This window comes from Vipera berus (assembly GCF_964194415.1).
Source record: "Vipera berus genome assembly, chromosome: 2".
In the NCBI taxonomy this organism is placed as follows: Eukaryota; Metazoa; Chordata; class Lepidosauria; order Squamata; family Viperidae; genus Vipera; species Vipera berus.
In genome coordinates this window covers 51,243,541-51,315,629 of record NC_138203.1, presented here as the reverse complement: position 1 = coordinate 51,315,629, position 72,089 = coordinate 51,243,541, and the positions used below count along the sequence as shown (strand labels likewise).

Below are 72,089 nucleotides of genomic sequence, written 5' to 3'. Positions count from 1 at the left end.
CCGAGGCGGCGGAAGCAGGCGGGCTGCGCCAGGGGAGCGGCGTGGGGATTTGCTTAACCAGAGCGACGGGACGGGCGGCTTGTTTCCCCCCTCTGGGATAAAGTGTGAGTTGAGTGCGAGTCATAAGCCGCTACTCCGAGGGTCTAGGGTAGAGCACGCCGGGCTCTTGTTTATTTAACAGACACGACGGCCGAGCTAAATTTCAAATCCTCCAGCGATTCTCCCTCCCCAGCCTACATTTAGGACTACCTCCCTGGCTATCTTCGCACGACATAGTTAGTAAGACACGAAGTAGCCAGTCAAGCCTTGGCGTAAGGTGTTAGGAGAACTCAGCCGTGTAGGTCACGGTTCAGCGAGTGTAGCATATAAAGCCTGACATCTGGGTTAAACCATGGTTCAGATAACTGGTAAGCAGGACGTGCGAAAACGGCTACTAGGCATTTGAAATAAGTGTCTCTTTCCTTCCTGTTATCTTCCGTCGTATTAACAATTACGCAAGTTGTTAAGCCAAGGTTAAATGAATAAGGTACACTAAACCATGATGGAAAAACCAAGCAAGATAATTTTATGCAGTGCAGAGTTTGGTTAAGCACGTGGTGAACGCAGTATGAAGATGGTAGAGGACGGGAAGGCCTGGAGGAAAGTTGTCCATAGGGTCGCGATGAGTCGGACACGACTTTCGCCTCTAACAACAACGAACTCAGTATGGTTAGCAATTCCTGCCAGAACTCAACAAGTACTAGAGACAAAAGATTTTGAGATTGTATGATTAATGAATGGTGTCATTAATTTGTTCTGAATTAGTTTGCCATTACTAGAATTTCATGATCTGGGAATTAACATAATAAAAATTAGAATGAAAATCAATATAAAGCTTGTACTCCATGGTGATGTTTTGATTTACAGCATTTCCACAGGATAGCCCTTGAAACCTACAGTTTAAAGTGTAATATGGATAATTAGCTGCAACATCCCCATCCCAAGCTTTTACAGCTGAGCTATCACTACAGCTGAAGCATCTCTTATCGATTGCAACCATGTTGTTTTAATCTTTTTTAATCTTTAGTTTTTTCTATGTCACCTGGGGATATCATGGAAAGCAAAGGTTTTTAAAATTGTGTAAATTAGATTTAGGAGTTCAACACATTGCACACAGAATTATTTCTGATCATGAGTCTTACACTGTCTGATTTTGGAAGTAGAAGTTCTTTGGGATAAATGTATCTTGCACAGGAAGGCAAGATCTTATACAGTGGAGCTGTCTTCCAAATGTGCAGTAACTCACATTCTACCTGTTTCAGCGTAAACTATCATTGTAATGCAACACTCATGAAGGGTATACATTTGAAGAAAGAAGCGATAGATCCCTTGGACTGAATCTTGCCTGCATAACTTATCTTAAGAACACCTGGTATTTCTCATGGAAACTATGATAGGATCCCATTAGTGATAAGTATCACTTGTTGCAATTGCCTCTAAAATGGCTAAGGGTATGATAAAACATATAAATCACTAATAGGGATCTTGAATGTGGGTATTTTAACAGCCATGTTAAAATGTTTTCTATCCCTGTGAGTAGTAGGAAAGTACAAATTGTGCTGTTATCATTGCTGATCCTATTGTGCCTCAGTGATGAGGCCAGTGAGTAGTGTTGCCCTTACTGTTTTAAAATGGGATAAGGAAAATAGTAGATATCCCCTGGCTTTGTTCCTTCTTATCATTACCTGTGAGTAGGAAGATTACTCTCCTTAATGTCAGGTGGAATGGTTGAATGATGCATCTGCCAGGTTGCTCAAATTATAACTCATAAGCGTCACATGCCAAACGTAATATCAATCTGAATATACCGTATTTTCCGGCGTATAAGACGACTTTTTAACCCATGAAAATCTTCTCAAAAGTTGGGGGGTTGTCTTATACGCCAGGTCGTCTTATACGCCGGAAAAAAAACATAAATCAGTCGAGCGTCCCCGTTCTTGCAAAGCAACTTCAAGCCTCCTTAGTCCAGTCCCCCCTCCATCGTGACTCTCCCTTCCCACCCCCAAGAGCCTCTAAGCCCCTTCCCCTCCCCCTTGCAAACGCCAGACCCCGGGAGCGGCAGGAAGCCCCTCCTCCTCACCCAAGCGGCATCTGAGCATAAGCAGAGCACGCCCTGCTACCCGCTATCTCTCCCGGCAGACGCCCGCATCCGGCCTCGCAACCAGCCGCAGAAGCCCGCGCCCGGCTTTCCTTCCCCACACCCGGCTACCGGTTCCTGGGCCCCGGCCCTAGCCGCGGGCCAGCTCGCCAGCGACCAGGCCAACGGACTCCCGGCCGCCAGAAGCTGCGCTTTGGGAGACGCTCTCCGGCGGATCGGGGAGGGAGCGCCCGCCCGCCGCCAGCATCCTCCTCTTGGTTCCGGCGAGCGCGGAGACCAGGCTCGGTCCTGACGCAGGGAGGATGGAGCAGGCCTCGGGCCCTTGGCTCTCCAGGACCCCGCCCGGGCTGGGCCGCCCCACGCAACCGAGCTATCTCCGGCGCGGCTCTGGGACACGGCTGGGTGGGAGCGTCGGGCGGCTCTCCCCACGTGAAGGCGGCGCTGCCCGTCGGCTCTTGGCCCGAGGGGAGGGCCTTGCACCCACCGGACTCACCTGTCACCAGCACCGCTCTCCCCCCCGCGGGGATGCGCTTCCGCCGGGTGGTGCTGGCCGAGACGAGCCAGCAGGCAGCCGCCGTGAGCACGGCGCTGAGGGGCAGTGGCAGGACGGCCTGGCCCAGCGCCTGCAGGACGGCCAGCAGCCCCACGCACAGTAGCAGCCGCCGGCTCAACAACAGGTCCGAACGCAGGAGCCGCACCGCCAGGCTGCCCAGGAAAAGCAGCCACACCGAGAGGCTGCACACCCAGTCCAGCTCCATGAGGGGCAGGGCGGGAAGCCGGCCGGGAAGAGGGACCGGGAGCCTGGTCCGAGCACGCCTTGGCCGACGGTGAGAGGGAAGCGGCACGAGTTCTAAAAAAGAAGCTGCGGGCGGAGCTGCCCCGCCCTGCGCCCAATGGGAGAAGTTTAACTTCAAGGCCTGGGGGGGAAGCAGGAGGGGCGCCGGCCATGGCAGGGTGGCGGCTGCCCTCCGGCGCTGCCTGCCGCCCAGGAAACGCTGCGCCTCGGGGGCCGGCAGAAGCGCGGGAGCAGCGGGAGAGCTGGCGGGGCCAGTCGGGCCTTTGCCTCCTCTGCGACGGACAGGGAGGGCAGGGCATGTAAGTATTTTCCGGTGTATAAGATGAAAAACCTTGAAAATCTTCTTAAAAGTCGGGGGTCGTCTTATACGCCGGGTCGTCTTATACGCTGGAAAATACGGTAGGTCTAGTGTTCTCAAAGAGTGCTAAACTCATGTCCAAAGATAGAATTTTAAGTCACAGACAAAGAGTGAAAGGTGAAGAAATAAGCCCATCTTCAGTGCTTCAAATAAATCATTTTACAAAATCTGGATAATCTCCCTACCTTTAGAAAGATCTTGAAAACTGACCAGTTTAGAAAAGACTTTCAATTAAGATTTGCCACTGCATCTTCATTATAATTTAACTTGATTATAGTAATGTTTAAAGGACTTGACAGTTTTAAGAATTATTTTTTAACTATGAGTTGGACATAATTAGTTTGATTATAATTTTTTTTATTAAGTTTTACAGATACATTATAAACATAAGACCCACCCCTCCCCCACCCCCGCCCAATTTCCCTTCCTCCCCCTCCCCCCCAACTTCCCAGAGTGTAATACAGGGTATTAACCCTAACAATCTTAAACTATAATATGCTAACTAACTATAATAACACTTTAAATCCTATTGAACTTTAACTCTCCTTAAAAATAACTAAATAATAATAAATCTTATAAATCTAATACTTATTCAAATGCTAAATGAAACTTTTGGTCCCATATTTATTCTGAATATAATCAATCCATCTTCTCCATTCCAAGATATATCTTTGTTGCGAATGGTCTTTCAAATATGCTGAAATTTTTGCCATTTCTGCCAGATTCGAAACTTTTAAAGTCCATTCTTCTATAGTAGGCAAATCCTCCTTCTTCCAATATTGTGCTACCAAAAGTCTTGCTGCCATTATTAAATACAACATCAATTTAGTTTCTATAGCAGTAGAGTCTATAGTAATACCCAGCAAAAATAATTGTGGAGAAAACTTTATCTTTTTCTTAAATATCTTCTGCATATTCCACCAAATTTTAATCCAAAAAGCTTTAACTTTTTTACAAGTCCACCATATATGATAATACGTTGCATCATCACAACCACACCTCCAGCATTTAGGCTGATAATTTGGATACATAGATGCCAATTTCTTAGGATCTAAATGCCATCTATAAAACATCTTATAAAAATTCTCTCTTAAATTTTGTACCTGTGTAAATTTTATATTTCTGACCCAGATTGTTTCCCAAGTATCCATCGTTATTGGTTCTTGAATATTCTGGGCCCATTTTATCATACAATCTTTAACAAGTTCCATTTCTGAATCTATCAATGCATTATATATCCTTATATGTGCAGGACTTTGATCTCTAATTTGTTTAACCAAATTTTCATCTACTATGGAAATACCAATTTTCTGATCCTGTTTCCATGTAGCTTGTAACTGCCCATACTGAAACCAAGTTTGTACTATCTTTTCTTCTTTTAAAATATTAAATGGCTTTAATTGCCATACATTTCTTTCCAATCTAAGAATTTCTTTATATGTGATCACATCATGCTTAAATCCCACATTTATATTTTCTATCGCATGTTTAGGTATTGCCCAAATTGGAATTTTAAAATTCAACTTATAACGATATTTTTTCCAAACTCGCAACAGGGCATATCTTAATATATGTGTCTTAAAAACATTATCCACTTTTTTGTCATACAATAAATAAGCATGCCAACCATATAACAAATCATATCCTTCAATATTCAGTAATCTCCCTTGTGTTAAATTAAACCAATTACTAATTGATGATAATGCCGCAGCCTCATAGTATAATTTAAAATTGTGCATTTTAAGACCACCTCTTTCACGTACATCTTGCATTATCTTAAGTTTAACTCTCGGTCTCTTCCCTGCCCAAATAAATTTATTAATACCTCTCTGCCATTCCTCCTATCAGATGGGTTCAGAATAAGAGCTTTCTCTTTCAACTTTATTTCCTCCTCTATTTCTTTACGCTTGTATTCCAATCTATATCTATGTTTATTATTCAAATATATTAGCACTCTTCTCATATAAGCTTTACTTGCATCCCAAACCATTTCAATGGGAGTACCCTTATGCATATTCATAATAAAAAATTCTCGCATACGCTTTTTACATTCTACCTCATTTTCTTCATATCTAAACAAATTTCCATTTAATCTCCATGATCTTCTTTCCCCCATGCCCTTATCCAATTCCATCCAAACTGGACTATGGTCTGATAGAGTTCTTGGGCATATCTTAATCTTCTTAATCCTAGAAAAAATGATTAGTAGTTAATATAAAATCAATCCTAGAAAAAGATTGATGTCTATCAGAAAAAAAAGTAAAATCCTTTTCTTCCAAATTTCGTTCTCTCCAGACATCTCGCAATTCCAAGTCATCTTTCAAATCAAAAAAAGATTTTGGCAATCTAACATGGCTTGGAGTATTTTTAAAAGATCCTTTTTTATCTTTCTGAGTATCCAACACTCTATTCCAATCTCCCATTAAAATACTCAATTTATAATCCCATTGTTTTATTATTTTATTATGTAACAATCTATAAAATTCTCCTTGCTGTTGATTAGGTGCATATACTCCAGTTAAAAGTATTTCCTTCCCTTCTATTAATAGTTCAATTATAATATATCTTCCTTGTTTATCTGCTTCAATTAAATTAGCTGTTAAGTCTTTCTTTACATAGAGAACTACTCCATTTTTCTTCTCTGGAGCAGATGCAATAAATTGTATACCCAGTCTAGAATTTATCAAATATTTTTGATCAGATGCGCGAATATGCGTTTCTTGCAAACATATAACATCATTTTTAAATTGTTTCAAATACTGAAATACTTTTTCTCTTTTGTGGTGAATTTAATCCATTAACATTCAGGTTAGAAACTTTGTCGCCATCTTTTGCGACTTGAAGCTTTTCGGAGCGTTTCTTGCAGATCCATAAGCATCTGCCTCTTTGGCCTAGCTCCGATTCCTGACTTGTAGTTATAGAACACTGTTTCTGTTGTTGTTGTTCCTTACGTCTAGATGCAGCCCGTGTCACTCTTTGAGTCTTAGATTCTTCTAATAAAACCAGGGGTTGCACAATTTCCAAAATTTGCTGTACTTCTTGTACCTGTCGCTCTCTTTCTTTTCCTCCTTTAACTTCTTCTTTTCCTCCTTTAACTTCTGAAGATGGCGGTGAACCTGCTTTCAATACATTAGAATAAAAATCACGTGCCTTCAGGACTGTATTAAGACGATATCTTACTCCAGCATAATTCACCACAATCCCCATTGGTATCTCCCATCTGAACTGAAGCTGTTGTTTTTTTAATTCATCTGCCAGAAAAATAAAATCTTTCCTTTTTCTCAAAATTCTTGGGGGAATCTCTTTCAGAATCAAAACCTCTTTATTAGCGACTTTAAATCTATTATTGTAAAAAGCTTGAATGATCTCATTTCTGATCTTTCTCTTTGTAAAATACACAACCACATCTCTTGACAGTTTCCTTTGCCTAGCAATCCAAGAATTAACACGGAATACTTTATCTATCTCCACAAAAAAAAATCTTCCGGTTGAATTCCCAAAATAGGCGCCAGAGCATCCACCAACATCTCCAGATTTTCCTGTGTATTCTCTTTTAAACCTCTTATCCTCAGGGCAAACTCCATGTCTCTATATTGTGTCATCACCACTTCATCATCAATTTTATCCATTTTATTCTCAACTTCACACATTTTAGCCTCCAACATCAGATTATTTTGTTTCACTTCTTCCACACGTTCATCCAGACTCTCAATACAACCTGAGAGCCCCTGAAATGCCATCAAAATATTCTCCCGTATTTCCTTATTTTTTTCTTCAATAAGTTCTGCCACCTGCTCAGATATTTTTTCAGACTGAAGTTTTAAAGCATCTTTTAAAGAATCTTGTAAGTCTTTTAAAGTCAATATAGGTGTAGCAGCTGCAGAAGGTAACATCAAAGATTGAATTCCAGATTGCTGAACAGGCGATGCCCCCGGACTTTTAGGAACGGGGATTCTAGGCGGTTTGGAAGCCATTTTAACACCTAATTAACTTTACGCACTTTCACTTTTCTGCCCCACTTGCTATTGTAATTTAACTGTTAAACATCCAAGTCTTATAATCACTTTTAAACAGCTCCAAAGTTTAACAAAATCTTTTAAAGTTTTGAGAATCCACTTTGCATATTCCTCCTCAATATCCAAACAATCACTTTCACTTTGAGAGAAGAAAAAAAACACCAGCCAGACGCTTTCAATTCTTGTTACAAAGAATCACTAAGGTGCCATCTTCCCCTTCTTTTTAAAAACGATCGTTGAAACAGGAAAAAAGTTGAGGTTCCAGAGTTAAAGTCTTATACTTGCTGTTTATATTGCTCCCGCATCCGCTCTGCCTGCATCAGTTACTCAAGATAACAATCAAATCCAGCAGGAGTGGATTCAGCGTCTTGTTCTGCTTAAAAGCAGAAAAGTCCTCCGATCCAGAGTATTTTCGGGCTTCGGGGGAGCTCTCACCCTTCAAGCCCCAGAATAAACATTCTCGGGCTCTAGGGGAGCTCTACCCCTACCCAGAGTCTCCCCTTCCCCTCTTCACCCGAGAAGGGTTTTCGAGCCGCAGAACAGCTGATTGTTGGCTGCTCTGCGGCTTTAACAAAATCGGAAGGCTGGCGGTCGATCCCGACTGTCCACGCTGCTGAAGCACCACCCGGAAGTCATTAGTTTGATTATAATTATAACTGTTATGAATGTGGCAATAAAGTCAATCAATACATTTGTTATTCCCTGGAGCACCAGTCATTGGAAGGAAAGAGGAATATAAGTTCCAAAAAATAATAAATGTGGAGGATTCAGCACCTTTGCTTAAGATTGAGCGGAAGTAAGAGTTCAGTAGAACACTCAAGTGATATGAAATTAATACAACTTGGGAACTGAAACAACTTTTTCTAGTTAGTTAACATTCTGTCCTGTTTACATGCTGGTCTCTGCCAACAAAGAGTCTGGTACTTAGCATTCCAACTAGACAAGTGTTTTTCCAACTTGGCAACTTTAAGATGTGTGGACTTCAGCTCTCAGAATCCTCCAACTATCATGGGAAATGAAAAATAATGAACTAGAGGTTAATTATGACCATTTGGAGGAATAAGCAGTAGTGCTAAAAATGCTTTTAGCTTACTAAGTGCTAAAAATGCTTTCTTTTGCATTGATAACAATAAGGGCTATAATAGGAAAAACTGTCTTTCAGGAAATGATTCAGGACTTATTGTTTCTGTTTAATTATATTTTTCTTGAAAGTCTGAAAACTTGCATTCCTTTTAGTATAACTTTATTTATTGTGGCAATAAACTTTATTTCTCATTGTGGTGCCAATGTTTTGCAATCTCCAAACAGCATATTATTGGGGGTGAGGTGGGGTAGTAGACAGACTGTTGAAGTACCTAATAAGTTAGAGATGGCTTTATTAGCATTTCCGCTGGGGCTTCCTATTGTTCCCAAGCACCTTCTTTGTAAATATTGCTATGCCCTTCTTCTTACTGATTGAGTCTACTTTTGAACAACTCAATAACAGACTTTATCAAGGTAATGCACAATTGGACTGTTTAAAATAATATTTTCAAACTTGGCAACTTTTAAGATGTTGGCAACTTTAAGAATTCTTGGAGTTGAAGTCCACACATCTTAAAAGTTTGAAATCATCTTCGAAAGAAAGCCTTAGTTAGGCAAATCTTTAATCAAATCAGTATCTGAAATCTTTGAAGTAAGTAGTTGATGCTTGTTAAAGGTAAAGATTTACCCCAGAGGTCCCCAACCTTTTGAACACCAGGGACCGATTAGATGGAGAGAGGTTTTTCCATGGACTGGAGGGGGTCTGGTTTTGTGTGCTGCCTGCATCCTGCAAATGGGGCTTTGCTTGTTTGTGTGGACCGGTTGCTGGCATGCTGCAGCCCAGTACTGGTCCACGGTCCAGGGGTTGGGGACCCCTGGTTTACCCTGTCTAGTTGTGTCTGACTAGGGAGCAGAGCTCATCTCAGTTTTTTAGCTGAGGCAGCCAGCATTGTCTGAAGACACTTCTGTGGTCATGTGGCTAGCATGACTGTATGCTGAGGCACTTGGAATGCTGTTATCTTCCCACCAAAGTGGTACCTATTTATCTACTTGTATTGGCATGCTTTTGAATTGCTAGATTTGCAGCTCACCACATCACGTGGCACTTGGGTCTTGAACTGGGCTCTCAGCTTTGCAACTGACCAGCTCAGCATCTTGAACCCCAAAGCTATCATGCCCCCTTGACACTTGTTTGGATTAATTTTTTCAGTAGTCTACCTATCATTCCTGCTATTTTCATGTCATTCTGCAACAAAATAAAACAGGTTTTTTTATAGCCCAGAACATTTTTAAAAATCTAATCTTGAAGGAGCTTGATGTTAATCAGTTTGTCCTCATATCTCAAACTGAACTTCTCCATTTAAGACTCATAAACTACCTGGGGTCTTTCTGTAGTCATAGCTACTGCTTGAAGACCAGATAGCTCTTATGACCCAGAGGGCCTTTCCATAGGTTTACCTTGTGCACAGGGTGTGCCCTTTCCTCAATCAGAAAAACTTTCAGACAATTATTATTCGTAGTCGTCTGTTGACTAGATTATTGCAGTGTTCCTACCTGGAGCTGCCCTTGAAAACCACCCAGAAACTAAACTTATTTCAAAATACAGTGGTGTGAGCAGTAAAGTGCACCTGTTGGCATGCCAATGCATCATTACTGCCACACAAGCTATACTGGTTATTAGTTGGCTTCTGGGTGCAATTCCCTATCATATTGGCTGGAGAATTCTTGGGAGTTGAAATTCACACATCTTAAAATGATCAAGATTGAGAAACACTGATCCAGAACATATAGTAAATGTGTGTGTGTGTGTGTGTTGGGGGGGGGCAGGGAGACATAGAAGATTATAAGTAGAAGGGAATGTACCATTGTACAAGATGTTGTCAATCAGTTTCACGTGTTATCAAAAAGTTTTTTTAAAAAAATGTTAAACATTTCCCTTAATAGCCATTTCTGTTGACTCACTAAGGGAAACCTACTTACATCTTTCATTGTTTGCTTGTATACTGCTTTTCTATAGTAAAAAATGTTCAAGATGGCCCACGATTATCATAGAGAGCCATTGTCATTGGTTCCAAATAAGGGTGCATTCTGATAACTTGCACAGCTGAATAATAATGGATTGGTAAAGTATCTAGTTCAGTCTTTTCGTGAAAAGGCTAGTTTCTGTGCAAAAGAATAATTTTGCTCTCCTGAGGCCTATTGATTTTTGTAGCAGAAGCATGTTCTGCTAAAAGATATTGAATAGGACTGAATCTTTGACATATGTTAATTCAATTCTTGGGGAATGAGCCCCATTCAATACAATGTATCTTAATTTTTGAATAAAAATAGAGAGACTGTGTAGTCACATATCTGCCCTGAAAGTGGTTACAGTCTGTGGTTTCCTGTATTTGGTAGGCCAGAAGAGCACTTAGTCTCTTTTCTTTGCTGACAGAAATACTCTTACTGTAATGCATTCATTTCAACAAAGTCAATTAGTGTACATCTTCAAGAGCTCTGCTGAGTCAGAGCCACTTTGTTCCAATATAGATTACATGAAGAAATGAATAAAGTGCTGCTTTTACAGTTAGATGTATAGTGTTAATATCCTTGCTGTATTTTCCTGGCCAATATGTGGCTGCTTATTAAAGATACTGCACTAATTGTATACTTTTGGTATATTTGTTCTAAAGAATGGTGTATATCTATTTCCTAATAAATATGATGCATTTTGATATTCTATACAGTGCTAGAGCTTCTGTCTAATTCCATTCAGTTTGGATCTCTAGCCAAAATGATCTCTCCTTTTCTGGCAGCCTGCTGTGTAATTTGGATGGGAAATGGGGAAGGCGAGAAAGAAAGTAGGGAATATCAGAAAAAAAAGGAGGGGTAGTGGCAGAAAGAGATTGATTATTCGTACATCAAGCTGTGGTCCCACTCGGGCAATGCATCCCCCAAAACAAGATTCCAGGAGAACATAGGCATGGGATTGAAACCAATTATGGTTTCAGAAGATTACTGTAATGTGTTGATTAAAATGATTTCAAATAGCAGCAGTGTGTACTGCACTGTCATAATGCCCTTCCAGCTTTGAGCTAAAGTGTGTGAAGAATGGCACCTGGTCTAAGGTGCAGATCTGGGTTCCAATGTCACCCAGCAGCTCCATTTTACCAGTGTTCCTGTATACAATGCCAGCTGCTTGGTTGTGCCATTCAGTGTATGCTGGTCCTGTCTGCAACTTACACCGTGCCTCTGTGTGTTCGATTGTCTCTGATGCTTCTCTGCATAGCCAGCACCTTGGGTTGTCCTGGCCTGTCTAGTGTGGTAGATCTCTATTTCTATAAATGTGGTGCTTAGTGCCTGTTCTTGTGTTGCTATGATCAGTGCTGTCTTTTAATCCACCCCTTTCCGACCACTGGTAGGATTTCCCAATGTCTGCCTCAGGTATCTTGTCAATTGCACATCCCTTGCAGGGTCATCTTGCCAAGGCACTACTTCTGCTTGATCTTCCACATGTACTGCTGCCTCAGGGATTCTCTCAGCAGCTCATTATTGGTGTGTGTGTGTGTGTGTGTGTATTTGGAAGGAATGTTGAAGTTTTATGATCTCATTTTATTGCAAAGAATGTTGAAGTTTTATGATGAGCTCCAAAGGTGCTTTTCCCAAAGGCAAGTAGACTTTGTTTTGTCTTTGAAAATGTTTCAATTTTCATTCAAAAAGAGTCTTCAGTTCAAAAGTGAAGAAGCTTCTTGGATGAGAAGCAAAATATTTTCAAAGAAAAAAACCAAAAAAGTCCAGTTGCCTGTGGGAAAAGCACCTTCGGGACAACTATAACCTGGATGATTGAGAATCTCCATAGACTTTTATGATGAGCCCATTTTATATTTATGTGTGGATCCATATATTCTTCCTAGTGTTTTCCTGCAAATATAGGAGTCTGCTTTTTTTGTGTTGTTTAACTGAGTATTGTTCTATTGGTTGTGTGAGGAATTGACCATCTGGCTTGTTACATGAGCTGGCATTGTGGCCCAAAATCATCCAGTTGGCATTTCTAGTCTTGTATTAAAAATAAAAATGTTATCACCTATGTGAGATGCTAAATTATTTTTAATTCACTATTCTTTTTTTCTTATTAACAATGGTAAAATCACTTTTGGTTATGCTTGTGATGAAAGGTTTTCCCTTAAAGATATCTGAATGCAACATAAATGTAGCCAAACATCATTTTGCTTTTGTTTGTAGTATACACATTATTCATCATGATTTTGTCTCTAGTTCAAGGTCAGATAGCTTTCCTTTGATGTATATGATGGATATTTTTCCTCTTTTCAGAAGCATTGGAAGGCAATCTCAAATTATAACCGATTTTAAATATTGTCATCTTGGAAGGAAGTCAGGATTGCATGACTTGAAGCAGGGTAGGGATTAGCAATGGACAGAATATCTTTTACATTGGCATAGTTTCTGCTGATTCAGGGGTGGAAATCAGCCTGCTAGTGATGAATGGCCCTAAGGTGTGTGTGGAGGGTGGGGGAGAAGCTGAATACAAGAAAAGAAAAATGGTTTTAAACAAAGCTTTAGGTCAGATTCTTTGTTTTAATCAAATTTTTCTTTTTTTAAAAAATGAATTGAAGACATTTGATGTAAAGGGAATTAATTTGAAGATATTTACTTTCCCAAAGTATTTATCTAGTCAGATGGAAAACTGGTGTCTACCTACAACTTCCCTCTACATCAGTTCCTAGCATCACAAACCAATGTGTATACCAGTGTTTTTCCAATTCCCAAAATTCAGCTCCCAAAATTCACTAATCAGTTATAATAGTGGGGGAATTGAAGTTTACTTTTTAGGGTTGCCAAGGTTGAGAAACACCAGTATATGTGGCATGCACCATTGCCTTCAGGTTGTGAAGATATCTTTGTCTCAACTTAAAGTGTGGGAAGTCATAATAATAAACCTCTCCAATAAGTGATATTTCAGGAGGGAAGTATATTTTGTTTCTTAGTGCTCTTTCACTAAGTTCACACTTTGCACCAAGCATGTGGTTTGGCTTAGGTATAATGTATTTGTAAATCATACCTTATAGCCAGCGTAAACCCCCAGCCACTGGGTGACTTTGGCACAGTCATTCTCAGCCCAACCTTCCTTATAAATCGTTTTTATGGAGAAAAAATAGATTCTGGACTGTGTTTAAATATATTTAAATGTCAAATGTACACTGCACAAGCTTGTGCAACTATTAAGAGTTAACACTGCGTGCAGTGAACGTGCTCCAGTTAGTTATCAAATCATAAGTAAAGCAGATATTTTCAGAGTTAATTTCCCTAGTTTAGTGTAATTCTTAAATGCTTATATTAGGTTAGGGAAACTGTTTTGATACTCCTCATGAAGGAGTGGAACCAAGACTAAGAAAAGAGTGGCTTGCGAAATCCTAGGCGTGCAAAGGGTAGCCAATCTGCGCTAATTCTCATAATTTGTTTTAGAAAAGCGTCATCGAGTTAAGATTAGGGCTTTTTCCGATTCTGCCAAAAGAAAAAATTATACCGGTGTTCGGAAAATGGTAAAACGCGTCAATTCTTTCTGCAATTGTCGTTTCTAAAGCAAAACTCCTATTTGCCTTGAAAAGAATGTAAAAACCACGTCCTTTTCCTCCTTTCTTCCCCTCTCTCGTCTTTTTGACCGTCGAGACCGAAATCCAGTTACGTGCAGTCCTTTTGGTAACTGGCATTGCGGACTTCCTTTGGAGCAGGGGTCTTCAAACTTGGCCCTTTTATGACTTGTGGACTTCAACTCCCAGAATTCCTCAGCCAGCAAAGCTGGCTGAGGAATTCTGGGAGTTGAAGTCCACAAGTCATAAAAGGGCCAAGTTTGAAAACCCCTGCGTTTGGAGACTCCGTTAGGCTGGCAGCGCTTTTAATTCGAGCCATCCCGACGCTCTTCCCGAGAGGAGCTATAAACTCCTCCTCCTCCTCCGGGTTCCCACACTGGGATGTGCCAGGGAGGGAACTCATTGTCTAGGTTCCGCCCTGCCCCGCTCCCTTCCTTGAAAGACAAAGGTGGAGAAAACATCCTCACCGCGGCTCAACAAAGGTGCCAGGTGGCGCTGACGCTCCGCCCCCATTGTGGCGTTGGGAGGCTGTTGCCAGGCAGGCCCCGCCCCTCTTCCCTTGCCCCGCCTCCTTTCCCCCCCACCCGCCCGGTCTCGGGAGTTTTCCTAGGGGCAGCAGTGGCAGCTGCTGGGCGCCTCGTCGCCGCTTCGCGCGTGCTCTCTTGCTCCCTTCCCTCGCGCCGAGCTCTCGGGGGGGAGGGAAGGGCGGACTCGACCGGTTCCGAGAGTCTGCGAAAGAGGGCGGGAGAACCAGACATCGCGCGCCCCGGGCACCCTCGGCTCAACCGTCCGGGACCACGAGCGGCGTCAGTGGTTAGCGACGATTCCAGGATGGAAGGGGACCGGCTGGAACCCGTCGTGAGTGTTCCCGAGAGGGAAATTTCAAGCTGAGGAGACGGGAGGGTCCCCCCCCCCCGAGGTGGGGCTTTGACGCGGGGGTCGTCCTTTGGGAAGGGGGAACTGAGGTTTTCTCCCGACCTGCGAGGTTGGCCGTGGCTTCCTCCCGACCGGTGAGGAGGAACGGAGCCCTGCCTCAGCAGGGCTCCCCCTTCTTTCTCGCCCTGGCTCGGCTGCAAAAGCAGAACTCCGTGGCAGCCTTTTCCGCTCGCTTGCTCTGAAGCGACTGTGGGTTGCCTTTTCAGCAGCTGGCTGGCCAAATAGCCTCACCCGTCCTTCACTCGAAGGCTGACTCTTCTCCCACCCCCTTGTTTGCTTTGAAGACATAAGCTTGGAGCCTGGGGTGTGCTCTCACCAAAGCGCTTTTGTGCAAACTCATAGTGTGTCATTGAGCGTTTGATGGACTCTCTCCCAAGGAGGTAGCTGTCAGCTATTTCAGTCTTTGACCAGGACTTGTTTCAGATCTTTCAGGAATGTATGTATGCATTGTTGCAGATGTGGTAGGAACACTTTATTGGAGCTTGTGTAAAGAGATCAAGTGAGTATGTCAATCCTTCGTATTCTCTTGATCTAGGCTGGGTTAGGTGCAGTCCATCTTCCAGCTTTACACTGTGTGTCTGAAAGTATTGATTAGAGGGAGTTAGTCATTCACTCATGAATTGCTTTGCGCAAGCAAACGAGATGATTTCAGCCTTGCTTTCTAAAGCATATATGCAGCAAAGTAAATGAATGTATGCAAATGAACTTGGAAAAATGAGAGGCAAAAGAAGACAAGGTTCCACATTGTTACTCACATTTGCATTTCTGCAGCTGTATCCAGGTTTCTCAAACAAAGATCACCAATACAAATCAGAATATTGGACTACACTCTAATTTGCATGAAAACAGGATGTAGGAAACTGAAGGGAAAGGTGTTGGTAAACAAATGAAGTTGGGAAAAAAAGTCACCTGGATTTGTGAACCCAAAGATAATACCTAGTTATTCACTGCAACTCCTTCAGGATTTATTTTCCAAATTCCTTTTGTATAAATAGTTTTTTCAGTATGTAATGATTATTTAGTCTATGTTCACCCTATGTAGAGAGCTTCCTTGAAACCCTTAACTAATAATTTTCCAGAGATTAGTAGATGCAAAAGAGGTTGGATTGTTGATGGTTTCTTAGATCAAGCCTTCCAGTAATTTCTCAGACCAGGTTTACATAAATTTTGAAAAGCATAAATAAGAGAAACTTGAGGGTACAGTAAAGGCCATAACAAAAGCCTAGATATCAAAAGTCAGTGTAATGCATTCCAATACAATTTCCTGAGAACAGTTTTCTGCTGTAATATCATATCTCCCAAATAGTATTCTGGAGAAGTGATCCAGGTGACAAAACAATACTTTCCCTGTTAGCTTGCAATATCCTTTCTCACTCTGAGTCATGGTTTCAAAAATTCAGTTGAAAGAAGGATGAAATAGATTCATATTCAAATCCAAAACCGAAGATGGAAGATCACCACTTGGTGATTTATCTTTACATAAAATGCTACATTTGATGTGGAATGTCAGATGTTCAGCTCTAGAGCATACAAGGTAGATTTTAAAAAGGTAGTTTACTGTATCTTCCAAAGTGGCAGGTAACTTATTGTTCAAGAAAAACTTTATAAAAGTCCAACATTTAATTCATTTTGTTTGCTTTCAGAAGAATAAGATTATCATTTAGGACAGCGGTTCCCAACCTTTTTCTATACCCAGCACCCCTACAACGCTTCTGATATATTCTCGCACCCCTTAGAAATGTTTGAAATAATGGCAATGAATTATGCATATACACTATAATTTTGAAACTTCTAATCTTGATCCCCTTGGAATATTGTCTCGCACCCCTGGTTGGGAGCCCCTGATTTAGGATATAAGCGTTAAATCTTAATTTGCAAGCATATTGTCATTGTTCATATTGCCAAGCTATAGAAAGTAAATGGGAGAGTCAGTATCATAGGTCTTTTAAGAAATTTCAATTTAAATTATCAGTGGAAATTGATGTTTAAACAGTGGAAAATAACTTATAAATTTTTATTGAGTGAATTTGAGTAAATATATGAAGAAGTGGTAGTTTGTTTCTATATTTTGCTTATGTCAGAGCAAATATGTTTTGATTGTGGTACTTCCAAATTCCTTTGACAAAAAATCAGTGTGACAAAAATGCATCTATTTCTATTTTTTCAGTTTACCTGAAAAAAAAATACTGTGACACTAGTCAACATATCACAGACTAACTCGGAAAACTATTTCATTTCCCTGTTTTCTTTGGATAAGTAGAAAGTGATTTTTGTTTTGTTTTATTTTTATTTTTTTTCTGGAGAATGAACAATGATTATCCCACACTAAATCTTTGGTGGCTGAGTTTGCAAATTGCCATTCCCAAAAGGCGAAGTACTGAATGTTGCAGAATTCATCTCTTGATTTATTCAACCAACTTATAACTTATTCTGACTGAACTGTAACTGGGACAAGCATCTTTTCTATCCATGTGCTTTTCTTTTGGAAAGGAGGCAAAGAAAATTGCCATATGCTTACTAAATGTCTATTTAAAGCACAGGCCCTTCAATCTATGTAGTACTATTTTTAGAACTAGAAAATACAATAATAAATTGGATAGGATTTTCATTCTTTTGTTAAATATTTAGGCTAAAATAGATTTCTAACAAATTACATTAATTCTCATGTCTAAAGTGGTTTGATAAACTCTTAAGGATTTTACTGCCATACCATGGTATCAGTGTGAAAGTGCAACCCTCAAAATCAAACATTTTAATACTGTTTTTGATATTTGTTCTCTAGTGTTTTATTTGTTTGTTTTTTTCTACAAGAGGTAAGAAACGTATAATATAGTCAAAATAATTTTATCATTTTTTAGATTTTCTTTATCCCTTGTTTGTTTTCAACTCATTTATTTATTAAACCTTTATGCCGCCCATCTTGCCTAGAGGCTGACTTGGTGACTTACCTTCAATAAATACAAGATTAAACATTAAAACAATAAATATAATACTAAAATCAATTTCAAATTGACAAAGATTTCAAAATGATTTGATTGATTTCAAATTGACAAGGAAGGGAGCAAGCTGCACATGGAAAGGAGGTGGGGTCTTTTCTTAATCTATTAACCACCTCCACAATTACAAGGTCTCACTGGGGCTCCAGGCCAATTGGCAGAGCCTATTTGGGTGGGTGCAGATATCACCTTGCGGGGGGCACAATGTTACAGAAGACAGGAGCCAGGTCTGCATGCCCCTTCTGCCAGTGTGGGTGGGGAAGGCCAATCCCATTGGGGTGAGATGGTTTCTGAGATAACCTGGACCCATGCCATGAAGGACTGTAAAGATGAGAACACCTTGAATTGGATCCAGAAGCAAACTGGTAACCAATGCAATTCATGGAACAGTGGTATAACAGGCCATCCTAAGGGCCCCAAGGACTATCTGCATGGCTGCCTTCTGCTCCAACTTGAGTTCCGAATACTCCTCAAGGGTAGTCCCATATAGAGTGGTTTGCAGTAGTGCAAGCATGAGATGACCAGGGCCTGAGTGGCTGAGTGCAGGGGCTCCTGATCCAGGAAGGAACACATATGACGCATAACATGAAGTCCAAAGGCTCATTTAGCCATGACTGATACTGGTTCTTTAAGCAGGAGTTACGAGTCCAGGAGAATCCCCAAGTTGCACATCAGGGCACTGTACCCCACCCCCATCCAGAACTAAAGATGTCAAAGTCCTGGATCTTGAAGCTCCAGATACCCAAAGCCATTCGGTCTTACAAGGGTTCATCCAAATCCCCACAGCCTCCAGGCACTGTGAGAGGGCAGCAACAACTTCATTTGAATCACCAAGGATGGAGATGTAAAGTTGAATATCATCAACATACCGATGGTACATCATCCCATTTGGATAGACGATATCACCCAGTGGCTTCATTTATATGTTAAAAAAGAATGGAAAGAATACTGAGCCATGTAGCACGCTACAAAGGAGAAGCTGTGAACTGGACCTCTCACTCCCTATCAACACCAATGACAAAGCAGCAACAATTGTGCATTGGAAGATCTGAAAGAAGTATCATTTGCCTGCAAGCAACAACTGGTGGGATAGTAAAATAAAGTCATAGGAAATATAAAGAAGCTAAATTGCTTTGGGACTTTAGAATTAAAGCAGACAGACAATTGCTACATAACACCCCAGACGTAACAGTTGTCAATAAGAAAGACAAAAAAGTCTGGATGTGGACATGGCAGTACCTAGAGAAAGCAGAATAGAAGAGAAAGAACTGGAGAAGATAATAAAATGCAAATACCTGCAAATAGAAATAGAATGACTGTGGCAAACAGTCTTTCTTAGGGATCGGTTACAAACAGTGAGGGTCGGCTCTGCTTTGTCCACCCCCCTGAAGCTTTGCACCGGCACGCCACAGGGCTGTGTGCTTAGCCCCTACCTGTACTCTTTATACACTTATGATTGTGTATCATCTGACCCATCCACTGCGATAATCAAGTTCGCGGATGATACAACTGTGGTGGGTCTTATTACAGGTGGGGATGAGACAGCATATAGGGCAGAGGTACAAAAACTATCCATATGGTGTAGTAACAACAACTTGCACCTAAACATCAGCAAGACGAAAGAGATGGTGTTAGACTTCTGGAGAAAAAAGGAGGAACCTGCCCCACTTTACATCTGAGAGAACTGTGTAGAGAGAGTTTCCTCCTTTAAATTTCTGGGAGTCTACCTCTGTGAAGATCTGACCTGGAAAGTTAACACAACTCAGGTGGCTAGAAAGGCCCAACAGAGGCTTCACTTTCTTAGGGTCTTGCGGAAGAACAGGGTAGAACAACAGCTAATGACCCTCTTTTACCAGTCTACTATAGAAAGCGTCCTCTCGTATGGTATTGTGGTTTGGTATGCTGGTCTGACAGCCGCGGATAGGAAAGTATTACAGAGGGTAGTGAGCACAGCACAAAACATTGTGGGCTGTTCCCTGACACCACTGGATGACATCGCCAGGGCTCGTTGCCTTGGAAGAGTGAGGAAGATTCTCAGGGATGACTCACACCCTGGACGGTATCTCTTTACTCTCCTACCATCCGGTAGGAGATATAGGAATATAGCCAGCCGTACCAACAGGCTGAAAAATAGCTTTTATCCGTGGGCTGTTAGGCTTTTAAATAGGACATAATCTTATGCAGAATTGGCTTGGGAGGCCAGTGTGTGGTGTAGTTGGTTCACATAGTGTGGTGGGATGGAGGGTTTGTTGTCACTGTGTGTTGGGGGGAGAGAGCATGGGGGGAGGCTCAGCTAATCTCAATGTACACATGTTGTACTTTGACAATAAAGGTTTATTATTATTATTAAACACAAGCAAAGCTAATACCAATAGTAATAGGAGCTTTGGGTGCAATCCCAAAACAACTGAAGCACCACTTGAACTATCTGCATTGACAAATTCACCATCAGTCAGTTGCAAAAGGTGGCTTTACTTGGAACAGCTTATATCCTGCGACAATATCTGTAATGCCATCTAATATCATATCTATTGAGTCCTTGGAAGGATCAGTAGGTAGGCAAAAATGCCAAATCCAGTCTGAACATATAGCTGATTGTACAATGAACCATAATTATATACTAGCTTGGATCATAAGATTAAAGTAGTCAACATATATAGTACATTAAATCTAGAAAAAATAGTACAGACATATATGTTTAGTTAGTATAACTCAGGTAAGTAAGTAATATTAACAGTACAAATGAATTACAAAATAGCCTTTTGCCATATAATTCAATTACTTTTCCTTTTTTCCTTTCAGTTTAGCTGTAGGTATACATCTACTTTAAATAAACATAATACATCATGGTTTCTGCAGAGCATTTCCCTTGCTCAAAGTAATTTTTCACTAAGCTCAAGAAATCACCCTTCCTTCCAAGGCAATTAATAAACTTCCATATCCTCTACCTTATTTGGTCATATTTTATATATTCTTTCCCATTTCATTTTTATGTTCTTGCTCTTATTAAATGTATTAAGTTAGTATTTCATTTTTGACTGCTCTTAATCTCTCACTCAAAACAGTAATCTTTAGTTATTAATCTTGCTGTCTTCTGATTGTATGAACAACTGTTTGTAATGGAAATTATAGGTTATTTGGATGGCTGAATGTCAAAATAGCAAAGTGCACCATATTGATATTTTAATTTCCTTAAAATTACCTGACTGAAATAATGTTTTTTTACTGTCATGGCATTTCTTATCAGTTTCTCATTTCTTTTTGTTTATAGGTTACCATTAAGAATATTGAACGAGAGCTCATCTGCCCAGCATGCAAGGAGTTATTTACCCATCCACTTATTCTCCCTTGTCAACATAGTATCTGCCACAAATGTGTAAAAGAAATTCTATACTTAACATTTGAAGATTCGTTCAATGATGCTGCCTCAGAAACTTCCAATCATAGTAGCCCTCGCAGTAGAATGAACTCCCCTAGCTTGGATAGAATTGACAGGGTTAATAGATCAGGTATGTAAAAAAAAGTTATTTTTAAATTCTTCTTTAACATGATAACTTACAAAACAATAAATAATAAATAATAATACCACATCAAAGTACAATATTAAAACCTTTCATGATAGCTACACCCAGTTAGGTCAAAATACTTGAGCAGTAGATAGGCTTTGGTTGAAACTAGAAATGATATAATCTCTTGATTAGTATCATGTGAATTGCACAGTGTATTATTAAATAACCAATGAATTAAAAGTAGTATAAAATGATGCTTTCTTGCTATATTGTCCAGATGGAGTTAGGGTATTAATGTTCAACAAAATAGATTTATATTTTGTGTATCTATGCACATATAAGTAGCATAATAAAATTAGTGGTCTCTAGCATTTAGCTTAATTGTTTACTTGAGTACAATGTGCATCTTCACTTTTCTAAGAAATATGCCATACTTTTGTGCTGATTTAATTTCCAGGTCCTTGCATCTGTATAAAGTTACTAAGTTAATGCAGTCCTAGGAAGACTGGCTGAGATCATGGTGTTGATTTATCCACTTGTTTCTCAAACCCAGCCAAAGTCGTGAAATGTTTTCATCAACTTGACAACCTATTCATCTAGTCCAGAGCTGTTTATTTTGACTAGAAATACATGATACACATGACCTCTGCCCTAAACTCTTAGGCAGAGGTCATGTGTATCATGTATTTCCTCCTTCCTTTTAAATGTGGGTACCAAGAGGATGAACCTATCACCTTTTCCATATAAAACATATGCATTGGTGATTGAGTTATGGTCATTTTCATGTTAGTGCAGTCTTTCTGGTATTGTCCAAGATGATAGATTGTTAACAACTAATGGATCTTTGAATCATTTTCATTAGATTACCAATATTTTTTTATTCTCAATAATTTTAGCAATTGTAAATGGAATTGAAAATTAAAAATTAATGAGTCATGGATGACCTACTGAATTGGTTGCCTTCAACCAAGAGTTCATAAGCTTTAGTACCAAATTCCCTCATTGTTTTAGACCTTTAGTTAATACAGATTCAGCAAGTTTCATGTTGCTTTAATTTAGTACAGATAGTCTTGATTTATGACCGGGCATTTAGCAAGTGTTTGACATTTAGTGGACCCCTTGAAAGAAATTTATGACCTGAATCCAGAGTTCTGATGACTGCTGTGCCCTACTTGCATTCACATGACTGTATTTTTGATGTTCAGCAGTAAGCCCATATTTATGGCCATTTGCAGTGTCCCGCAGTCATGTGACTGCAATTTACAACATTTTTGCTGAAAATTAGAATTTACTTCTTGTTTTTAGCAAAAATGTCCCATAGCAAACAATGGGGTTCCTTAAACCATTGTGGTGATTGCTTAACGACTGTGGTGATTACTTAATGACCACAACAGTCCAGTCATTTAACAGCTGCTTAAAAGGTCATAGAAGTGGGTCTGGTCATGTAGAGACCCGCTTTATGACCATAGTGAGTTATGTAATGGGCAGGCTGCCAGTCAAGGATGTCCTGTAATGAAATAATGTTTTCAAACTAACCTGTAATTTTTTTGTCTAAATATTTAGAGAGATGGTGTTATTGGTGTTAAAGAACCACAGATGTGAGGTTAAGAATTTAGGTTCCTCAGGTTAAGTTGATATACAGTCATGGCCGAAATTGTTGGCACCCCAGAAATTTTTCCAGAAAATCAAGTATTTCTCACAGAAAAGTATTGCAGGAACACAGGTTTTGCTATACACAGGTTTATTCCCTTTGTGTGTATTGGAACACAACAAAAAAAGGGAGGAAAAAAAGCAAATTGGACATAATGTCAAACAAAACTCCAAAAATGGGCTGGACAAAATTATTGGCACCCTTAACTTAATATTTGGTTGCACACCCTTTGGAAAAAATAACTGAAATCAGTCGCTTCCTATAACCATCAATAAGCTTCTTACACCTCTCACCTGGAATTTTGGACCACTCTTCCTTTGCAAACTGCTCCAGGTCTCTCTTATTGGAAGGGCGCCTTTTCCCAACAGCAATTTTAAGATCTCTCCACAGGTGTTCAATGGGATTCAGATCTGGACTCATTGCTGGCCACTTCAGAACTCTCCAGTGCTTTCTTGCCATCCATTTCTGGGTGCTTTTTGACGTATGTTTGGGGTCATTGGCCTGCTGGAAGACCCAAGATCTCAGATGCAAACCCAGCTTTCTGACACTGGGCTCTACAGTGCGACCCAAAATCCTTTGGTAATCCTCAGATTTCATGATGCCTTGCACACATTCAAGACACCCAGTGCCAGAGGCAACAAAACAACCCCAAAACATCATTGAACCTCCACCATATTTCACTGTAGGTACTGTGTTCTTTTCTTTGTAGGCCTCATTTCGTTTTCGGTAAACAGTAGAATGATGTGCTTTACCAAAAAGTGCTATCTTGGTCTCATCTGTCCACAAGACGTTTTCCCAGAAGGATTTTGGCTTGCTCAAGTACATTATCTAGACCCGTCCCAATCGGGTTTCAGGCCCGGGTACAGCACGGAGACGGCATTGGTCGCTCTGGTGAATGATCTCTGGAGGGCCCGGGACAGGGGATATTCCTCTGTCCTAGTCCTATTAGATCTCTCGGCGGCTTTCGATACCATCGACCATGGTATCCTGCTGCGGCGTCTCAGGGGATTGGGAGTGGGAGGCACAGTTCTTCGGTGGTTCTCCTATCTCCTGGGACGCTCGCAGTCGGTGTTGGCAGGGGGGCAGAGGTCGACCCCAAGGACTCTCGTTTGTGGAGTTCCTCGGGTCGGTCCTCTCTCCTCTTCTGTTCAACATCTATATGAAACCGCTGGGTGAGATCATTCGTGGTTTTGGAGTTGGGTATCATCAGTACGCCGATGATACCCAGCTTTTTATTTCGACCCCAAACCACCCCAGTGATGCCCTCAACGTGATGTCCCGTTGCCTGGAGGCGGTTCGGGTCTGGATGGGGAGGAACAGACTTCAGCTCAACCCTGACAAGACTGAGTGGCTGTGCATTTCGGCATCCTGGGATATTCAAAATATTCCATCTCTTTCTATGGGGGGTGAGCTTTTACCCCCCGTAGATAGGGCTCGCAACTTGGGAGTCCTCCTAGATTCACGGCTTACTTTGGAAGACCATATAGTGGCCGTGACTAGGGGGGCTTTCGCCCAGGTTCGCCTGGTGCGCCAGTTGCGGCCCTATCTAGACCGGGATGCCCTGTGTACGGTCACTCATGCGCTCGTGACCTCTCGTCTGGACTACTGCAATGCTCTTTACATGGGGCTTCCCTTGAAGACCACTCGGAGGCTCCAACTGGTACAGAATGCGGCCACGAGAGTTGTCTTGGGAGTTTCCCGGTACTCCCATGTTACACCTTTGCTCCGCGAGCTGCATTGGCTTCCGGTTGTCCTCCGGGTAAGATTCAAGGTTCTAGTTATGGTCTTTAAGTCCCTACATGGCATGGGTCCGGAGTACCTTGGGGACCACCTGCTGCCGGCGTCAACTTCCCTCCGCCCAGTGCGTTCCCACAGAGAGGGCCTCCTCAGGGTGCCTCCGGTCAGAGAATGTCGGCTGGCGGCCCCCAGGGGGAGGGCCTTCTCTGTGGGCGCTCCGGCTTTATGGAACCAGCTGCCGGTCGAGCTCCAGACGGCACCGGACCTTCACTCCTTCCGACGCGGTCTGAAGACCCACTTATTCGAACAAGCTGGCCTGGCCTGATGGCCTGATTTTAGGGTTTTTAATGGGTTTTTATACTGTATTGTTTTACTGGGCGATTATTTAATTCTCTTTTTAATTTTTGTATTTGCTATTTATATGTGCCCTGTTCACCGCCCTGAGTCCCTCGGGAGAAGGGCGGTATATAAATTTAATAAATAATAATAATAATAATAATAATAATAATAATAATAATAATAATAATAATAATAATAATAATAATAATAATAATAATAATAATTTTGGCAAACTGTAATCTTGCTTTTTTATGTCTGTGTGTCAGCAGTGGGGTCCTCCTGGGTCTCCTGCCATAGCGTTTCATTTCATTTAAATGTCGACGGATAGTTCGCGCTGACACTGATGCTCCCTGAGCCTGCAGGACAGCTTGCATTCCTTTGGAACTTGTTTGGGGCTGCTTATCCACCATCCGGACTATCCTGCGTTGCAACATTTCATCAGTTTTTCTCTTCCGTCCACGAGCAGGGAGATTAGCTACAGTGCCATGGGTTGCAAACTTCTTGATAATGTTGCGCACTGTGGACAAAGGCAAATCTAGATCTCTGGAGATGGACTTGTAACCTTGAGATTGTTGATATTTGTCCACAATTTTGGTTCTCAAGTCCTCAGACAGTTCTCTTCTCTTTCTGTTGTCCATGCTTAGCGTGGCACACACAGACACACAATGCAAAGACTAAGTGAACTTCTCTCCTTTTTATCTGCTTTCAGGTGTGATTTTTATATTGCCCATACCTGTTACTTGCCCCAGGTGAGTTTAAAGGAGCATCACATGCTTGAAACAATCTTGTTTTAATAATAATAATTTAATTTTTATACCGCCCTTCTCCCGAAGGACTCAGGGCGGTGTACAGGGCAATACAATAAAATACAATATATAAAAGTTAAAAAATATTAAATACTACAGCCCAATTCAATAAATTAATACAATAGCGTTAAAATACCCCTAAACCCATCAGACCAGGCCGGCTTGTTCGAATAAATATGTTTTTAGGTCACGTCGGAAGGAGCGAAGGTCGGGAGCCATCCGGAGCTCCACCGGTAAACGGTTCCAAAGGTCTGGCACGTCCACAGAGAACGCCCTCCCCCTGGGGGCCGCCAGTCGACACTCTTTGACCGACGGCACCCTAAGGAGGCCCTCTCTGTGGGAGCGCACTGGACGAAGGGAAGTTGATGCCGGCTGCAGGTGCTCCCGTAAGTAACCCGGACCCATGCCATTTAGGGCTTTATAGGTCATAACCAGCACCTTGAATCTTACCCGGAGGACAACCGGAAGCCAATGCAGCTCGCGGAGTAGAGGTGTTACATGGGAGTATCGGGAAACCCCCACCACCACTCTCGCAGCCACATTCTGCACCAGCTGGAGCCTCCGAGTAGTCCTCAAGGGCAGCCCCATGTAGAGAGCGTTGCAGTAGTCCAAACGGGAGGTCATGAGTGACTGTGCGCAAGGCATCCCGGTCCAGATAGGGCCGCAACTGGCGCACCAGGCGAATCTGGGCGAAGGCCCCCCTAGTCACAGCTCCTATATGATCTTCCAAAGAGAGCTGTGAGTCTAGGAGGACACCCAAGTTGCGAGCCCTATCTACGGGGGGTAATATCTCACCCCCCATAGTCAACGATGGAACAAACTGAATTTCCCGAGATGCCGGCACACACAGCCACTCAGTCTTGTCAGGGTTGAGCCGAAGCCTGTTCCTCCCCATCCAGACCCAAACCGCCTCCAGGCAACTGGACATCACATCGAGGGCATCACTGGGGTGGTTTGGGGTAGAAATAACAAGCTGGGTATCATCCGCATATTGATGGTACCCAACCCCAAAACCATGAATGATCTCACCCAGCGGCTTCATGTAGATGTTGAACAGGAGAGGCGAGAGGACTGACCCCTGAGGGACTCCACAAATGAGAGGCCTCGAGGCCGACCTCTGCCCTCCTGCCAACACCGACTGCGGACGTCCCAGGAGGTAGGAGAACCACCGTAAGACGGTGCCTCCCAACCCCCGAAGACGCCGCAGTAAGATACCATGGTCGATGGTATCAAAAGCCGCTGAGAGGTCTAATAGGACTAGGACAGAGGAGCAGCCCCTGTCCCGAGCCCGCCAGAGATCATTCACCAGCGCGACCAATGCCGTCTCCGTGCAGTACCCGGGCCTGAAGCCCGATTGGTACGGGTCTAGATAATAATTGTTTATCCACAATTTTAAAAAGGGTGCCAATAATTTTGTCCAGCCCATTTTTGGAGTTTTGTTTGACATTATGTCCAATTTGCTTTTTTTCCTCCCTTTTTTTGTTGTGTTCCAATACACACAAAGGGAATAAACCTGTGTATAGCAAAACATGTGTTCCTGCAATACTTTTCTGTGAGAAATACTTGATTTTCTGGAAAAATTTCTGGGGTGCCAACACTTTCGGCCATGACTGTATGTTTGATTAGATTTATTAATTAAATAACATTTCAGGGTAAAATGCTTGAAACCTTAGCAATTCTATAGTTAAAAGCATAAATAAAGTTATGTTCTAATATAATTCTATCTTTCAGATATAGATGGTGATAGAATTTTTTTCTTCCCTCTGATACTTGCTTACTCAAATGTCAATCCCATTAATCATCAGTGGAACTTCCAAATAAATGTGTATGGCTTTAAACTTAACCAAGTTGCTGTTATGAAATGCTATGTTATCTCCAGCATACCACTGTAAACCCAGTACAAGAATCCTTCCTTTTCAGCTTCTAAAAATGCTTCTCTGTTCACTGTTTACAGCCTCACAGAGGTGGCCTCATGGGTTGAGAGGTAGAAAGGTTTGCTTTTATATGGCTGTAGATAAAACTTGGTAGAACATGGATCTTATTATACTAAGTTTAGTATAATTATTTTAAGTATCAGTGGTCAAGTCCAAAATTATGGCAATATTGCAAACAAAAATTACTTTCATTTTGCTAATACATATAGAGGTCACTGGATTCAGATGGGTAATATTAGATGACATAAAAATGAATTAAATATTAACTTTAGAAGTAATAAATGATGTTTTGGATTTTGGTCTAGTGATTCTGATGCTACCAAGATGTGTTAAGTGAAAAGTTTTATTAGTTTTGATATTCTAAGTTCTCCTTAGACACAAATAAGTTTTGAAAATATATAGATGTCAGTTGCAATATTTAAATTTATTAGTAAAAGAATTTCAGTTTCATTCTATTGTAAAGGAAGTAAATAATGGTAAAAGTAAATGATGTATTCCACACATTGATTTTTATTACCAGGTTTGTATTTTCATTATTTTCATAATGAGGATTGAATGCCCCCAAAGAATGAATGAAATCAAAAAGTCTTCCAGTGTGAGGGTAATAGATCTTAGATATTATTATTCTAATTAGATCCAGTCACCTCTGTTCAAAAATTCTTATTCCCAAGCTGTGATTTAGTTTCCAGTTTTAGTTCCCAGTTCAATCTTTCTCTGATAATCTTAAAATATTATATCAAAAGATAGAAAGACCGTTGTTGCTGTAGGAAGAGCATTGTTAGTGTCAAAATATGAATCCAGATGACTTATGTTTGCTGAGTGTTTGTTAAATACACGCCATGAACTGATTCTTCTTATTTTTCATATGATATGCTAGTGATACTGTTGATTCAGATCTCTACAATAAATTAAGGGTGTATTATCCCTTTTCTACTTTGTCATGTGGTATTGTGAATTATTTGTGAATCCATTAGAATATTGAATAAAATAATTTCTCTCCGTGAGTAGTAGAAGCTCTATTACATTACATGCATTGATACAAGAACTTTCTACCTTGCAACCACAGCTAATATTCTTGCATGTATCTTGGAAGCAGAAAAGGCAGTTACAAATGATGAGCATCATTTTTTTAGCCATCTGTTTTTGTCAAGTTCTGTATTTTATAGGTAGAGGAAAATATAAAAATATGGGTATTCTTAAATGTTGAGCTACTTCTGGTGCTATGCAAAGGAGATGTTCATTGAAGGATATCTAAAATAATCTTAAATTTAATGCGGATTAATAGATGTCTTAAATATCCAGGTACCAAGCTCTTTAGTGGTTAAAAATTGAACTCAGTACCTTAATTGGAGTATGAGATACTACAGGGACATACTGTGTTTCAGCCCAGCTGAAGTTTTCTTAATTCATACTCTGGATATAAAGTGTAATAGAGAAAACACAAGGACAAATAATGTCCTGGCAATCTGTATTGATTGTGCTGGTATGTTTAAACTGTTATTAAATTCAAATGCAAATTAATCTTGCCCAGACAAAGATTTGTTACAAAAAATAATAATGCCCGAAGTCTGTGATATTTGTGCAAATAAGGATAAAATGCCATATAGTACCTTAGTTTAAGCACATATAAATAGACAACATGAAAAGGGACAGAATAGTTTAGATGTCTTTATAGCAGTCATCAGCGTCACATCACATGTTTTCATTATCATTGCTTTTATTTGTAATTAAACTTGCAGCAGTTCTAGGCATTCATGCTTTGGCTTCAATGAAAATCTTTGGCCTTATGGACATTTCAAAAGCATGTTACTATATAAACATTTCAAATCATACTATCTAAACTTGACCACTGCACTTTAATGTATATTACATTTTATTTTTCATATCTGTTTAATCATAACTTGAATAAAATAGTTTCCTGCTTAATTTGTCAGTAAGATTGCTTCTGTGCCACCGCTTAACTGCATATTGCATGCTGTACAGTATACCTCCTACTTTTATACATTTTAAAGGCTGGAGTCTTATATCAATTACTTTTAAACAATTCCCATTAATTCAGTGGCACTTACTTTCTCACTAATATCAGTAGTGTTTGTGCTGTGAGTTTTTTGTTTAGAACATACTTTATTTTAATTTTAAGAATGCATGTGTGTTATTCTGTAGCATGTGTGACCTTTTTAAATTAAGCATGCTGTCCCAACAAATATTTTTTAATAATCATTTGAAATTACAGTAGTTTATTGATGGACTAGTCTCTATTTTCATATGCATCTGATGCTAATAATTTTTCTAAAGCTTTCTTAGAATATCACTTTATCTTTGATTCACACAGATGTTCTGAGTCTGAATAGTAAATAATAAATTATTTAGAAAATAATATTTTAATGAATGCCATTGCAATGTTGACCGCTTCTCCATACATTTTAGAATTATGTTCAAAAATTCCTTTTAGTATAAAGAAATCCTATAATTTATTTTACCTTTGCATTATAGTTTTCCAAAACAATATAGATATTTTGGGAATGTGAATCTGAGAAAGAATATATGTAATATTTGAAAGTTGTCTAGATTTACTTAAACTCAGTGGTGAGATTTACTTTATTTTTGACACCAAAGGGTAAGAAAAATCAGCTTTTCTTTCTATAGAAATGTGTATAGGATTTCATGAGTTATATTTTAAGGAGCTGTTGATCTTGTAGCTTCAAAAGAATATTACTAATATTGAAGCATGTGACATGCATATATTTTCATATTTATGGAAAAAACCCCTGTTTTATGAGGCAATTTTAATGACTAAGTAATTGCTTGCAGTTTGGAATGAAGTATTGTATTATTCCTCTGCTTCAAAGGCTGCTTCTTTCTTTCCCTGTTTCTGTTCCACAACAATATTGGAATCAGTAGATACCTTATTAAAAATATTTGTGACAGATGCCACTGTAAACTGTAAAAGTTATTTGTGAGTTTTCAGATAAGGAAGGATCTGAACAAAGCTTTCCCATTCTATATGTATTCATTCCAACATTTTACTCATGGACTGTCCATTTATAAAGTAGTGTAATTTTCCATGTTAAGATTACATAGTTCATTTGAGATATTTAATAACAAGTTGAAAAGTTGTTTAATAATAGTACTCTATGACACTCATTTACTATCTGCCTATAATGTACATTAATTTTTTAAAAATGCAATCCAGTATTTTAGCATTTGTTAATCTCTCAAAAAAGTAAAACGTGTTTTATTGCATTGTAATTAAACCAGATCCTACCATCTATGCAGGTTGGAAACGCAATTCATTGACTCCTAGGACAACTACCTTCCCTTGCCCAGGATGCCGGCATGATGTGGATCTAGGAGAACGTGGCATCAGTGGCCTATTTCGAAACGTCACCTTGGAAACTATTGTAGAACGGTACAGGCAGGCAGCAAGGGCAGCCACAGCTATTATGTGTGATCTCTGTAAACCTCCAGCACAAGAATCCACAAAGAGCTGCATGGATTGTAGTGCAAGTTATTGCAACGAATGCTTCAAAATACATCATCCCTGGGGAACTTTAAAAGCCCAACATGAATATGTGGGACCAACCACCAATTTCAGACCTAAAGTAAGTGGTATTTTTCCCCAGTGTGCATTTACTCACATAGAATTGAATGTATATGCATTTGTTTAAAACCAACTATTCACTAAATTTTGCTATGAAACAATTGCTTTAATGTTCCTAACAGACACGTACCAATAATACCATTCACAGTACTGTTCAGCTTTTGACGTTGCTATATAGATGTTGATGAATGAGCTGAAATGCATATAGTATATGCAAAAGCTGCCCTTTGAGGAAATGTACAGTTTAGTGCAATTACCAAAGCAGATTTAGGGTAAGCATAGTATTAATATTTCTTATTTTTTAAAAGTGCATATAGATGTATTTTTATATTCAAATAATTTGAAATGTATTTTAAGATCTATATTAATTTTATTACTAAAATATAAAGTAATATTACTTTGTGTAGTTAGTTTTGCTGAAATCTTAGTATTTTCTTTAGCTTAGCTTTATTACTTTATTTAGCATAATAAGCTCTTATATGCTGATTAGAGTACTATATTTGAAGATGTCCCCCTAAATCTTAAATATTTTGTTAAGAAACCTAATGCTGCTAAAATGGAATTTGAGGTTTTACTGCTAGTTGTATTGGATTATTTCTTCCACAGTAAACCACCATTTTGTAGATGGATGAGTACATTCCCCCCAAAAAATGATGATTGCCTCTGTTTAATATATTTTTTTCTAAGAACATGTAGTGAAACTATATTTGGTATTCTTAGAAATAAAAATGAGGAGGTGTGCTAGTTTTTGCTGTTGGCCAAATTTTTAGAAGGAATGGTAGAACCAGGGGACAGAGTGAAAAGAGGATTAGGCTAGAATCGTTAAGTAGCCACTAGTGAACTAAATCCAACCCTCTCCCCTTGAGTGCAATTGGCTCTTATCTAACTCTAGTCAGGTGTTGATCATTACTTGAAAAGATTCCTGTGATAGACTTTAGCAATAAATCAGTTTGATTGAACCACGTGCCTCACAAAATTTCATTTTTTAAAAAAAGCAGGAAGTTAGATAATATTTGTTCACAAATAGGTATATCATAGATGCCATGTCTCCAGCCTTATTAGATCCATATTTTATTTTTATACTTTTTAAAATGATGTAAAACTGCTGGAAAAATAGGCCTGTATAGAATTCTTACAGCTGAAAATGTTGCCATCCTTGATTTACTATTTGATTTTATTTTTCAGAGAAATTGAAATAGACTTTGTTCTGACAGTTTTTCATAAATAAAAAGCTAAAGGTTCCCCCGCACATGTGTGCTAGTTGTTTCCGACTCTAGGGGCCTGTGCTCATCTCCATTTCAAAGCCGAAGAGCCAGCGCTTGTCCGAGGACATCTCTGTGGTCATGTGGCCGGCATGACTAGATGCCAAAGGCGCACGGAACGCTGTTACCTTCCCACCGTAGTGGTCCCTATTTTTCTACTTGCATTTTTACATGCTTTTGAACTGCTAGGTTGGCAGAAGCTGGGACGAGTAACAGGCGCTCACTCTGCTACGCGGCACTTGGGATTCGACCCGCCAAACTGCCGACCTTCTGATCGACACGCTCAGTGTCCTAACCCACTGAGCCACCGCATCCCTTTTCATAAATAGATTATAGTAAATAGGTAGAAAGAAAAAATCAGATTTATTTTTTGGTAATGTGGTAAAAGCCATGCTTAAAACTTTGAGAACAGATATTCTTGCACACTGCTAAATGGGACAAAGATCAGAGAACTGGGGAAAAGTTGATATCTTGAAAAAACCAGCTCATAAAAGTGGTCTTGTGACCTCTAGTTATAGCTCACTTTATGCTGCACATCACCCAGTAGCAATTCTGACATCATGGATGAAGTTTTATGCTATTCAACAATTTGTTCAGAGTGAGGAAACCTGCTTGATAGTTGGCTTTTAGATCAGTTCTGTCCTCATTGTATGATGTGAATAGATTGTTCTTCAGCATGAATCAGAGTATAACATTTTGTGGAATAGCTGTGGATTCAGATGTTAACTGGCTTCAAGTTTCAAGTGAGCATGCCCTGCTCAACATCTTTCTGTTTTCTAATGTTACCCCAAGATTACTGTTTTACTTATATAAGTACTTATCTCTTTGTCAATTTTAAATGATCTCCATATTTCATAAATGATCTCTGTGATTACTTCCTGATTTTTAATATACATATTTTAATTCTTCAAGCAAAAAATATGAATTGGACTGATGAATGTTATATTCTTAAGATTTATCTATTGAAGCCTGATACTGAAATTTCTTGTGAATAATGTATGAAATTGTGCAGTTTAGAAAATTAAATTAGGTTTAGCTTTCAGTTTTATTCCAAGTCTTTTGTTATCTTTTCTCCTAGTCTCTAGTTTACAATTTGCTCATACTTGCATTCCTTTGCATTAGCTCTTGAACCAGTATCAAATCTGTGTTTCCCATTAGACTAGTAGCTTGAATTAAATAAATACCAGAAAGTTTGTAGAATTGCAAAAACAATTGTCATAACCATACTTAGGGATGGTGACAGTTATATAGTGAAATCTCAGTTTAATAGAATTCCTTTTAGCAAACTGTAATGGACCAAAATAGTCTAGATCAGGGGTGTCAAACTTGCAATGTCACATGACGTGTCACGACGTATTGCAACTTTTTTTCCAATTGCCGGCAATGGGGTGGGCACGATTTTGACATGACGCATCGGGCCCACAGGCCAGCAGTTTGACACCCCTGGTCTAGATGAACAGTTAAATTGACATTAATATAAATAATCTTTGTTGCTATCTACAATGTCTCTAACAGATTATGCACAAATTATGTGATTTGCATCCATTTACATCTTTATTATGCAAATGATGAAAATCACCAGGAGTGACATAATTTTTACATTTTGTATAATGATGTAGTTATACAAATGGCTTAAATTGCCTAAATGAAATAATTTGTCAGACACCCAGGAGCAATGAGCAATCTTTCCCCCAATTGATCAGTATAGTTAAACAGCGTCTGGGTTTCCCAGTCATATTATAAATGCAATAATGTTCTACCTCTTGCAAAATGCTTTTGTAGCATGTCCTGCAGCAGAGGATTACAGCTTCAGCCTTATAAATATTGTTGTATCTATAAATGCATATGTAATATCTTAGGGAAGATGGTGATATTCTTGAGCTAGTTCCAATTATAATTAAATGGCTTCAATAAAATGTAATTTTGTAATCCTATTTAAGTGAGCTTTCAAAATATTAAACTTTAGGCTATTGTGATACTTTAGCCAAAACTATAATGTTTTTCATTAATTCTGAAATTAGAAAAATACGGTATAATTCAGGCACGTCAAACTGCCAGCCGACGGGTTGGATGTGTCATGGCGAAACCTCACCCACCCTATTCCCGGCAATGGAACAAAAGTCACGATATATCGCAACACGTCACATGATGTTGCAAGTTTGACACCCCTGCTATAATTGATGTAGTTAAGCTGAAAACAATGAAAGCTTTGATGCTAAACAAATGGTTAAGGAATTTGTTTTCATTTATTTTAAAAGATGAAAAAATGCAGGCAACTAGACCTTATCAGTCTGAAAGAAAAGATCTAATGATCTATTCTTAAGATAAAATTTATTCAAAAGATAGTGGAAGCAAATGAGATTGAAATTCTCCAAAATAACAAAATATACAGTATTTCTTAGAATAAGGTCATAGTATGTGGAAGTTATATAGTTACATTAATATTATTTTAAGAAGTCTCCATGCAATGTTACAGAGATAGTTTCTCATGCAACTTTTTCCTCTGCAGTGGAAAATCTCAAGAAGACATTAAGAAAAACTATTGGCCGGAGACACAGATTCTAGCATAAAATTGTTTAATATTGAACAAGAGAAAGTTTTGTGAGGAAATGTTAATCTTTTTGGAAAGATGCAATGGACATGGCATTCATTTTTTAATAATATGATACAGTGTAGCCTGAGGACTAATCCATTCATTTGTATATAAGTACTATCTTATAAGAAAGGAAGAAAATAATGTTAATATATTCATAAATATTAAAATGTGTATGAAAAACAAAAATAAAATGTTTCTGATTTTAGTTCATCATTACACGGTTCTTCAAGAATATTTTATTTTATTCTCAGATTTTGATGTGTCCGGAACATGAAATGGAAAAAGTAAATATGTACTGTGAAATATGCAGAAGACCCGTTTGTCACCTTTGCAAATTGGGTGGTACACATGCAAACCATCGAGTGACTACCATGAGCAGTGCCTACAAAACACTCAAGGTGTCTCCCCTCTTTGTTTTTTGGCTTTTTTTAATAAATATTTTATTGATTTTCTATTTTTACAAACAAGTGCTTAATAGACAATGTGTTGACTGGGTCCATTAATAATTCCGTGGTACATATAAGCTTCAAACTAAATCCAACATTACACCATCCAATACCTCCTCTCTTCTTCCGGTAATAAACATTTTTCTACATTAAGCAAATACAATTCTTATTGTTATTAATAGATATAGAGTTGAATACCAGCATTTATTACAGTTTTCTAATAATATCAATGATATCAGTTTAAAATATCTTTTCTAACCAAAACATATCTTAATTGCATTTGCACTCAATATCCATTTATTCAGTCAGGATCCTATTTTCGCTTTTCCCCCCAGTTTTAATTTCCCATCCATATTCAAAATATCTCAATTATTTATATTTTCAAAACAAGTTATATTTGGGTAACCAAAAGCTTCCCTTATTTAAACTTCTTAGCATTTTCTTATTTCCCTTTTCAGGCCAAAATATGATACTCTGATTACCAATATTATCTATCTAGTTATAATAATATTTCTATTTCTAGCAATCTATTCTTAACCATATTTAAACATCTTTAATTGATAATACAATAGGTCAAAGCTTCTGTTTTCTTCAGTCTTACTCTAGCTTTCTTCCTTTGCCAACTAACTTTCCAAGTCAGTGCATTTGGATCATCAAATAATTCTTCCTCTATTTTTGTGCATATTATTTGGAGCAAAAGAAACATTTTAGTTAAAGTATTTTTGGAAGAACTAGCCCATTGATATTCATTAAACAGCCTCCCTCCTTCTCCAATTCTCCACAGTTCTGGTAACAGCTCCATCTTCCATTCCATCGGCTTTCCTTCCTTATTGTCCAGTATGCTCTGAAATCTTGTTTGATAAAATGTCTTTTACATTTCCAATATTATCGTTATGTCTTCTAATTCTTCATTTGTCTTGAGTCTGGCTGTTAGTTTTTTCCTTTGGGTCCTACATATTTGGGTCAGCTTTCTCTAGTTTTCCTTCTATTTTCTGAGTTGCTATTTCCTTCTCTGTCGTTATTTTCTGCGTTTGTAGATTTAAATTAGAAAATTGTTCTTTTATCTCCTTTGCGTTATTTTTAATCTCATCAGAGCTAGGGCAATTGTTTCTTGTATTAATTTCATCATGGAGAGAATTTCTTTCTGTGATTCATCAGTATTTTCTTGGTGGTATGTCAAACTGAGGCTTGTGGAAACAGACGTTTTTGTTTTTTAAATGTTTTTTTACCATTTACACTAAATATGGAATATCCTTTTTATTTTTTGTAAATGGCCTATATAGAAATCTGTTAGAAAATTTGGGAAGTTTCAGTTAATTATTATTGGAGCTCCAGATTATCCAACCAATCTATCAATCCTTTCTTAAGCCTCCCCTAAGCAAATATAAGTAAAAATCATTTTTTTCTGTCCAATGAGAAATACAGTATATCCTTTCTGAAAGAACCATTAAAAGTTGTTTATCAAGATTTATAATCCAAAATGTTCTATCATATCAGGCAATAATGTATATTTCTTCTACAGGAAAATAGTTCCACAATACAGTTCTGAAACAGTATTTGTATTCGTAGTTCAGACAAGCCAATTTTAGAATAATTAGATAGCATTCAGTCTTGTTTTTTTACTTGATTCTGACTTATGCCACAATTTTGCAACCAGCAGGCTCAATAATTTTCACCTTTCAAAGTGGGTTATATGTATAGAATATTAGAAATTTCCTTAGAAATAAAATTGACTTCAACTTTGTTTAAACATCTGTAGTCTAAATCAGGCACATCTGTAGTCTAAATCTGTAGTCTAAATCAGGCACATTTGTGTATTTCCATCTATAATGCCAGGTCATGGCCATAGTTTGCAAATTTTTTAATATCCTTGAAGGAGAACATTTAAATTTAATCTGCATCATTGAATACCTTACATTGACTTATGCCACCATCTCTTCAAATAGATAAATATTTGATGGGACCAATATCATTTTAAATTAGCTGTTGGAACAGAGACAAAGCATGTAATTTGATAATATATAATATTGGCTAAAGTTGTTTTGGTTTACTGCAGGTTTTAATGGACTTATTCTATGCCATATTCTTTTAATAAGCTTTTTAATTTATAAGTAAACAAAGAAGCAATTAGAATTAGTGAAACTACAAATGTTTCCATATTAGTGAAAGAACATGGTTACCTTTTTTTAATGCAGCTTTCATATACTTGACATTGTGCCTACATAGTTTATGCCAAGGCCCATCACACTTCTTTATTCTCATGTCATGATTGAATTATCTGCACTTTTAGTTAACTCTAAAATAATTGCTGGGCTGTAGTTTCAATAGATAATATAGAACATAGTAGTTTATTGAACCGAACTGTCAATCACAAAACAAAAATACTAATATTCTATGTATTCACTAACTTCAAATGCAAAAATAGATCTTTACAATCATTTTTAACCATGATTTTTCATAGGAGAAACTTTCACAGGATATACACTACCTCATTAGTAAGGAGAGCCATGTGAAAAACCAAATTACAGAGCTTGGTCTTTTAGTGAAAGAAGCTGAGGTAAGAACTACTTATTTTTGACTCAGCCTTCCATCCTTCCGAGGTAGGTAAAATGAGGACCCAGATTGTTGGGGGCAATTAAGCTGACTTTGTAATAATGCCGCTTGGGGGTGTGTGAAAGCCCTAATAAGCAGGCATATACATAGAATGAAGGCTACTGCTAAGCTTGTAAGCCGCCCTGAGTCTTCGGAGAAGGGCGGGATATAAATGGAATAAAAATAAAAATAAATAAAATGGGCAAAAAAGGCCTACTTTGTGGCTCTTTAATAGTACTAGTATTAATGTGAATTTCTACATGAACAATGTTTATTGAATTTTATTGAAACTATCCATTATACTTAGACAGATTTATTTCAAGATCTTGCATATTTTATTAAAAGAAAGAAAGAGCTACACAGTTTCTGCTTCTTAAATAGGTTTATGTTGTATTAGAAAATTGCGCTACAACAGGTCATTCAGTTACCGTACCCGTGACAGTTGCCCATAAGTGTATTGCTAGCTATTATAGCTATCAAATGAAAATATTTGGCTGCTGAGCAGCTAACATTTAATTTTAGAATGTCTCTTATTTAAAATCACATCTATCATATTCTACAACTTGGTAATCTATATAAAATATTCAGAAAATTATGCCACAATCAAGAAAATGCTAGCCCATTTTTCTATTTTGTGCAAATTAGAAAAAAAGTAGTATAAGAATGGAGAAAGTGGAGAGTGTAAAGACACTACTGTTTCCCTCAGCCTGCTAGGTAAGAAAGCATGCTCTCTGGGACAAGCTGAGTAGCTTATCTTTCCCAGAAAAGGAAGTGCTGCAGACTCCTTGCTCTTTGTCACTCTTTGGTCTTTGGCCCCATGGTCAGCCCTGATTGGAAAAATATTTGCTAAATGCCTGCATACTGAACAGGCATCTCTCACCCTTTCCTCCCCAAAATTGTCTTTAAGATAGTGAGATTGAAATATCCATAATTTATTATTCTGAAATGCACAGTGAAAATATTTCATTTTTTAAAGAGTTTTGAAAAGCTTCTATTAAAAACATGCTGTTTTTAAAAAAATAGTCTTTTCCTATTTTTTTCTAGCAGTTTTCCACTACTGTGTCCTTGAAGCCTAACATTTAATGTAGAGAAGTAATTCAGATGACGTGTTTCTTCATCCTAATATATTTATCCTAATTGTTCTGGTGTCAAAATTTTTAAGAGCAATTCTTTATTCACAATTGTAGTTTGCCATTGCTAGTTGCACATGTGTAAAGAGTTGGATTGTAAACATGTCTCTGTAACATAGAAAGCAAAGTAGCTAAATGTTGTCACTTAAAATTATGTTTTTAAATGTTTTGTTTAAAAACAACCATACTTCAGAATCATAAAGATGAAAGATGCTATTTCAATGTATCAAATACTTTAACTTATAGAAAGAATTCTGCTTTTGTATATCACATCAATCTCACTACTTTCAGTGAAATTGTTCTTGAAATTAATCAAAAATGTGTTTAAAATTAATATATTATCTCGCTTTAATTTTAAAAAAACAGTGCAATGGTGAAAGAGCAAAGGAGGAAGCTTCTAATAACTTCGATAAGCTGTTTCGTGTTTTGGAGGACAGGAAAAACACTGCACTTAGAGCTATTGAAACATCAAAAAGTTTAAGAATGGAGAAATTGCATTCTCAAATAGAAGAGTATCAGGGACTTCTAGAAAATAATGGCCTAGTGGGATATGCACAAGAAGTTCTCAAAGAAACAGACCCATCCTGTTTTGTTCAAACAGCAAAGCAGCTTCATGATAGGTATGTAATTTATTTCTTTTCAGAGTAGCTTGAATTGTCGTAATGTTTTGCATGTCTCTTGGGAATTTTCCAATGTCCTTTTGTACTTTTGCAAAGCATTTCTCCAATAGTACCCACTGGTTTAGGATGCATGCAGCACAGGGGTAACTGGCACAAAAACTAGAAACTTGCCTTATGTACCTATAGAAGTATGTTCTGCTGATGCATGTTCTGCTTTGGACCCAAAGATATAATGCAAGATGAGAGCCATTCCGTTCCTATCGATTTTAGTTAGTTTGCATAAGAGAATTTTTGATGGATTACATGTTACCATCTTGAAAATTTTATCCCCAATTTATATGAATTTATATGAACTTTAGTTCAGCTGCTAGTGTTAACTAATTTCATGATAATATAGGGATTTTCTTTAGTGAAATAATTATTTTTATTAATTTTCAGCTAGAAGTTTCAAGTTTCAAGTTTCAAGTTTTATTTAATTTGTATACCGCCCTTCTCCTTGGTAGGGACTCAGGGCGGTTCACAGGGCATATATAAAAAAGACAATACAAAAATTAAAAAAGATTAAACCCATGCCCAGTTAAAAACAGTAATACAAATCTAAAACGACAAATTAAAACCCATAATCCCCCGTCAGGCCAGACCAGCCATTTCAAATAGGTGGGTCTTCAGGCCACGACGGAAAGTTCGGAGGTCTGATGCCGTCCGGAGCTCCACCGGCAGTTGGTTCCATAATACCGGAGCGCCCACAGAGAAGGCCCTCCCCCTGGGGGCCACCAGTCGGCATTCCTTGACTGGCGGCACCCTGAGGAGGCCCTCTCTGTGGGAACGCACAGGGCGGAGGGGAGTTGATGCCGGCAGCAGGTGGTCCCTGAGTAATAAGAAGTAATAAGTAAAGAATCATGCATGTTGGTATGGTTCTTGAATGGTATACATTCATTTTTTCTCTCATATTAAGGCCTCAAAGGTAATTTGTTAGTGTGTGTATAATATTAGTAATCATCTCTGTCTAGAATTCAGAAAGCTACTGAATCTTTGAAGAGCTTCAGGCCTGCAGCTCAAGCTTCTTTTGAAGACTTTGTTCTTGACATAGAAAAGCAACAGGAAGCTCTTGAAAATATGTGTTTCCATTCAAATGGTAAGTTTATTAAAGGAAGAAACATTAAACCTCTTCCCACCTCAGAGAGGGAACGAGAGAAACTGTATTTGTAAACAGTTTGCTCTTGATACAGTATTCAATATTCTTCAAAAATTGGTTGAATACACACTTGGTCAATCTCAAATGGGAATTTCTTATAGGCAGAGAAATTGCCCATTAGGAACAAGATATTGCTAACATCTCTGGTAAATCTGACTTCATATATACTGTTTGAGTGGGTGCAGAATGTGGCAATGGCTAAGAGCAAGAAAAATTGAAGAAACAGACAGAGGAGTTATTTCTGGCTTCCTATTTCTTAAGAAAAATGCATACCAAGGCAGAATTGAGAAGACAGCAACAGACAGCAATTGCTGCCTACACAAAGAAATGGAAGAAATGGAGGACTAACTAGTTAGGTGCTGCAAGAAATTGTGCAGACTGACTACAAACAGTAGCATGGCTAAGTAGCAACAATGGAATATCTGCAAGAAATACTATTTGCAAGCAAAAATTGTTGGGATCACCAAACAGACAAAATAATAAAAAATGAGGAAGCTAAAGTGCTTTGGGACTTTAGAATTCAAATGGACAAAAACCTGCCCTATAGCACCCCAAACTTAACAATTGTTGATAAGAAAGATAGAAAAGTCTAGATAGTGGATATAGCAGTTTTTATTTATTTATCATAGAAGAGAAGGAACTGGACAAAATTACAAATACAAAGATCTGTAAACAGAAGTAAAATTGACTGTTGCAAAAGTAAGCAAGGATACTGCCAATAGTAATAGGCATCTTGGGTACAGTTCCAAAAGATCTGGAACACCATTTGAACACCATTGCCATTGATAAAATCACCATCAGTCAACTGCAAAAGGCAGTTTTATGTGGAACATCTTACATCCCATGTTGATACCTTTAACAGCATCAAATAAGAATAGTTGCCTATCTTAAAATGTCAAATCCAGTGTAAACATCTGGCTTGACTGGGACCAAGCAAAATATTATAAAGATAATAAAATAGAAAACATAATATGGTACCATAAAACTAATTTTAACATTGATTATGCCACAATCAATCTGAAATGACCATCTGGAAGAGCCAGATATTTTTCAGTCTTCTGGAAGAATGGGTAGGTTGATCTTCAGGTCAATGAATGGAATATTCCACTGGAAGGGAACCCTATAGAAAATGCTTGCCCCTATTCATTATACCTCTTGGGTAATGGGATGATGCAGGTGTTCTCTGGATATCTATGCAGGCAGGCCAAAATTTTGTTTACCCCTGGTGTAATAAAGTTTGTTGCAAGGGAGAAGTTGGTATGTTATGAGCAGTACTATGGTTTGGTGAGGATAATATGTGTGGGTAAGTAACCTCTAAAATGTCTCAATTTGCTTCTGGTTATCAAAAATGATGTCTAGTTGAGAATTGAACACACCTAAACCTGGCTGGATATGCAGGATGAAGACAACCCCACTTAATTTTATGAATATCTATATGTAGAGTAAAATGTATTTTTATATATAAATGTATTTTTCTTCTATTAGTATTTTTATATGTAATATCTTCTATGTTTTATTCAGGGAATGACATACCAGAAATCAGTGAGGAACGGAGCAAAATGTATAACAAAGCTTTGATCTGTTGGGATCATCCACAGAAAACAGGTTCAGCTGATACTTACATACTTGAATATCGCAGGCTTAATAAAGAAGAGGCTAATTCAGCATGGCAAGAAATCGAAGTCTGCACTAAAAGTGAAATAATTTCTGACCTTGACACAAACAGTACCTATGCCTTTAGGGTCAAAGGATATAAAGGATCTATCTGTAGCCCATGGAGCAGAGAACTTATCTTACGTACACCACCAGCTCCAGGTACAATAAAAATATATATACATGATACTTTTGTCCCTGTTCTCTTGTTGCAATTAGTGAAACTGAAGAGTCTTAGGTATAAATTTAAATAATCATACTTAATAAGTCTACACACAACAGAATTTAGATGATATTCACAGATTCTCGTCAGTCTTTGAAGTTGCTTTAGTGAGATATAAAATGCCATGATATATGTCTTTGTACTGAGTTTATTGAATGTTTAAATCAGAATGAAGAAAATATTTTTAGTATATGTGAATATAAAGTAATGCTTGTTTTTAGAGAAAAAAGCATTCTATAACGATTTTATTTATTTGGTTTACTGCCCATTTTCTAATAATGCATCAGAAGAAATATATTGACAAAAATTATAACTATTTTTGAGATTCCTTAAGAATGGCAGTTACTTTAAAATACTATTACAAGTATAAACTGTCTGTTTGCCATCCTCTATCTATCTATCTATCTATCTATCTATCTATCTATCTATCTATCTATCTATCTATCTATCTATCTATCTATCTATCGTAGTCCTCGAATTATAACTGCAATTGGCCAAGATTGCCATTGCTAAACAATGTAGTCCCGTGGTGGCGAACCTATGGCACGCATACCACAGGTGGCATGCAGAGCCCTCTATGTGGGCACACGCTCCTTTGCCCCAGTCCTAGGCCTTCAGCTGGGTTTTATAAAACTTTTTCATCACTGCCATGTGGGGAAAAAAAGGTTCAATCAATCAATTTCAACTTCTCGTAGGGGAAAAAAAACGCAAATTTGGAATTGATTGTTTGAAATTTTTAGTCCCACCCAGTCTACCGTTACCATCGCAGCCACGCCCACCCAATTGGTCACACCCACCCAATGGGTCATGCCCCGGCACCCGATGATACGTAAGTGGGTTTTGGGCTGCAGTTTGGGCACTTGGTCTGTAAAAGTTTCGCCATCACTGATGTAGTCATAAAGCATAACATCACCACTTTGTTTGGTGGCAGCAATCCAGGTAGTTCTGATTATCATCATAACTTAAGATGCACAAGTAGGTAAGCAGGAAACTGAGGAAGTAAGGAATGTGTGCTGCAGGGTGAGGGAGACCTTGGGAGGACTGACAGGTTGCAGTGAATTGGGGGGAGGGGTTTTTGGTGTGGCATGAGCTCAAGCAGGGGAAAGATGGTGCATGTGTGGAAGTGCAGAGAGGCTCATGAAAGGGTATGAGGTGCATGTGTACAAGGGAGGCCAGGGAAAATGAGTGTTGGGTACATGTAAATTTGTATGAGTCCAGGGAGGCCAGAGAAAGAGGACAATAGGGTATGTGTACAATTGCAGGGAGGCCAAGGAAAAAGAGTGTGGTAGTGCGTGTATGTGCATGTGTGTATGCATAGCAGGGAGGCCATGGGAAGAGGGTACAGAGCATGTGTGATTCTAGGGAAGTTGGGGAAGGGGGTTTGAAGTGCATGTAGGTATAGGGAGGCCATGTAAAAAGAGTAGAAGGTGTGTGCGAATGGAGGGTGTGATACACGCAAATGAAAAAAGATGGAGGGAAGATTCACCCCAGCAACTTGTGACTTTTCTTACCAGTTTCCCGCTGACTTTGCTTGAGGAAAGCCAGCAGGGAAGGACACAAATGATAATCATGTGACTCTGGGATGCTGCATCTAGTTGTAAGTGTGAGCTGGTTGCCAGGTACCTGAATTTTGTTTACGTGACCATGGGGACAGTGCAACAGCCGGAACTTTGAGGACCAATTGAAAGACCCTTCAGTATTATCATAAATTCCCAAGGTCACTGAGTGAATTGGTTGTAACTAAAGGCTACCTGCATTCTTTAGAACTTTTTGTTGTTCCCTCTAAATAACACTTTTCTGGATTTTATTTTGATTTTATTGTTTATACATGTTAAGCCTCCCAAAGTCATGGAATTGGGTAGTCTAGAAATTTTAGGAGAGAGAGATGTTTATTATCCTCCTCTTTGGGATATTTTCTGAAGCTATAATTCTATTACTGACTGGTTATACATTTTTAGTTTTCAGTTTTCTTTTGGATGACAAATGTGGCTACAATAGTGAACGTCTTCTGCTAAATGCAAGAAGAAATGTTGTGGAAAGCAGAGCTGGGTTTCCTCTGCTTTTGGAAGCCGAACGTATCCATCAAGGCTGTTACACTGCCCTGGACTACATTGTTGGAGACACTGGTGTTATGAAAGGAAAGCATTTTTGGGCTTTCCATGTGGAACCCTATTCATATCTTGTGAAAGTAGGAGTTGCATCTGAGGCTAAGATCCAAGAATGGTTCCACAATTCTCGTGAATTAAGTAGCCCCAGGTAATCACTTTCTATTGTTTTCATAGATTTTATTTTAAATTCTTTGCTGTTGTAATTTAATAGCTTAGCTTTTATCCATTAGTTCAAATACATTAATTGGATGTTAATATGGAAGATAATATTTTAGATAACGATCTGCATCTATAGAAATACAGAATAAAGAAAGTCATGCTCAAGGGAATTTTAGACTGTGTATGTCAAATGGATTCCAACATGCTTTCATTGAACTGAGGGTTCCAAAAGCACTTCGGTGATCTTTTGATGAGAGAAGTCTGCTATTAAAAAAATAAGACTTAACAACAAGAACAGCAACAATAATCCACGAGGAGTACATCCAGGGTCTTAGCCATTACATATCATACACTTAAGTATATGACACACTTAAGTATATGATTTAAAAAATATGTAGATACTTCCCTCAAGTTAGAAATTTATAATTTTATATACAGTATGCTGCCGCCGCTTGAATTGAGAGGACAACAAGGAGAAATGCAGTCAGGATTTGGGCTACTGGCCAGTCAGGCAAGGAGTAAATCGGGAGGGCTAGATGCTGGCTGGGATGGGGAGATTGTGGCTGCTGCCGTTGTAAGCAGCTTGGACATAGGTGCAAGGTGATTTGCCCCACAATGCTTCCCCGCTCAATTGAAGGCTTTGTTCCTGCCCTCAAACTAAGGCCAGTGCATGCGAGCGAGTAGCACACCTGGACCACGGGCGGCATTGGTTCCTGTGCCCAGCTGACTCCGATTCCACGCTTTGCCCCATAGGCAAGCAAACGAAGCAAACACTCCCCCTTAGAATGGAAGTCTGGGGGCCACAATCTCTCTTGAACTCACGCGATATTAAAGCATCCAGGGGCTTTCATTGTCGGTGTGAAAAGCATTTCCAAGCCGACTCTCCTCTCCCTCAAAGGGAAAGAAACTGCAGCAGAGAGGATTTTTGCAATGTAAATGAGTCCGGCATGGCAGGGAGGGGGAAGGGTGAGGTATCTTAGTGGGTCAGGGAGGCCTTGGGGGTCTGTTCCATCACTAGCCCCCACATGGCCTTCCCCACCCTGAGATAACTCATGTGCACTTAACGAGCTGTGTGTGTCTTAACGAGCAAGGGAGTGATCTTGTTTGTGGTATGAGATTCATTCCCACAAATTTTCGATTTACAAATGGAATGGGCAGGCTCCATTACATTCATAACTCGAGGACTACCGGTAGAAAAGAATACATCTAGCTGAAAGAAATACAAATATAATACTTCTAAAACTGTAGATTAGAAGGGAGACATGAAATTTAAGTCATATAAAAGGCAATCTGAGAACAAGCTAATCCCAGACAAAAAAAATATGTCTTTATAAGAATTCTAAGACCAGTGCATGAAGTGTCATTTGCGCATGCGCTGGACTTAAGGTTATGTGTGCAAAACCATACCCCCTGCTACCATCCGCTGCTGCCACCGGTCCAAGGAGCCAGAAAGATTGAGGACCACTAATCTAAAAGAAGTCAGTTGAGGCAATAAAGTGAAATGATGAAATAATAGGTAGATCTCGAGAACAATAAAATGTGTTAAGGTCATATTTTGTAAATGTATTTTTCAGCAAAACCATGGAATCCCTTGGATTAAACTATATGAGGCTTTGTTAAGGATTAGGATTATGGAAGATTGAAATACCTGTGATATGGATTAGTTACAACCAATACTGTATATGAATCTATACCGGTAGTCCTTGACTTACGACCACAATTGAGCCCAAAATTTGCTAAACGAGAAAGTTGCCCCATTTTATGACCTTCCTTGCTACAGTTGTTAAGTGGATCGTTGCAGTTAAGTTAGTAACACTTTGTTGTTGTTAAATGAATTTGGCTTCCTTGTTGACACTGCTTGTCAGAAGGATGCAAAATGTGATCACATGACCATGGGACACTGCAATTGTCATAAATATGAGTCAGTTGCCAACCATCTGAATTTTGATCACATGACCATGGAGATATTGCAACAGTCGTAAGTGTGGAAAAGGGTCATAAATCACTTTTTCTGGGCCGTTATAACTTTCAGTGGTCACTAAGTGAACTATTGTAAATTGTATTAGGCAGGGTAGATTAAGAGGACTTGAAGTGCCATACAGACTGCTTGTGTTCCTGCTGGCGCACGCTATCTGAGGTGAGTACTGGATTAGGGTGAATTGCTTTTTATTATTACATGATTTTCCCCCTAACAGTTTACACTGAAATAGTGTTGCAGCCAGATTGCATCCCCAATATGACTGTATTGCAATTCATCTGGAAAAAGCATTTTGATCACTTAAATGTTCTAATAAATTAAAATCCTTTCTAGACTGTTTGTTGCAAGAAATATTTAATAAAGCAAAAGCAATTTATCTTTAGTTATAATTCTCTGCTACAAGCACATTGTGATATTGTACAGTATTTTTAAAGACAAAATTATATTGTGTGAACATTGTAGTGAAGTCTGAAAAATTCACTGAAACCCTGAGTATTGTGCATGACTAGTATTTATTTTTCAGATACGAACAAGACAGTGGTCATGACAGTGGGAGTGAAGACATCTTTGCTGAGTCCTTGCAGCCTTTCACATTGATAACCATAGGCATGAAAAAAATGTTTATTCCTAAGGCATCATCTGCTTCAGCTGCTCCAAAAGATTGTGTGAACAGAGTTCTTCCCATGCCATCAAACATCGGAATCTGCCTTGACTGTGACAAAGGCAACATTGGATTCTACGATGCAGATCGGATGAAGTGTCTTTATGAACGTCCAGTGGAATGCTCTGGTAAAATGTATCCAGCTTTTGCATTAATGGGGAGCTCAGGAATTCATCTAGAAGAAACGATTGCAGCAAAATACCTGCAGTATCAGGATGAAGACATTTAATATCCAAGGACCCACCTTTAGATTTGTGTCTTAATTACATCATAACTCCAAGTGAATCTGCTGCACCACCCTCTGCTTTTGAGTCTGTTTTTCTTTTGTTTTTTAATTGCAAAAAACCCCCATGTCTACTAAATGCCTAGTGTCCAGAAAACTATACTTGAAGACCTCTTTGAATTGTTTTTTGTCATATAGTGACCATGGATACTCAGATTAGCACCCTCATGGACTTTTATAAACTGGAAACCTGTCAGGCTGTTTAAGTTTGAATCCTTATTTCTGATATTGCTGCCGTTTACACTCCATTTTTAAACAAATGGAAATAGGCTCTTCTTTTTTTGTAATTATAGACTTATTCACTTCAGAAGGAGCTAATTTTGACTATCCTGAGTGGTCAAGTGTCTCAGAAACTATCTTTGCATCAGAGCAAAGTGCTTTGTGAATCCAAGCTATGAGTGAACTGGTAGTATTTAGGAGATGGATAATGAATCACAGTTACTGTGTCTCACACGGATTTATTACGATTCATATGATTGATTTTTAAAACACGTAATCGCAACAGTGATTAAAAGGTTCTTATGTGTGTTTTCAGTATTTTAGGTTATCCTATATGCTGTATTTAATATATGTTTAAATAAGTGCAATTTTTCATCAAATCTTGAGGTTAAAACCTCTGCATATGTGACTTGTGTTGAGAGGGGGGGATAAAATGCAGATACAATTTGCATTTTATATTTTTCTTTAAGGAAAATTTTTGGCACATTTAATTGTTCATAAAATTAAGGCGATCAGTGTGTTTAGAATAAAAGCACTGATAATTAAGTTTGAAATTAAGGTGTCATCATCAGTCTAAACTTAATAGCTAAAAAGCAATCCATATAAAATTGTCTAAAGCTCCATATAATCTACTTAAATGTGTAAAAAATATTGCTTCATGTTTGTGAAGCTCTGCACTTCAGGTCATAGGGTTTTTAATTTGTTTTACATAAGTAGATGTATGTAGTCCACTTTATGTGTTAAATACTGTTTCAAAAAATATCAACTATGCAGTAGTTTTCCAAGATTTGGTAAGCACTAGTTACTCTGAATCAATAATAACCCAAAGCATTAATTTAAGATTTTTTTATTTATAATGTGATAATTATTTATTTACAGTGAATTTACATTCTGCCTAATGTCAGCTTAATTAATACTATCAATTTAATCTACCCAGTGGATTTGAACATTTTTTTCTGCCTTTACACACACTGTTTGAATTAAAAATAATAATTAGTGCTGGGAAATAGTAGAACGTTCAGGGCCTCCTGAATGCAAAAAGTGGTGTTTTTTTAGTTTAAGGGACCAGGGAAACATCTAGCTATATGGTAAATAAAAAATGAAAAAAAAGTTTTATTTTCTGCACTTTACATACAGACTAAGCTAAACGTTATATAGATTACTCACAATATAGCTGCTGTAACTAACAAGTTGGTAACCACTCTATAATTGGTGAACTCTAGGTAAAGGTACATCATGGAGATAGTTTTTTACAAAATAATTTTTGAAGCTTTACTACAACCCATAAGGCCTTGTTTTGAAGATATTGTGAAGTGGAAATGTAACATTTCTGAAGATTGCCTTCTCAGTTTTTTTTCTAATAAAAATAACAAATAAAACAGCTGTTTCTTCTTATATTTCCACCTGGTTACTACATTACTGTTATGAGAAAATTGATGTGTTGTGAGGCAGGAATACACTTCAGAAGCACAGTCATTTTATAAAAGCTTTGATTAAATTAGGTTTTGCTTTACACTGGTATATGGTAAAATTAAATTTTATTCATTACAGCTTTATGGCTTTATAAATTCTTGCATACATGATTAAACATTCATGCTGCATGCTACAGGTTTACCATCCATAATTTGTGTCTCATTTTATTTTTCAATCAATACTAATAGTGAAAAAAATCAAGGACTTGCAGCTACTAGTAAAAATTTTCTAAAGAAGTTTAGGATTAATTTAATCCAAATTCTGCTTGCAAATCCTTGACAATGCAGTACTGTAAGGTCTTCTGTGTGTATAGTACTAATAGTAAATGATTCAGTAATTTAGTTTGTTTATGAGTAAAAATTGTTTAGCTTTTTTAGTTATACACTATCTGGCCTTCATTCTTCACTTCTTCGATATTATCTAAGCCCCTTTACTCTTATATAGCAGATAATGACTGAAATTTCAGGGTAGCTTCTGTCATACATTCTGAGTCACTTTTGTTATGAATGGGTTGTATATTGGTAGTCTTCATGATGCCCCCCCCATTTAGGAGGTGCCTACTATAATATCCTTTGGGCACCTGTTTTCTTTCTTCCTGCTGCTAGAATAATAAATATAACTTACTAAGCAAGCCTTCTCTGACCCCTTCCAATAGGTTGGATTTTCAGTTGTTATAATTGCTATGTTGCCTTGAAATTAACAGTAGTTCAAGTTCAATACTGTATGCTAGATTAAGAACTTTTCCCCAGTTGTTAACCTGTAGTGGTTCTAATATCAACTGGCAATACATGTTGGTTCATTGCTGAATAGCAACACAAGTTAGTACCTTAAAGTCAAAATCTGCTTTTCTCAGAGTTAACACATTAAAAGTATATTATATATACTAATATTTTGGGCCAGCATTCATCACAACATGTCAATAACAAATAATACTCAAGTCTGCTAACAAGTGGCTGGAATCACTATGCTGTACTGTATAGATAACATCTATCACTTATGGCATTCATAACAGAAAAAATGTTAGGCAAAGTGCTTTAAATTTGGAGTGCTCTTATAAATGTTGACAATAGGAAGTAAACAGGGTAAATGGAAGGTAAAACAATGTTTGTCACCTATTAAAAGCAGTAGGAGAAAATATTTGTTGGGTGGGGAATGTGGGCAGTCCCTGAATTAAGAATGAACTCTGTTTCCTAACTGCCTTTTACCCAAATTTGTATTTAAGTTGGAATTTGTTCTTGCAAATGAGCTGCCTATTATTAAAAATGGCAGATGCCACTATTCTTCCTCTAGTCAGTGAGGCGCTGAAACAAAAAACTGCTTTCAGGAACCACTGAAAACCACTGAAACCCGGCTGTATATTAAAAACACACTGCTTCAGTGGTTCCTGAAAGGATTGCATAGCTTCAGCACTTCAGTGGCTTGAGAAAGGAAAACATCATCCAATACTTTTAATAATAGGCAGCCTATTCATATTGTTGGATGTTCTTGACTCCAGAGACTCCTTAACTGTTGGGTTGAGTGGATTCTTCCAAGATCAGGATTTCCTTTCTATATCTTGTCTTGGGATCATGACCTGAAAAATCAAATGGTGGGCAGTCTTAATGGAGCATCATAGCACATCTGTCTATAGATCAAAAGCCCTTGTTCTGACAAGAGTATCCTGGATATACACAGGTGATGTAATGTTGCCTTATTGTCTCCCTTTTTCCTTATTAGGAGAGAGAGAATTATAGAGATCTGTTTCATTATTAGCTTTATTGAGTAAGATTTTTTTTTCTGGGAAACATCCCTGGAGGAAATTCAAATGGCTGTCCAAGTTGTAACTACTTAAGATAGCTAAATGTGAATGCTTAGGCCTGCCCTGTGTAGCTTGAAGATTCTCTATACTCCCCATCAAAGGACTAATCAAGCAGCAATTGACTATGCCAAATTATTGTAATGGAGTATGTTAGTGTAATATAAAACAACCCTATGTAAACACATAGGTATTCCATGCTGAAATTTCTCTAATCTCATACTGATGAGTTTCACAAAAGACAACTCAGTACACATTACTAATTCTTTTACACAACTGGCTGATGAACAGATAACTGCAACAGCTATAATCCAGATGTCATTCAAAATGTTTTACATAGTGCAGTTCCTTAGGATAGATTAGTGGCCAACCCAATCGACAGGCAAAGGAAACAAGCTGTAGAGAGTTCTGGATATTATCCTATGGCTATTAGTCTGCTAAAGGAATGCTATTTTTCTCTATTAGAGCTTCTTTCTGCAGTCTTTCATATCTGTTCTTCAGAATATTATTTTATTTGGAAAATTTATATTGCTCACGATGACTCAAGATGGCTTACAGGAAATATACAATATAAAAGAAAGAAAAATAATAAAATAACCATCTATGCCCACCTTGGTGACAACACTCATACCAGCCATTTAATGGGCTCCATCCAGAATAGAAGGAAAGATGAGGCTAGGGTAGGTGAGTTTAATAGAACCTGTTTGGGGCAGGAATTAGGGAGACACAGATATTATTAAACCTTATTTTGTTGTTTCAGCAGTGAGTCATTTATTCATCATATGCTGTACACTTGTACAAATTGGCATATTCTGACATTTGCAGAGTATTTTTAAAATTAGTATTCACACATTTACTGCCTAGCTTTTCTCTAGGAACTTAAGGCAACATATAAGCTGGGGGGAGGGATCCTCTCTTTATCCCCATAACAGCATCATATCAGGTAGATTGGATTGAGAAAGAGAGAGGCTCACAGTCAGTCACACACTGAGCTCCATGACTGGTCCAGGATCTACACCATTCCACTCTGGCTTTTCTAAGGGGTTCTGCGTATGCCAATTATTCAGAAGAACCACCGTGATGGAATTTTTTTTACCAAAGTAAGCATGTATCAATGTAGTTTCAGGGGTATAAAAACTCAGCTTTGCCTAAGCAAACTAGAAATATAGTCCTACCCAATTTTAGAGGATTAGATAGTGCTGTTTTTTCAGCCGAAACAAGTATTTCAGTTTTTGCAATTTGTGAAGTGGGAAGAAAATTCAACACAAATTTTGCATACCTGCTGATCTTCAGTTTTGCCAGTAGATGGTGACTATTGACTGAACAACACTGGACAAAAGGAAATATTTTCATTCCCACCTTCTATTCTGCCCAGTAGACCTGCTGCTTCTTCCTTTTTTTTTAATATTTATTGCATTGCAGAATTAGAAATAAAGCAGGAACACTAAATCCTGTGGAATAAGCCAGATAAAATCGCAACGTCTAATGTTAGGTAACCAAGAAGAAGACAGCAATATTCTACAAAATCTTTGTTAAACATTGCATGAGGAGCATCAACTGTCAGTAGCAAACTATTTTTGAAATGGAACTGTATCTTTTGACCTGAACTCTTCTTACATCATAAAAACTATTGGGCAATTTACATCTCTATATAACTGAAAGATTGAACACCTTCTGCACAAAATGATCAAAATAAGCAACGTGCAGTCTTTACCAAAGCCAAGGATTTACTGATTCTTTTTCAGTTTATGCTCCTGTTTGATTGTTATGCACAGTTTAAGCATAGTTTCTGCCCTGCCTTTGAAATGCCTATCAGATAAACTCCAAGAAGAATCAGTTATTAGTTTTTGCTCCCCAGTCATTTCAATTTACTCTGAAAAACCATTTTTTCAAATATCAAATTGTATGCTTTGAGTAGTATGTTTTAATTTTATTTATTGATTTTTATATTCCTCTTTTATTAATTTTATAAATAACTCTATTTTCTGCACAACAACAACCCTGTGATATGAGCTGGGCTGAAAGAGAGTGACTAACCCAAAGTCACCCAGTCAGCTTTCATGCGTAAGTCTGGAGTAGAACTCACAATCTCCTGGTTTCTAGCCTTTTGTCTTCACTGCTAGTCCCAATCTACTCTATCTGGTCACTAGATCAAACTGGCTCTAATGGTAATTTCTATTATGTTTTCTGTTTTAACTTTGTTTATCACCATAAATTACTATGGTGAGAGAGGGTGACCATATAAATGTTAACAATCAAACAGCTCCTATGTAAATTGTGTGATTTAATTTGCAAAAATTGCCATTCTACTTTGAAGAATTATTGATTAATAATATGTGCTAAAATCAATTTTCCTTAATTAAAGTAACACATTTGAAGACTGGAATCAGATCTTCTTAATGTTATCTAAGTAGACAACACAAAGTTACAAAGGGGTGCTTCAATTGACATCGCTTTCAAAATTCCCTCTAAAACTGAAGCAAGATGATTGTATTTTTTCACTTTCCTTGATCTTTCAGTGGCGGCTCCTAATATGTTAAATACCGTGAAAGGAAGTGTTTTCTATTGATAGAATCCATTATATTAAACTCAGTTTAGCTACATAAATATATTTTCACACATCCGTTAAATTATAGTTAAATATTTCTTAATTAAATGTTTTGTGAAAAGTCATTCACCCAACCATGCTTCTAAATTTATTATTTAGCCACACTTTTTAAATTTAACAAATGATGATTCCAAGAGCAATGAATTTATACACAGACTATTGATGTTCTTCAATTAATAAATCTAGTATTGTAAATGGTGCTCAAAACACACAAGGAGTTCATTATGTCCCTAAATTTCAACTGTCTCTTCCTGCCTCCAGGTAAATATTTGCCCCCTAGCATTAACATTTCTGAGTTAGTTTTTCATGAATACACAATTATATATATCACCATAGTTTTGAAGTTGCTATTTTGAAAGACTGGAACTCATAAATACAACCTGAGGAAAATATACATGAAAACAGAAAAGTAGTTTTGTTCAAACATAAGCAGACCATCAAATTCCAGAGGCTTATATAAACGGCTTTGAATCAACTATGGTTTAACAAAACCTAGAATGGTTTAGTTGTACTGGAGTTGGCCAAACCCAAACCCAGAGAGATCCTGGTATGCTTTAAAGAGTGAATAGGACATGACTTGTACACATTGCCCCATCTCTCCCCTCATCTTCCACAAGGCTATGCAACAACCTGACCATCCCCCATTATTTCAGCTTCTTCCCTTCCATCTGACCTCTGTCTCCACTTAGCTAAAGGTGTTGCTGTTGATGTCCATGCTGATTATCACCAAGGAAAACCCTCATCCATGGTTTCTTCCTGTCACTTCTCCAACCAGTTCTACTCAGACCACCTGTGTCTTGCTCTGTATTTGGAAAAAAACAGCCATGGTTCATTCTGGATACAGGCTAAAATATTTGAAATATATCTGAATATTATCTGACTGATCTGGATGTAAAAAATGTTCCAGCCGCTTTTGCCTAGGCAACAGAGCCTGTATTTCTCCATCAAGGTCATCTTCCTTATTCTCTATAAGTCTGCAGAGACACACCAGGGGGCACTTGTAATCATTTATTAAATATTATTTCTGTCTCAATTAATGGTTTCTTAAAACTGTGTATGTATCAAGTCCTTTATCACAATCTTTGGAGAGGAGCCAAGCTAAACAGTTTAGACATAAGAAATAGAAAGATGAAAAGCCTATTAACACTAGGAGTGTGACTAATTTACTGAATGGTCCTGCAACTGCTAATATTATGTGTGCAAGTTATTTTCACACATGCTGTAGAAAAAATTATCTCCAATCTTGGGGGGGGGGGAACCAGAACCAAAGCACAGCATTATCTTCATCTGCTGATCCACTTAAATATATGCACATTTCAAAGTACATTTTAAGGGAAATTGAAATTGCTAGAAAACATCCATCAAAAAAGAGGTAATTGCTTCCATGGGCATTATGAATGTGCATATTTACTAATCCAGATTTAAGAAAGAGTGTAATCCTTAAAATGGATACATGGAAAACTTGGCATTTGGGAAATAAGGGAGTCTAGCTAAGCATCCATTGCAAAGTCAAAACTCCCACAAAGGCTTTGGGCTAAAAAAAACTGGTTCTGGTACAAGATAACAAAACTCATGTCCCTATGAACTTCACTTTTTTGCTCCCTTATTGTTCTCCACTGCCGATCTTCTACCTCTAACCCAAACCTGTCTCCTTCTTCTTTTTCTCAAACATTAAACTTCGACTTCACTGCTGAGGCTGTATCACAATTTCTCTACAAAGATTCAGGAGAGATATACTTTCTCTTCCCTATGTCTTTTAGCTTAGATAATTCAAGTAGAGAATTTCACCTTAAGTAGAAATTAACCTCTATGTGCTACATCTCTAAGGGCTCTTTCTCACTTGTCCCTAACCACAATATAAACCTTTTTTTTCTGTCATGTCCTCATAATGTCCTAGAGTGTAAATAAAACTGGTTAAAGTTGTCCGGAGCTGTTCTGATTTTAAACTAGGACTTTCCCTCTTCTCTCAAACTTTTGCTATTCATTTAATCTGGCACTTTTCACTGACCATTTGGAAGAGATTAGATTGGAACCTGCACAATCCCTTAGGCTGCCTTGGGTTCATCCTATCCTCTTTCATTGCTGAGCAAAGTCCTGCTGAACCCCGCTCCCCCCTCCACCATTTTAGTTTGATGTACAGGAAAGCCCCAGTCCTCTGATGCACAGATGATGAATCTAAACAAGGGACAAGAATTAGGTTCTGCCAACTATATATTGCTAGTATGTCAGCCTGTGATTTACAGGTTTCCTGCTATTTCTGCTGATAAGGGAGTTGTGTGGTTTTGGTTTGAGGCTGTACTTTAAAATTATTATTATCTCTGTGGACTGGTGCAAGGGCACCAAAATCATTGAAACTATTGCCCTTACTAGGCAATTCTTCTGGGAGCTATTTCATTCAACTTCACATTTTCACAATCTGGGAACTATTTCATTCAACTGTTCATACAATGCACCATACCTATTTGTGTCCCATTCAGGAATGTGCCATTTTCCATTCCTTTGGGGATTTGGGGGCATCGGGTGCCTCTTATTACATGCAAGGCCAATATAATTGTGTAAATCTAGAAGTTTGTTTTGGTGCCTGGGTTTTGTCCAGTAGTTTCTTCCAGATATGCCAGGGTCTGGATTCCTTGGAAACTCCCTACCTGCTTCCCTTTGCAGTATCAACTGAGGATGGAGCTAATTTAATTTGTGCAATTGAAGGAAACCCCTCCTCCTCTTTTCTCCACAACCACAACCTTATGAGGTGGGTCAGAGTGTGAGAGAGTGATTAACCCAAAGTCATTCAACCACCATGCATGCCTAAGGAAGAACTAGAACTAGTCTCCAGTTTGTAGTCCACTACACCAAATGTATTATCTAAAGGTTCATACAATTATCTTGCTTTTGCAAGAAAAAAATGTCTGCTCTAATTTTATACTTATCCTAGGGGTCATTTGGACTAAACAACCCTGAATAAATTTGGGGCAAAGTTGTCACTTGTAGTCAATAGAGTATTAATGAGTTGCTCCAAAGAGAAAACAAGTGAACAGGTTCACCTTTAATCTAAAATGAATTTATACTAAGTGCATTGTTATAAATCACATTGTTGTGGTTTTGCCTAGAGAAAAATTTAATTGTTTTCCCCCATGCCCTAATGGGACTGCACTACTATTCTCAAGTAGCTCTGACATGTCAGATATTAGTTGCTGCAAGGTTTTTATTTGTGTAAATGCAATTCTAGCTATGGTTGCATGTGAAACAGCAATTCTTGGTGCATATATGTGATTCATGCCCTCAGAATGCCCTTGAAAAGGAGCTCTGAAACACAAAGCAATCTCACTACAGCTCTTTCCAAAGTAGGTGGAGAGTGCTGCTGATCACGATTAGCTTCCTTCATGCCATGTTGAAATCAACACAGTCTGGTCCATTAACTCTGTAAGAACTCTGAGCCTGCTTTTTATCTGGAGGAACAAAAAGAAACAATTGACATTGAAATAAAAAGGTTATTCATGGAGCTATGCTGATGTTGAGTAGTTAAACACAAATTTATTTATGAATACTGTATGATCATTTTTAATGGGAACATTTAAAGAAAAGGGAGGGGGGGAAGCAAAACTCAAAAGTAGCACTCATTTTTGTTATAAGAATGAAGATCTCTTCCTGTAGCCCCTATCCTAGTTCATAAAATTATTGTGCTTCTAGAGTTTAATGAAGGGACGTGGTGGCTCAGTGGGTTAGGATGCTAAGCTTGTTGATCAGAAGATCGGCAGTTTGGCGGGTCGAATCCCGAGTGCCACATAGCAGAGTGAGCGCCTGTTACTCGTCCCAGCTTCTGCCAACCTAGCAGTTCGAAAGCACATAAAAATGCAAGTAGAAAAATAGGGACCACTACAGTGGGAAGGTAACAGCGTTCTGTGCGCCTTTGGTGTCTAGTCATGCCAGCCACATGACCACGGAGACATCCTCGGACAAGCGCTGGCTCTTCGGCTTTGAAACGGAGATGAGCACCGGCCCCTAGAGTCGGAAACGACTAGCACACATGTGTGGGGGAACCTTTACCTTTACCTTTAGAGTTTAATGGAGCTGAGCAGCCTAGTAAACCTAACAAAGAACAAGCAAACTTTTGATGAAACATAGAAGACTATATGGCAGTCACATAAAGTATGATAGCTTTAAATTCATACATATGTACCTATTAGACTAGTTAATATATAAAACACAGTCATTTCTTTTGTGGGAGAAAGATGTAGTGCAATATATCTTTGCATGTCCTTGTCCTTCTGTTTCAGCTTCGAAGACTATTGGCTGAGATCACCTTCAAGCATTTGATCCATATGAATAGACACTACCACCAAGCTACAAGAGTGTCTAGAATGCTTTTAGTTTAGGGCCGATGCTCTTTGGTAAATCTAAACATTATCCCATCAATATCATATTTCCTCTATAGTAGTGCTCAAGGTACTGCTATACTTTTTACGATAAAATTTAAGAAAAAAAATTAAATTATAAAGCAAAACCACATGAATAGAACTAAAAGATGAACCGTACCAACAGTTAAAGTTTATTTTTGTGAACAAGCAACCTTAAAAATAAAAAAGGCTGCTGAGATGAAAAGGTCTAGGCTTGCTAATAGAAAAACAAAAACAGGCTAGAAGTGCCTCCAAATGTTCATGAAATGCCTCTTCAAATATTTTGTAGATCCCTATAATTTAATACTATTGAAGAAAACTTCAGTTGTAGTTAAGAGGGTCAAAGATGATAGATACAGTAGATAGATAGATGATAGATAGATAGATAGATAGATAGATAGATAGATAGATAGATAGATAGATAGATAGATAGATAGATAGATCTTCAACAACAACAACTAACATGATGCCTACAAGCAAAGTTGACCAGAAAGATAAAAGTGACCACTTGAATACTGAAGGGATCCTCTCACCCCTTTAGATTTTGGGGTTATGGCATGAGCCAAATAAAATACTGAAATAGATATTGAGATATGTCTTAAGTGTCTTAAGTACCTGGGTGCAGGAAAAAAATATTATTAAAGTATTCATACCAGCTGCATGTTGCTATACGGTAATTGGTTTCATGTAGGAACTGGTAGGTCATAATAGAAAAGAGTAATAAAATCTATTGGCTCCACAGATTCTGAAAAATTAACTGGCAAAGGAGCTTTCAGTGTATTTGCAACTTAGGTAAATTAGAAAGGATTGTGTATGCCAGACATGTCAAACACAAGGCCCGGGGGCCAGATCCGGCCCGCGAAGTGGTTTCATGTGGCCCGCGAAGCCATCCTGGAAACAGTGAGGGAACGGCCCCCACTGCCTTGGCCCTGGCCCAGAGACCCTCCTTCTGCCAGAGACCCCCAGATCTGTCCCACTCCTGCCCAGGCCCCTATAGGCACCCTTGATGCGAATGATGTAGAGCTGGCCACGCCCACCCAGAAGGCCATACACACTCTAGCCACGCCCACCCCGTAGGCCACGCCCACCCGGCCCCTTGAGGGCAACCTCAACGCTGATGCGGCCCTCAATGAAATTGAGTTTGACACCCCTGGTGTATGCCATCTTGCAACTTCAAACTAGCCAGCTGCCCTTTAGACTAGTGGAGAACAACATTCTACTTCTTAAATTGCAACAAGTTTCTATTGCTAGTTTAGCTTATCCTACTTGTCTTTCAAAAAGACACAAAAATGACTTCAGCTGACATTGATATGACATTATATGTTATTTCGTAACTTATTTAATCAACATCTGAAGCCTTGTTCCAGGTATCTTCACTGAAAGAGATATAATGTCTTGGATATTTGCCAGGAACAAATACTTTTAGATGATGTCCATCACTATGAAAAATGCTGTATGTTAGGACATTTGCCAGACCTTGGTCAGTTATTATTAAAACAATAGCCACAAACATTTATTTTCCAATGGTGTAGCCAAAACATGCGTACAGTAGAAGGCTTTTAACTAATTATTTATCTTAGCTATTATTTGACACAGCTCCCTTTGTACTTATTTGTAGTTATTGCTGATTATTTATATTGAATATACTGTATGGGAAGGGTGATGCTAAATTACATGATGATCTCAACTGTATTTTTTTTAATGAAATGTAGACCTTTTCTAAACAAAATTGAATAGATAAAAGAACACGATAGAATTATTGCAAATCATTTCATCCCACGTATTTTGTGGGAGGCTCAACACATACATCATACTGAAAGGCTACAACCTTACCTCCATTTGTTCTTATTAAACTTAATGTGTGTAGGGGGTTTGGTAGACTTATATAAAATTGCATTTCTAACTATTAGCTGTTTGACATTTGTTTTGTAGTCATCTTTGTCATAGAAAGACTGTGTGAGGACAAAACTCATGGCAACTGGAAGCAAAAGGCTTCAAGAGCTGGTTTGGGGCAGATATTTGAGCCACTAGGTATCCTTTATGGCAGAGGTCCCCAACCTTTCGGGCACCAGGGACCAGTTATGTGGAGAGAGGTTTTTCTGCGGACCGGAGGGGGCGTGATTTCATATACTGCCTGCATCCCATGCTTGTTTGTGCGGACTGGTTGCTGGCATGTCACAGCCTGGTACCAGTCCACGGGCCAGGGGTTGGGGACCCCTGCTTTATGGTGACCTTTGCTTGGTGCCTTCTTTGCATTATATTGTACTATCCCGTGTTTCTTTTATTTTTTTCTATTTTATGTGTTTATGGATTGTTAGCTACGCAGAGTCACCAGGCTGAGATAGGCAGCATTGTAAATTTTTGTTGTGTTACTGAGCAACCATTATGGAAATAATAAATATCTTTATTAATGATATTGCCACAGTGGTACTTGGATGGTATTATAAATTGCTTGTCCAAACACGCTCAGGAGTTAAGCAGATATTTTAGCTGGAATACTGAGCTTCCCCTTAAGTTGGATTCACACATAAAATATGGTTTGTATAAGGCTGAATATTCCACGTGAACCAGTCAATTGTGGTCCATTCAATAAACAGTAGTTAAACCAAGTGTGGCTAAACATATTGCATGAATTTCAAAATCTTTATCAAGGTAACTGTCACTTATAATCCATTTGGAATACCACACACTATTTTGGATATTTTCAAATTTCAAAATTAGTTCTTGTATCAATTTTCTTGTATCAGTTTTATTCAGGGAAGCAATAGCCAAAACTATTCTACTTAAGTCTTCTAGCGAAACTGTGGATAAAACCAATTATTTGACTTCTTTCCTAGATCCAAAAGATAGGAAGATCTTCTTGGAAAGTATACTCTTAATAAAATTGGTGAAACATATTGGAGGTGATCACTCCTGCCCCTTTTCCCAATCAACACAAATTAATATAGAAAGTACTAATTTAATTCTTGCTAGCATTCTAAACATAATATGGCACTCCACTTATTTCATTATTTTTTCTGACCAACTTACCAGATGCTTCAACATGTCTCCCAACTATTTAGTTAGGTAAGCAAGATCATTTCACAGTTTGTTTATTTACAATTATCTAAGGTAGTTTGCCATCATGGCTCTTATTATACTTCATTAACCAGTATTCTTTTCGGATTTGGAGTTGAAGTTTGGATGTGAGTTTTCAGAAATCTCAAGAGCAGCTTGTTTTGTCACCGAAACTGTCTTATTCCCAAGAGAAAACAATAAAGACATGAACTGCCTTGTCTATGGTTGATATAAGAGCAAGAGAGAAATTGCCCAATAAACTCACTTCCCTTTTTGAACATACTTGGCTTTAAAAAGTTAAAGCCATGACTTCCTGTTATGAATAAAATGCCTTTGTTTAAGGACAAACATAGCAATAGCAATTAGACTTATATACTGCTTCACAGTGCTTTAAGCCCTCTCTAAGCAGTTTACAGAGTCAGCATATTGCTTACAAATATCACACATGACATTGTGTATGTTGTGCATAAATACATTTTTCAGAAACAAGCCAGATCAGCCACATTTTCAGAGCTAAATAGGGATTGGGAGACCGGAATGAGATATTTGGTTTGGCTTTGTGCTCATCCTGTCAATCCTTTAGTTGTAATTTGACTAATGTCCTTTCTGAGATATAAAAGTCACAACATGTGGCAGGCATTCACATAACATAGCTGGAAGCTGGAAAACTTCTTAAGGTAGGTGGAATATTGAGGTACAGAATCCAACTCCATCTCTCATTGCCACAAACTTGAATGGCTGGAGATGGGGAATTGCCTGCTGTACTTGGCTTTGCTGCAGCAAGGATGGTTTGAAATAATAGCATATTCTTGTTTCAATTTTAGTGGGTGGAACAGAAGAAGCTATGGTGGCATTGCCTGTTTGGAGACAGAGGGAAACAGTCTTCAATTTCTGCAATGCCCATGCTTATTAAGTTTATAACAGGTAGCCCTTGACCTATGACTGTAATGGAGCTGCCCATTATGGCTGGAAGTGGTCATGGTCATTAAGTGAGATAGTCTTGCTTACTGGTAATGATCCCCAGCCCCTAATTTCCCTGATGTAGCTTGTTAAACAAACATGGTGGTCTCAGGGGTGGGGGAGACACAGGGAAGCCTCATCTACCACCTGAGACACTCTGTGCTCTGCTTCCCACCCACAGCCACAGCCCTTGGGTCTGCTTTCTCCTCCCAACAAGTCCCTGTAGTCTTTTCTTGCCCTCATCCAATTTCTGCAGGGCTTCCCCACCTTTTTCACCCATCATGCGCTTACCTTTTGAAGATGTCCAGAGCTCAGGAGTTTCCTCAGCACTAAACAGACCACATTAAGGAAGCAGAACAGAGTGGTTTGTCCCTGGGCAATGCTGCAGCTTTCTGGAATCTGATGCCATTTCAGCACAACTTCAAGGAATTGTGGGTGGACTAAAAATGGCATATGCTTCTAGGAGGCAGTCATATAGCCCAGGAATAAGTGGCCTGTCCTCCTTCCCCAACAAGAAGTCTGGAGATTTAACTCAGTCAAGATCTTTTGGTTAGAAATAGGCCACCTAGCCAAATTATTATGTTTGCATTTCAGTAAAGGGGATGGGAATGGAAAAAAAAAATGGCCAGTCATGCAAATACAATTCTTCCTGTGTGCTATTAGAACAATTTATGAGAATATAAGAATTTAGCTGCATGATTTCATTATGGCTGCAATATTTAAGAATGATGATTCAACACTGATATTGGTGTTCTTGAACCAATTCACTGGAGAAGGAAGGCTGCTTCATTGAAGGTTGTATATTTTTATCTACAATACAAACTCTGGGGCTGAGAGAAACTAACTGGCCCCAAATCACCCAGACAATTGCTATGTCCAAAGTGGGCTAGAATCCGAGACTTCCTGCTCCTAAATTAGCACTTTAACTACTATACCACACTGGTTGTCAAACATTTAAGGCTGTTTAAATTGCTTTAACTTTCATGGGTAGATATTGTAGAATCCTGACTCAGTTTGTAAGTCATAACAATCAGCTACAATATGATCAAATATTGTGTAGGACAGACGGGGAGGAAGCTAACCATCAGATTGCAAGAACACAAGCGAATGGTCAGACGAGGAGACCCAAACTCATTGGTAGCCTCACATTGCAATGAACAAGGACATACATTTAATTTTGCAGCTACTAAGATTGTTGACCAAGTAGGTATAAAGATAGCCAGCCAAATGATTGAAGCCAGGGACATAGACCCCTTGACAGTCAGCAGGAGTTCTGATTTACCACCAGCTTATCAAGTATTTAAGAGCTAAGGACTTGGCAGCACAAGAAAACAGCAGCCAATGACTTAATAGCTGTTCATCAACACCCCAATCAACCAATAAGAAGCCACACTCAATGAGGCATCACATAAATACAATGCCTAGAATAGCCCAAAGCCCAGAGTCCTTAGAGAGAAGTTCTCTGACATGGGTCTGAAAGCTCAGAAGACTAAACCTCTGGTTCCGGTGACTGACCCAGATTGGATGCTGATCAAATATTTAATAAAATACAGTACCATTCACAACAAATCTCATTCCAACAGTAGAAAGTACGCAGGTGGCATCTTCAACTGGATATACTTTTGAAACTATATTTATTCAGTGCTTGCAATTTCCAATCCAGAATGTATGTCCAAAGACAGGATCATATGCATGTATCTATTTAGCTAGGTAGGTTATACATGTCTCTAATACTGTTAATATTATAGAAATTCCTTAAAATCTTCCATACATCGTAAATTTGTAACTAAAACTGATGGAGTAAAGGGAAAATACCTATCATTTTGAAGTATATCATAAACACATACTGTACTAATAACATTATTTTAGTAACTAATCTCTTTAACTGAATTATCACGAACAAGGAAGTAATCATTCTTACTTGTATATATTTTAACAAGTAAGGTGACTCATACTGAAGAAATAGAGCAAAAGATAAGCATTTAATTTCCCTCCCTCTCATTTAGTCATAGCTGGAAGACATTTATGTTTTTTAATTTGGAAAAGTAACAGGAGACCTATGTGTGTGAGGGTCACCTTTCTCTTGTCCCTGTCCTTAAAGGGGACTGTAGGTGAAGTTAATTGCAAAGCAAAATTCAGCAAAAAATATCAGTCTTTGAGATAACACAAATTTGCAAGTTAATAATGATCATATCCCAGAGTTTTGTAATACTGTATTCATGAGTATTATGGTACACAAAACTCCTAATAGCTCCTGTGAGGCTTCATTTTTAAAAAAATCTAAAATATGACCAGATCATCAGATAACTTTCAGTATTTTCACATATGAACTTATGAGATTTTGGTAATTCTAACCATTTAGTGTCCATGAGATCTTGGTAACATCGCAATGATAAAGTTCCTGACTCTGTCATATATTAAGAAAGTATTTAAATCATTTGTTAAATTGCTTCTTCCTGTAACCAGTTATCTCTCCATACAAATTATTATTGAGGGATTTTTCCTTCTCTTTCCTGGTGCCATTATATCATCTGATGTGAAAAATATAAGCCCATTCAATGATGGTTCTTCATTAAAGAAATAACTTCCCCAAGATGACCCAGCTGGAGCCTTGCCAGGCAAAAATATAATTCTGCCCCTCTAGGTTTGAGTAAATTAAATATTAGTACTTTTAACTTTAAATAGATTGATTTAATTTTTTTATTTTATTTTAGAGCTCATTACTATTATTATCTTGAAACTAAACATTAAGAAAACCAAGATCATGGCATCCGGCCCTCTCAATTCCTGGCAAATAGATGGGGAAGAAATGGAGGTAGTGACAGATTTTATTTCCTGGGCACCAAGATCACCACAGACAGGGATTGCAGCCAAGAAATTAAAAGTCGCTTGCTCCTGGGGAGGAAAGCCGTGGCAAATCTAGACAGCACACTAAAAAGCAGAGACATCACCCTGCCAACAAAAGTGCGTATAGTCAAGGCTATTGTTCTGTTCCAGCTTACGACAGGCCCTATTTGAATGTCAGGGACAACCACTTTTTATAGTCAACAGGCTGGAAAAACCCAACCAAATTTATTTACAAAGAATCAAAAGTTCAAACAAGAGTTAAACCAAAAGTTCAAACAAGAGTTAAACAGGAATAACAGACCAGGACTCTAGCAGAAGATCTTCAAATGGTTGCCTTCAGCAACCAGCACTTCCCACACCTTCCCCTTTTATCAGCAGTCCCAAGGCGTGGCTTCTCATTGCCTTCTCCTCCTCTCACCGAGTTGCCTCATGGCCTTTCTCTGTTCTACTCTGCTGGATTGCCTCCTGCTCCTAGCATCCCTGAATAGATCCAGCTGTGAATTATCTACGTCCAATACCTCGTGGTCACAAGGCTGAATCTGTTGAGGAACATGACGGGAGGGGCCAGGCTGAGAGTCCTGCAGTGCATCAGACCCTCCCTCTGACACCAAAGGCTCTCCAAACCCCTCCTCCTCCTCCTCTTCAGAATCATCAGACTCAGCTGCCGGTATCACAGGCTGACGCTGAATCACAACAGCTATGGTCTTCCCAGTTGCAATGTATGGCTGTGAAAGTTGGACCATAAGAAAGGCTGAGCACCAAAGAATTAAAGCCTTTGAACTATGGTGCTGGAGAAGACTCCTGTGAGTCCCTTGGACTGCAAGGCGATGAAACCAGTCAGTCCTAGAGGAGATCAACCCTGACTGCTCTTTAGAAGGCCAGATCCTGAGGTTGAAACTCAAATACTTTGGCCACCTAATGAGAAGGAAGGACTCACTGGAGAAGAGCCTAATGCTGGGAAAGGTTGAGAGCAAGAGAAGAAGGGGATGACAGAGAATGAGGTGGCTGGATGGAGTCACTGAAGCAGTAGGCGTGAGCCTAAATGGACTCCAGAAGATGGTAGAGGACAAGAAGGCCTGGAGGAATGTTGTCCATGGGGCCGCGATGGGTCGGACACGACTTCACAACTAACAACAACAACTATTATTATCATTGATATTTTTTCTTAGGATCAAAAGATTTTCTTTTTACTGTTTTACTTTGCTTTTCTTTAATTCCTCTCTGTATGATGCTGTTCTTATAGTTCCTACTGTATTTTATATAAATAATATATATATACATTTTGTTTTTTCATATAGAAGGCACCAATAACCTTTCTCTTTTTTGACATTGGCCAATATATTTTTCTTTTCTATGCCAGATAAGTTGTTTCATTCTATAAAGTAATAATTTAAAAATCCTATAAAAAACTAGTAGATACACGAAAATCCTAGGTTTTATCATTCAAACATTTTAACATGTTCATAGTATATTTATTATTTATTCTTTTCACGTAGATGCTTTTATCTTCATAGTTAAAAGTAAATTTTGCCTTCATTGTCAAGATATGAAACACAATCCATTAACCTTTTAAGCCTAATCTTAATCATAGTGGCAATACCCATTAAAAAATGGAGTTCACAGCATTTCTGTTTATTTTCAGAAACTAGGAAACCTTACAAAAGCAAAAGATAAAGAATGTTAAGTGATCAATTTAGGAGAAAATTGTTAACTAGACTCATTAGTACTGCAAATCCCAGAGATATGCAAAAATTTTACAGGAAAGTATTTATTTGGCAGAAAAAGAATGTTCAGTGGGCACAAAAGGCTAACTCAAAACTTCCAGGCATTTTATGTCTTTTTATACCTACCTACATGCCTAATCAATTGGTTTTGTACCATTTTTAAAATTGTTCAGTAATCCCAGTCTATAAAAATGCACGTAGTGAATTTGATACTATATTATCAAGGGAATGATATTTTATTATGTTACATATTACAGAAAGTAAATAAAGAAATATGTTCAATAATAATTTATAGCATACTTTTCAACAAAGCACATAACAACAATAACAAAAAGAAATTCAAAACCAATTACAGGTGGTCCTTGACTTATGGCCATAATTGAGCCCAAAATTTCTGGTGCTAAATGAGACATTTGTTAAGTGACCTTTGCTCCATTTTATGACCTTTCTTGCCTACAGTTTTTTTTTTATTGAAAAGTTTTAACATACAATTTTTCCCTTAAAAATCCCCCCTCCCCCTCCCTTCCCCCTCCCCCCCTTCCTCTCCCCCCTCCCCCCCCCGACTTCCCAGAGCTAAATAAAAGGTATATATATAAAAAAAACAATCATAAACAACCATATACTAGCAACCATAAACTCTAAAATCTATCACTCTCTAGCTTATATAGGATAAAACAAACCTTAGTAATATTAAATATATATAAAAAAAACTAAGATAGAAAAAGAAAAAAAGAAAGAAGACTTATTCAAATATAAAACTTCTTAACCCTATACTTATTCTGGATAAACTCAAGCCATTTTCTCCCTTCCATAATATAGCGTTCTTGCAAGTAATCTTTCAAATAGGCCGAAATCTTCGCCATTTCAACCAGATCGGAAACCTTTGAAGTCCACTCTTCTATAGTCGGCAGTTCCTCTTTCTTCCAGTACTAACCTATCAAAAGTCTTGCTGCCGTAATTAAATTCAACATCAACTTAGTGTCCACAACTGTAACATCTGTAATTATTCCCAACAAACATCCCTCCGTTTAAAAATCTTCTGTATGTTCCACCAGACTTTTATCCGAAAAGCCTTAACCTTTTTACAAGTCCACCATATATGAAAATATATTGCGTCTTCATCACCGCACCTCCAACATTTAGGCTAATAATTCAGATACATACTTAGCGTTTTAAGATCTAAATACCATCTATAAAACATTTTGTAAAAATTCTCTCCTAGATTTCAAGCTTGTGTAAATTTTACATTCCTCACCCAAATCTTTTCCCACCTCCCACTACTTGGCTGTAAGTACGTTGTGAAAGTTCCATAGACTTCTGCTGATCTTGTTCTTTTATCTTTTTTGATCGTTTTAAAGCAGCACGCGTCACCCTCTGTTCTCTGGGATCATCCAAAGATGTTATAACTTGATCTCCTCCAGCACCATTCTCCTCTGTCTGTCCATCTTCAGCCTCTTGATGTTCTCCTTCTCCAGATCCCTTTGCAGCTTCCAAAAGTGTTAATGGGGTTGCTTTTAAAACATTATTGTAAAAATCACGCGCTTGCATCACAGTAACCAGACGGTACCTTTTACCTTCATGCATCACCATCAACCCAGCTGGGATCTCCCATCTGAACCTTATATCTCGTTGCTTGAGCTCTTGCACAAGAAATGTAAAATCCTTCCTTCTTCTTAAAATCTTTGGAGGAATTTCTTTTAAAACCAGAACTTCTTGATCAGCAATCACAACTTTAGTATCATAGGCAGCTTGTATAACTTCATCTCTAATTTCCCTTTTTGCAAAATAAACCACCACATCTCTAGGCAACTTTCTCTGTCTAGCAATCCATGAGTTCACACGAAACACTTTATCCATGCCTCCTTTTATTTCAGATGCTGGCTGTTTCAATACCACTTTGAGAGCCTCAGAAACCAGCTGCTTTAGATCTTCCTTAATATTCTCCTTTAAACCTCTGATTCTAATAGCAAACTGCATCTGGAAATATTGAGCAAGACTCAATTCTCTATCCATTTTGTCTCTTAAATCTTCATTCTCCAATACTTTTGCTTCTAATATGGCATTCTTTTGAGTCAAATCTTCCACTTTTTCATCCAAATCTTCCACACATTCAGCCACTTTATACACTGAAGCCAAAATGTCTGCCTTCATCACCCTGAACTTCTGTTCCATCCTCTCCTCCATTCTCTCCTCCAACTTCTCCAATTTCTCCTCCATCTGTGCAAATTTATCACCCATTGATTCCAAAATTACCTGGGTATGTTTTTCAAGAGCATCTTGTAAATCCTTCGATGTCAATACATCCGGAGGATGCAATGCCTGCAATGATGATTGTTGCACCGGAGAAGTTCCAGCACTCCGAAGAGTTTTAGGGGGAGGTTTAGCCGCCATCTTTTACTTTCAATTGTGACGCACTTTCACTTTAAGTTTAAAAAGTCCATCAAGCTCGAGAGTAAAATAAAATAATCCTCTTCACCTTTTCCTCTTGTACCGCTCTGCCTGCTCTTTTTACTCCATAGTCCTTCCTTCAGGCAGGGGTGGTCGCAGACGCCTGGCTCTGCTCCATGAAATCAGGAGCAGAGGCGCTGGCCAGCTGGGAGTGACCCAGGCTACGGGGGAGTTCGATCCTTCGGCCGCCCAAGCTACAAGCTCAGGCGGCCCCGGAGAACTCGACCCCTACCTGGGGCCTCACCCCCTCCTCTTCTCCCGAGGAGGGGGCTTCAAATTCGCCCGAACAGCTGATCGGCGCTGTTTCGGGTGAAAATCACTCAGCTGAGCCGCGGGCAGCCCGGGAAGGCTGTCTCCGGCGCCGCGCAGCCACCGGAGAGGCTTGCAGGGCTGGCAGAGGTGGCGGCAGTCCAGCGTTGTTTCTCCCCCTCGTGCGTGCGTGTGTGTGTCAGACCCACGGGAATGGCTGGTAGGGAAGCGGCATTCCGGCATTCCCCCCCTTCCTGTGTGTCGGGCCCATGGGGCTTGACACACAGAGAAACGCAAATGCTGGACTGCCGCCACCTTTACTAGCCATTCCTGCAGGTCTGACACACACACACACACACACGCACGAGGGGGAGAAACAACGCTGGACTGCCGCCACCTCTGCCAGCCCTGCAAGCCTCTGCTGGGGCGGAGGGCGACGGCGGCCGCGGCGACCGGAGAAGGGAGCCGGAGGACTCGCAGCAGTCCTTAAGGCATTGGTTGTTATGACTGGGCGAGAAGCGCGCGTGCTGGAAGGGGCTGGCTGGAGGGCGCTGCCTCGGCACCTCGCATTCCTTTGTTCTGCAGAGGGGGCGGGGGGGAATAAAGGCGGCAGGCAGCGCTCCAGTGAGGGGGAGGGGGAGGGGGAGAAGAGGAGAACATAAGCCCTGCTGGCTCGGGCAGGAGTAAATAAAGCTGGATAACAGTTGTTTTGTACGGACGGAGCGAGAGCAGAACAAGCTGGCCGGAGGGAGGGATGCGTCTCCAGTCACGTAGCGTGTGTACTCGCACTGTTCAACGCGGGGAATGAAAGGCGGGAGAGAGGGTGGGCGGAGAGCTCCTCCCTGCTTCCCTCTCCCGGCTCCTTTTTGCCTTGCAAAATGGAACTGGGTTAAGCCAGCCGAGAGCACGCGCTTTCCCCCTCCCCAGCCGGCCTGATGGACCCCTGTCCCCTTTGTGCCTTTTGCCTTGCCGGAATGTCGCCAAGGCACTCGGCCGACTTGCCCTGCAGTCTGCGTCTCCTTGGAAGTCCAATACCTCTGGAAATCTCCATGTTGGAGAAGCGGCAGAGGCTTGCAGGGCTGGCAGAGGTGGCGGCAGTCCAGCGTTGTTTCTCCCCCTCGTGCGTGTGTGTGTGTGTGTGTGTCAGACCCGCAGGAATGGCTAGTAAAGGTGGCGGCAGTCCGGCATTTGCGTTTCTCTGTGTGTCAAGCCCCGTGGGCTCGACACACAGGAAGGGGGGGAATGCCGGAATGCCGCTTCCCTACCAGCCATTCCCGTGGGTCTGACACACACACACATGCACAAGGGGGAGAAACAACGCCGGACTGCCGCCACCTCTACCAGCCGTTCCCGCAGGTCTCACACACACACACACACACACACACACACACGCACGCACGAGGAGGGAAACAACGCTTGACTGCCGCCTCCCTAGTAGACCTTCCCTGCGGGATGTGCTGCCAGGAAGCCTGGCAGCCTGATGAGCGGACCCTGCGAACTGCGGCCGAGCCAGCTCTGGGATGCTGCCAGAGTCAACGAGCGGCTCGTCGTGGCACAGAATATAGATATGTTGCTAAGAAGGGGCCAAGCTTATACTTATACTCGGCTTATACTCAAGTCAATAACTTTTTCCAGTTTTTTGGGGTAAAATTAGGGGGTCTTGGCTTATACTCGAGTCGGCTTATACTCAAGTATATACGGTATATCAAAAATTCAGGGGAGAAGATAATTTATTAGGAAAACCTATATACCAAGTGGTATTAATTTTACTGCATTCCATAAGATTTAGATGATCTCAACAGGATGTTGATTAAAATTCAGATTTTACACTATCGCTCTATTCTACATAAATACAGTGATATATTTATTGGTTGTATAGTGTGCCACACATTATAAGTGGCAGAACTGGTATCTTAAGATACCTGCATTCTGATATTCTTCACTGTTCCTATTCTAAAAAATGTACAAATAATAGTGGTTTTACA

The 72,089-nt window shown here is 38.9% G+C and overlaps 1 protein-coding gene across 1 annotated transcript; it reads left to right on the top strand.

The window, feature by feature from the left end:
- Positions 1-14,653: 14,653 nt before the first annotated feature.
- TRIM36 (tripartite motif containing 36) lies at positions 14,654-49,887 on the top strand. Its single transcript, XM_081321199.1, has 10 exons — positions 14,654-14,776; positions 21,122-21,359; positions 31,103-31,428; positions 35,537-35,683; positions 38,193-38,288; positions 39,820-40,073; positions 41,084-41,208; positions 42,790-43,083; positions 45,103-45,400; positions 47,913-49,887. Exons 1-10 carry the CDS (start codon positions 14,750-14,752, stop codon positions 48,277-48,279), a joined length of 2,172 nt encoding a protein of 723 aa, XP_081177325.1. The 5' UTR covers positions 14,654-14,749; the 3' UTR covers positions 48,280-49,887.
- The last annotated feature ends 22,202 nt before the right edge of the window (positions 49,888-72,089 follow it).

What these genes read in the sequence shown, in the direction of transcription:
- TRIM36 (XM_081321199.1), top strand. Translation starts at nt 14,750, where the DNA reads ATGGAAGGGGACCGGCTGGAACCCGTC. An exon ending in CCACCAATTTCAGACCTAAA is followed by an intron (nt 31,429 to 35,536) that starts GTAAGTGGTATT and finishes TTTTATTCTCAG; the next exon opens with ATTTTGATGTGTCCGGAACA. An exon ending in TATGTGTTTCCATTCAAATG is followed by an intron (nt 41,209 to 42,789) that starts GTAAGTTTATTA and finishes TGTTTTATTCAG; the next exon opens with GGAATGACATACCAGAAATC.